Source organism: Pinus tabuliformis, chromosome Q (genome assembly GCF_031772625.1).
Source record: "Pinus tabuliformis cultivar Carrire ecotype Pingquan chromosome Q, CPIR1, whole genome shotgun sequence".
NCBI lineage: Eukaryota > Viridiplantae > Streptophyta > Pinopsida > Pinales > Pinaceae > Pinus > Pinus tabuliformis.
Window position 1 is genome coordinate 805,196,794 of NC_142296.1, and position 72,089 is coordinate 805,268,882.

At 45.3% G+C, this 72,089-nt stretch overlaps 2 pseudogenes; both read left to right on the forward strand.

The window, feature by feature from the left end:
* The first annotated feature begins 23,734 nt into the window (after positions 1-23,734).
* LOC149221951 (25S ribosomal RNA) lies at positions 23,735-24,958 on the forward strand (annotated as a pseudogene).
* Positions 24,959-26,477, forward strand: LOC149221952 (25S ribosomal RNA; annotated as a pseudogene).
* Positions 26,478-72,089: the final 45,612 nt, after the last annotated feature.

Consider the following 72,089-nt stretch of genomic DNA (forward strand, 5'->3'; position numbering starts at 1 on the left):
TGAAAGGATGCACCTGAGTCAATCAACCATGCCTCATGATCTACATGTGTACTTGAAGAAGCCAAGTACACATCCCGACCTTCATCTGAGGTGGTTTTCTCCTCTGCAGAAGGAGCATCATCAGATCCCTTTCCTTTATTAGGAGCTTTAGATTTACAATCCCTTCTGAAGTGCCCTTCCTTTCCGCATTTCCAGCACACTACCTTTGTAGGTTTTCCTGGAGATTTATATCTCCCACTTGATGACTTATTTTTGTTTTTGTTCTGGGACCGTCCTCGTACAGACAAGGCATCACCATTCTGGTTGTCCATATTTTTCCATCTCATCTCCTCCGTCAGCAAGGCTGAGACTATTTCATCAAACTGCAAAGCAGTTGCATTGCTACCTATTGCAATAACCAGACTATCCCATGAATCTGGTAGAGAACACAATAGACTGATGCACTTATCTTCATCTGAAATTTTAATATCAACAGATAATAACTGACTTACCACAGTATTAAATGCATTAAAATGCTCTGTCACCGAGTCTCCATCTTTCATCCTCAGGTTATACAGCTTTTTCCGCAGGAACAGTTTATTCACCAGAGACTTAGATTGGTACAAAGTCCCTAACTTGACCCACAAAGCCTTTGACGTAGCTTCCCCTGATACATTCAGAAATACTGAATCCGAGACACACAATCGTATTGTGCTCTTTGCCTTCCGATCCAACTTCTTCCATTCTTCATCAGTCACTCCCGATGGTTTAGTACCCGGATCTACCGCGATCCACTGATCTTTATCCACCAACAGATCCTCCATCTTGAGTTTCCACAACTCAAAATTCAGACCATTGAACTTCTCAATCTCTATCTTTCCACTGCTCGCCATCTTCTTTCACCACCAGAATCGATCTCGTAGATCTCCCACTGAACAGGGTCTACCACAGGCCCGAGCGAAACCCCTCAGCAACAAAGGCATCCCCTTGAAGCCAAAATAGCTCTGATACCAAATGTAGGTTTTAACCCTGTACAGAAATTACCTGCATACGAATTCTTAAACAAAGAAAATAAACAATGCGAGAGCATAACCCATAAAACACATATGCACAGAGATTTTTCCCTGGATTCCAAAACCGGGACTACCAACTTGATTTTTCCTTATGTTCCTTTCAATGTTACAATACATATTTATACATGCTGAAGCATCCAATACCATGGACCGAAAACCATCGCGTCCAAAAAACATGTGTGAAAATCATGCACAAAACCATAGGTGGGTCCGTCCAACCTAACATATGGTCCAAAACCAAAATTTTCCGGGGCGCTACCCCGGACCCCATAAAGTGGGGTTACGGGTGCCCTTCAAACCCCCCATTAACTACGTGGAAAGAATATAACACAACCCAACATCTATGTAAACTCGTTCGAGTGGGTTGTTTGAGGGTGTCCATGTAAACTCGTTTGGGAGGGTTGTTCGAGGGCGTCTGTGTATGCTCATTTGGGCGGGTCGTTCGGGTGGGTCATTCTGTGGCACTCATGTAAACTCGTTCGGGTGGGTCGTTTGAGGGCATTCGTGTGAACTCGTTCGGTCAGGTCATTTAGTGTGCGCCCGGGCACATGAGCCTATATAAAAAATGCTAAGTTGTGACCCGTGGTGGGTTTTGTGCACGTTCATGCAACTCGTTCGCCTGACCCTCCCTTGTGCCTTTGTTTCGGCCGCTTGGGCAGCCATGTAAAATCATTTGGGAGGGTTGTTTAAGGGTGTCTGTGTAAACTCGTTTAGGCGGGTCATTTGAGGGCGTCCATGTAAACTCGTTCGGGCGGGTCAGGCAAGGGAGTCTATGTAAACTTGTTTGGGCAAGTCGGGCAGGTTGGGCGAGGGTGTTCGTGTAAACTCATTTGGGCGGGTTGGGAGAGGGAGTCTGTGTAAACTCATTTGGGCGGGTCAGGCGAGGGCGTCTGTGTAAACTCGTTTGGGTGGGTCAGGCGAGGGTGTCCATGTAAACTCATTCGGGCGGGTCAGGCGAGCGCGTTCGTGTAAACTCATTCGGGCGGGTCGGGAGAGGGCATCTGTGTAAACTTGTTTGGGCAGGTTGGGTGAGGGCATCCATGTAAACTCGTTCGGGTGGGTTAGGCGAGGGCATCCATGTAAATGCGTTCGGGCAGGTCGGGCGAGGGCGTCCATGGAAACTCATTTGGGTGGGTCGGGCGAGGGCGTCCATGTAAACTTGTTCAGGTGAGTCATTCGGGCGGGTCGGGTGAGGGCGTCCACGTAAACTCATTCAGGTGGGTCAGGCAAGGGCATTTGCGTAAACTCGTTTGGGCAGCTCGGGTGAGGGCGTCCATGTAAAAGCATTCGGGCGGGTCAGGCAAGGGCATTCTTGTAAACGCGTTTTGGGGGGTCGACCAAGGGCATCCATGTAAACGCGTTCGAGTGGGTCGGGTAAGGGCTCGCCTGGGCACACGAGCCCCTATCAAAAATTCTAAGTTGTGACCCAGGGTGGCCTTTGTGCACATTTGTGTAGCTCGTTTTCCCAACTCTCCCTTGTCCCTTCGTTTCGGTCGTGTGGGCACCCATGTAAACTCGTTTGGGCAAGCCGTTTTAGGGTGTTCGTGTCAACTCGATCAAGCGGGTCATTCGGGCCTGTCGGGCAAGGGCGTCCATGTAATTCATTCGGGTGGGTCGAGCGAGGGTGAGGGCCCGCCCGGGCAAATGAGCCCGGATTAAAGATGTTAAATTGTGACTCGAGGTTGGCTTTTTTCACGTTCGTGCAACTCGTTTTCCCGACTCTCCCTTGTCCCTTCGTTACGGTCATGTGGGTGCCCATGTAAAATCGTTTGGGCGGGTCGTTTGAGGGTGTTCGTGTCAACTCGTTCAGGCGGTTTGGGCCAGGGCGTCCGTGTGAACTCGTTCAGGCATGTCATGCCCCTACACTAGTGGTACTCTTCCAACCGCACTATAGCGAGGTGCGGTACTTCCAACCTTTTTCTTTTCACCAATACTTACGATTGTAGACTACGCCTAACATTCCATACTTAGTTTATTTTTCATTACCAAGTATTATCTTTGTCCTTTATGCAGATGAAAGCCCATACGTATTCATCATCAATAGCAATTAACACATATACAATTGCACAATAGTATAAAGGGAGGGGAAACTCCCTGCAATATGAGTCAACCTGAATCAATATATATAATCTTCTTTTATAAGTATAAGTTAAATCTTGGGAAACCCCAAATTTACACTTAGCCAAATTTCCAACTTCGGTAATCTCAATTGCCCAGCTTGTTGGCGCCTTCGCACGGTTGTCGCACGACTCACCAACCCTTTGTTCACCTCATCGCACGATCATGTCATTTTCCCAACTTGGGTGCACCTTGTTGTAACGAAGTCGCCACACACAGGCACCTCCGCATGAGTCACACCTTTGCATAACTCTAACACTTCACTGTTTACACCATTTCATCATGCACGACACGCCCCACCTGGGTCACCTATCCACACGATTATTTTTTTCGGCGTGCACAGCGCGCCCTCGCCCAGCTACCCATCTGCATGTCCACCCATTCACCCAACTCATCCACCCGAACTCGTTCACTCGAGTCGCCACACGAATTCACTTGGGTCGCCCGACGACCTCACTCGGTTCGCCCGAATGACTTCACCCGGGTCGCCCAATGACCTCCCTCGGCTCACCCGAACGACTTTGCCTGGGTCACCCAACGACCTCACTCGGTTCACCAGAATGATCTCACTTGAGTTTTCTGCCTGACGACCTCGCCAGATTTTTCTGCCCGACGACCTCGCCCTAGTCTTCCCTAAACAACCTTGCCCGAGTTCGACCTCGCCCAAGTTTTCTACACAAGTTTCCTGCACGAGTTTTTCGCCTAAGTTTCTCACCCGAGTTTACTGCATGAGTTTTTCACTCAAGTTCTACCCATCGTGCGGGCTCATCCATGCACCGCAGATCTCCTTGATTGAACTTGTGTTTGTCGAATGATTGACGGCTTGTCTCTACAAACACTCCACCAATATATACGGGTGGGTGGCGGGTTATGTCACTCAGCCGACCCACACCCAACACCCAAGACAACTCGTTCAACATGATGCCTTTTCCTGAGTGGAGGGTTGGCCCGCCCAACTCGTGGGACCACCATCTCAACTCGCCCAACATCATATAAACTTGCCTCTTGGTTGATTTTGCATGCATTTCACACAAGTCCTTCGCATGGTGGAGTTTCCCTACCTGTCGCACAGGCTGCAGGTCCTTACATCCTACCCCACTTGAATTCATTGTCATTCTCAACAACATCTCATCCTAGCAACCATTTGTCACCAAGATATCCATACCAAGGCATACGCCTCATCGGTATGTCATACATTGGAAAATCTTCTCAATCCATGATCATCAACCATCTTGTCTTAATCTCCACATGCTACTCTCCATCATGGAAGGCTGGTCCCTTGATCTCAAGCTACATGGCCACTACAACATATCGTGTCGACCTCATCATGTATCATCATCGTGTGAACCGCTACCAAGATACTCCAACATAATGCTAACACATCTCTGTACATGTTGCAACCCCATGTTTGAACTAGTTGGTTAGATAATCCAACCTTCATGCCCAAACCATGAGAATGTACATCCTCATGCCATCACTAGTCATTTCTCAGAACATCCTAGCACATCATCAACTCGATCAAGAATCCATCTCCATATAAGTGTAATCCATGCTCAGGTCCATGAAGTAGTCCTCATCTCATCTGTAACATGATGTCCATGATGTTTGGTTTCAATGTGTTGCATGAAATCAGCTGCATCTATCCCAACATCATCATCCATCTGCAAAACATCCATCTCCTCAAAGTGAAGAGATCTCCTCATCAAACTCGACTCTCGATGTGCCACATCCAGGTCCATGAAGCAACCTCCATCATATCTGTATGTGCCATCCCTATAGTCTACTATAGAAACAAGTATACACCTGTCTCATCTATCCATGTGCTACCATGATCATAGATAAATATGCTCCCATGTGTCAAAAATGGCTAAGTCTTGGCTCAACCCACGCCCAAGTGCTGCCACCGAGGCATCATCATCATTGTAACTCCATCACTCCAAAGTGTCTCATATCGATCCTCCACATCAAGTCGCTCTTCCAAGCCACACCCATACATGTACTCAAAAGTATTCATCCCATTCTGCATCAAAGTCTCTAAACTCAGCTCCTCAATGCATCAGATCCTCCAAGCCCACCATATATGAAGTCCCCAAAAGTCACAACCTCATGTCATCATGAGCTCCATGAGTCATCTCCAACCAACACTCTAGCAAGCATACAAGTCTCAGCCCAAAGGTCTCTGCAAGATGCCTCAACTCTCCATGTAGTAGGAATGCTCCATAATCTGCTCACAACTTCGTCCAAGTCCATGGCCTTGTTGTACAAGAGTGCACAGCCTCTCCATCAGCTCATAAACAAAACATCTCCATGTCATATCAGCAAGTCCACCTACACAACATCCCTACCTTGGCACTCCTCATTGGATGCCCATAAGTGACATCTATACAAGTGCTCCTGTATATTGTCCCTGCATAAGACTGCCATGCTCCATGTCTCCAACCTGATGTCCATGACTAAGTTTTCCATGTAGTCCAACCAAGTAGACCCATCACAACAATTGGTCATCCCTGTCCAAGTCTACAATCTTCGGTCTAGAGAACTTGGTCACCCAACCATATTATCATCATCACGAATCCCTTCCATCACAGCTCCCCCACTAAAGGTTCCACCAAGGCTTCCTTCTTGGTCTCGGCCATGAGAAGTCCACCCAAGCAACTCAAGTGTTTTCCCTCCAACCTATCCATGAGTCATGCTGGGCACTTAGCCAATTATCCATGTGGCTAAAGCATGACCCAATCCTCCACAATGATCATCATGTTCCTCCCTTATCATGAGCCTTTGTACCTTCTATCATAAGGTCACAAACAACCCCAACAAGTCCTGCAACAATCAACAATCCTTGCTTCTCCATACAAGGTCTCATCATAGACATCCATGGTAAGATGCTCCCCTACATCGGAAAACTGGCTTTGCCTTTCCTTGCATATGGTTCATCTGCCAAAAGCTCAAATGAAACACAAGTATCAATAATACTTACATCATCATCATGAGGCTCCTCCATGTGAGTATCCTCATCCATCCATGTCTGCAAACTGCACGATCCTGGTCCAACTTGATCAACCTCAAGTTCATCCTCCATCGTTGTCACATCTGCAACATCCTCAAACATCACGAATTCCTCTTCCTTGTTAGCACAATCTACAACTTCATCTAGCTCATTGTCCAACCAAGTTGAAGAAGTTCATCTTCAACATTTTTTTCCAAGACTTCAAGTTCCTTTCGAATCCGGGGATTCTCTTCTTTCATTCGCTTCAACCTGTATAAGGTAAGCAAGAGCTTCCCTTTGTATTCTTCCAAACCTGCCATCTTTTTGTTTAGCTTGGCCCAAGCACTAAGCATCACCTCTGCTAAACCTGTTTCACCATTCACTCGAATCATCCTGATATTCCACCTGTCACCTGCAAAACTTGAACTTCCTTCCAAGTCTTCGGTCTTTGTAGAATCAGCTCTTTGATTCAGTTCACTAGCTCTGATACTACCTGTCATGAAATGTAGGTGTGTATCAGCTTCAACGGTTCAACACCAGCACCAACTCCCTAGCACTAGCTTTGATACCACCTGTCACGCCCCTACACTGGCGGTACTCTTCCAACCACACTATAGTGAGGTGCGGCACTACCAACCGTTTTCTTTTCACCAATACTTACGATTGTAGACTACACCTAACATTCCATACTTAGTTTATTTTTCATTACCAAGAATTATCTTTTTCCTTTATATAGATAAAAACCCATACATATTCATCATCAACAGCAATTAACACATATACAATTGCACAATAGTATAAAGGGAGGGGCAACTCCCTGGAATATGAGTCTGCTTGAATCAATATATATAATCTTCTTTTATAAGTACAAGTTAAATCTTGGGAAACCACAAATTTACACTTAGCCAAATTTCCAACTTCGACAAACACGATTGCCCAGCTCGTCGGCGCCTCTGCACATCGCCGCACAACTCACCAACCCTTCATTCACCTCGTCACACGATCGAGTTGTTTGCCCAACTTGGGTGAACCTCGTCGTAACCAAGTCGCCACATATGGGCACCTCTGCACAAGTCACACCTCCATTCACAACTCCAACACTTCACCATTTCCATTGTTTTTTCATGCACGATGCACCCTACTCGGGTTGCTTGTCTTCACAATTCTTCATTTCGATGTGCACAGCGTGCCCTCACTCGGCTGCCCGGCCGCATGTCCACCCGTTCACCCAACTTGTCCACCTAAACTCGTTCACCCGAGTTGCCACACTACTTCACCTGGGTTGCCCAATGACCTCACCCGGTTCACCTGAATGACTTCACCCAGGTCGCCCGACGACCTCACTTGGCTCGCCCGAACGACTTCACTCGAGTCGCCCAATGACCTCGCCCGATTCGCCTGAACGACCTCACCCAAGTTTTCTGCCCAATGACCTTGCCCGAGTTTTCTACCGATTACCTCACCCGAATTCTACCTGAACGAACTCGCCTGATTTCGCCCTTGCCTGAGTTCGACCTCCCCCGAGTTTTCTGCATGAGTTTCCTGCACGAGTTTTTCACCCGAGTTTCCTGCACGAGTTTTTCACCCGATTTCTGCCCATCGTGCAGGCTCATCCACGCTCTGCAAATCTCCTTGATTGAACTCGTGTTTGGCGAATGATTGATGGATTGTCTCCACAAATGCTCCACCAATATATATGGGTGGGTGGCGGGTTATGTCACCCGGCCGACCCACGCCCAATGCCCAAGTCGACTCGTTCAACATGTTTCCTTCGCCTGAGTGGAGGGTCGACCCGCCCAACTCATCGGGCCACCTTCTCAACTTTCCCAACACAATATAAACTCACCTCTTGCTTCATTTCAGACACATTTTGCACAAGTCCTTTGCATGGTGGAGTCGCCCTGCCCATCACACAGACCACAGGTCCTTACAGGGCGGGTCGGGCGAGGGCATGCCCGGGAAAACGAGCCCGTACCAAAAATGCTAAGTTATGACTCAAGGTTGGCTTTGTGTACATTCGTGCAGCTCGTTTTCCTAGCTCTCCCTTTTCCCTTGGTTACGATCGTGTGGGCGCCCATGTAAACGCGTTGGGGCGGGTCATTTGAGGGCGTCTGTGTAACCTTGTTCGGGCGGGTCGGGTGAGGGCATTTGTGTGAACTCGTTCGGGCGGGTTGGGTGAGCGCATTTGTGTGAACTCATTCGGGCAGGTCGTTTGAGGGTGTCCATGTCAACTCATTCGAGCGGGTCGGGTGACGGCATCCGTGTAAACTCGTTCGGGCGGGTCGGGCGAGGGCATCCATGTAAACTCGTTTGGGTGGGTCGGGCAAGGGCGTCCATGTAAACTCGTTTGGGTGGGTTGGGTGAGGGCATCCGTGTAAACCTGTTTGGGCAGGTCGGGTGAGGGCTTTTGTGCAAACTCGTTCAGGTGGGTCGGGCGAGGGCATGCCCGAGCACACGAGCCCATATCAAAATGCTAAGTTGTGACCCGGGGTGGCCTTTGTGCACGTTCATTCAGCTCATTTTCCCAGCTCTCCCTTTTCCCTTCTTTTCAGTCATGTGGGTGCCCATGTAAACTCATTTGGGTGGGTCATTTGAGGGCATCCATGTAAACTCGTTCGGGCGGGTCATTCGAGTGGGTCGTTCGGGCAGGTCGGGCGAGGGCGTCCATGTAAACTCGTTCGGGCTGGTCGAGCGAGGGTGTGCCTGGGTGAATGAGCCTGTACCAAAAATGCTAAGTAGTGACCTGAGGTTGGATTTGTGCACGTTTGTGCAGCTCGTTTTCCTAGCTCTCCCTTGTCCCTTTGTTTTGGTCGTGTGGGCACCCATGTAAATTCATTCGGGCGGGTCGGGCAAGGGCACACCCGGGTGAATGAGCCCGTATTAAATACGCTAAGTTGTGACCCGAGGTTGGCTTTGTGCACGTTCGTGTAGCTCATTTTCCTGCCTCTCCCTTGTCCCTTCGTTTTCATCATGTGGGTGCCCATGTAAACTCATTTGGGCGGTTTGTTTGAGGGCGTCTGTGTCAACTTGTTCAGGCGGGTCGTTCGGGTGGGTCGTTTAGGCAGGTCAGGCGAGGGTTTCCACGTGAACTGGTTCAGGCAGGTTGAGCGGGTCGAGCGAGGGTGCACTCGGGTGAACAAACCCATATTAAAAATGCTAAGTTGTGACCCAAGGTTGGCTTTGTGCACGTTCGTGCAGCTTGTTTTCTCGGCTCTCCCTTGTCCCTTTGTTTCAGTAGTGTGGATGCTAATGTAAATTCGTTCGTGCGGGTTGTTTGAGGGCATCTGTGTCAACTCGTTTGGGTGGGTCGGGCGAGGGCATCCATGTGAACTCATTTAGGTGGTTTGGGTGAGGGTGCACCCAAGTGAACGAGCCCGTATTAAAAATGCTAAGTTGTGACCTGAGGTTGGATTTGTGCACATTCATGTAGCTCATTTTCCCGCCTCTCCCTTGTCCCCTCGTTTCAGTCATGTGGGCACCCATGTAAACTCATTTGGATGGTTTGTTTGAGGGCATCCATGTCAACTCATTCGGGCTGGTCGGGTGAGGGCATCCATGTGAACTCATTCAGGTGTGTACGGACCTGTGGTCCAGGTCACCTTCACCATGTGAAGGACGGGTGAGGAGCTCATGCGAAATGTGAAGTAAAACAACCAAGAGACGAGTTTATATGATGTTGGGAAAGTTTAGAGGGCAGTCCCACGAGTTGGGCAGGTCGACCCTCCACTTGGGTGAAGGCAACATGTTGAACAAGTCGGCTTGGGCATTGGGCGTGGGTCGACTAGGTGAGATAACCCTCCACCTGCCCATATATATTGGTGTTGTGTTTGAGGAGATGAGCCATGATCATTAGGCCAACACGAGTTCGATCAAGGAGTTCTGCGGTGCGTGGATGAGCCCGCACGATGGGTGCAACTCGAGTGAAAAACTCTTGCAGGAATGTTGGGTGAAAAACGTGTGCAGGAAACTCGTGCAGAAAACTCAAGCGAGGGCGAACTCGGGTGAGGTCCTTCAGGCAGAACTTGGGTGAGGGCAAACTCGAGCGAGGTCATTCAGGTAGAACTTGGGTGAGGTCATCGGGCAAAAAACTTGGGCGAGGTTGTTAGGCAGAAAACTCAGGTGAGGTCGTTCGGGCGAACCGGGCAAGGTCGTCGGGTGACCCGAGAAAAGTCGTTTGAGTGAGCCGGGTGAGGTTGTTGAGCAACCTGGGTGAAGTCATTCGGGTGAACTGGGTGAGGTCATCAGGTGACCCGGGTGAAGTCGTGTGGTGACTTGGGTGAACGCGTTCAGGTGGACGAATTTAGGTGAACGAGTTTGGGTGAATGGGTGGACATGCGGATGGGCAAGGGCACATCGTGCACACTGAAACGAAGGATCGTGCGGATGGGAAACTAGGGTAGGGCACACCATGCATGATGAAACAATGGAAACGGTGAAGTGTTGGAGTTGTGAACGGAGGTGTGACTCATGCGGAGGTACCCATGTGTGGCGACTTGGTTATGACGAGGTGCGATCAAGTTGGGTAAACAACACGATCATGCAATGAGGTGAACGAAGGGTTGGTGAGTTGTGCGGCGACCGTGTGGAGGCATCGACGAGCTGGGCAACCGAGTTTGCCGAAGTTGGAAATTTGGCTAAGTGTAAATTTGGGGTTTCCCAAGATTTAGCTTTTACTTTGTAAAAGTGGAAAATTATGTATATTGATATCGGGCAGACTCATATTGCAGGGAGTTTCCCCTCCCTTTATACTATTGTGCAATTGTATATGTGTTAATTGTTGTTGATGATGAATATGTATGGGTTTTCATCTGTATAAAGGCTAATAATAATACTTGGTAATGAAAAATAAACTAAGTATGGAATGTTAGGCGTAGTCCATGAACATAAGTATTGGTGAAAAGGAAGTGTTCGGTGGTGCCGCACCTCGATATAGTGTGGTTGGAAGATTATCGCCAGTGTATGGGCGTGACAAGTGGTACCAAAGCTAGTGCCGAGGATCTAGTGCTGGTGTTGAAGCGTTGAAGCTGATACACACCTGCACTTCGTGACAGGTGGTATCAGAGCTAGTGAAGTGCAAAGGGGATTTGCGGAAGAAGCTGATCCCACTGTCACTTTGTGACAGCTGGTATCAGAGTTGGTCCAAGTTTTATAGGAAACTTGGTGAACTGAATTAAGGAGCTGATTCTATGAAGACAGAATACTTGGCAGGGAGTTCAAGTTTTGCAGGTGATAGGTCGAATATCAAGGTGATTTAGGTGAATGTTGAAACAGGTTTAGCAGAGGTGAAGCTTAGTGCTTGGGCCAAGCTGAACGACAAGGCATGGCAGGTTTGGAAGAATGTGAAGGGAAGCTCTTGCTTACCTTGTATAGGTTGAAGCGGATGAAAGATAGCAATCCCAAGATTTGAGATAAGCTTGAAGTCTTGGAAAGGAATGTTGAAGACGAACTTCTTCAACTTGGTTGGACAATGGAGCAGGATGAAGTTGCAGGTTGTGCTAACCAGGAAGAGGAAGTTGTTATCACTTAAGAATTTTGATTTCAAAATCGCTCACATCAGTTTGATGGTAAAAAAAAAAATTCAGTGCTAGTCTAAGTTTGAGTTTTTATTTGCCTTAAAGTCTGAGTCTTAGGAGTCCACTATGCATTCTCATTCACCACTGGTCTCATAATTCACACAATTTCCATGTGTCAGCTCTATTCAAAGGTTATTATGTGCTACAAAGCTCTTTAGGTGATTTTGTAGTGCATAAGTCAGTTCTAGGTGATTTCGTGCTGATCAATCTCACTCAGCTGTCATATTTATCAGAATCCTTATCATTAGGTCATTAGCTGTCTTGGTATGCACAGGTTGCAAGTTTCAAGAAGAGCCAGGTATTCACAGTCATAATGATGATTGTATTCATTGCATGAGAAACAAATCTGCAAGCTTCCAATTTGAATTCATTAAACACCAAGCGAGGCAGCTATCAAGTGAGGCAGAGATCAAAGATTGAAACAGTTACCACTCAAGAAGGAAATCAAAGATCTGAAGATACAGCTAAATCAGCCTGAAGGCCATCCTCAACCAAGAAAAACTACATAGCAACCTCATGTCATATGGAAGAGTCATTTCAAGGAAAAGAAAGCTCAAGAAAGCTAAATTTTGGCATTAAACTGTGTTTTTGGAATTACACAGCAGTTTCGTAGCGCGCTACGAAACTGCTGTAGGTGATGCCTAATACACAGCAGTTTCGTAGCGCGCTACGAAACTGCTGTAGCTGCATATTATGACTTGATGGACCAATTTTGAGAGACAAAAAGCAAATATTTGTGAAGAAGGATTTCTGAAAGGGAGTATTTACAAGGTTTAAACATCCAGCAAGGGAAAAACAAGTAGCAGAAGGTCGAAGACAAGAATAAAAAAGAAACTCTAGAAAAGAGGAACTTTGTCTCCTAGTTTCTACCAGTCAACTTCTAGAAGAGTTTCTGAGCAGTGGAAAACTACTATCTGAAAAGTGAAAGAGCTTTTCATTCCTAAGATACTAAAGTGAAAAAACCTCTTCCACTTTCTTCAAATTGATTATGAGCTGGGAGAAAAGGGTGACCAAAGTTGCACTACGAAACTGCTGTAGGTGCAATTTTTCATCTCCTATTTGACAACTGTTTTTCAAAGACTTATTTTGGGCGGTAGTAACGATGTTTCAAAAAACCAAGAGAGGTTTTTTTTCAGAATAGATTGATTCAAAAACGCCTCCTTCAGTTTCCTCAAATTCATTATGAGCTGGGAGAAACGGGTGACCAAAGTTGCGCTACAAAACTGTTGTAGGTGCAGTTTTTCAAAAAAATCAAAATTTCCTGTTTTACACGTCTTCTTCAAGGATCAATTCTGGGCATGTGGAGTAGTGTTTCAAAAAAAAAAAAGAGGTTTTTGTTCAGCATGGATTTTTTCACAAAAACCTCTTTCCGTTTTTCCAAATACATTTTTTACAAAAATTTATGAGCTCTGTCCCAAGACCTATTTTTCAGCCAGAATAGAGCAAGGGACAGTCTCCTAGTTTCTAGGAACAGCAAAAGGATGAGTCATCAAGGGCCAGCTGGAAGGTTATGGGCTTCATAAAATTCGACTTCATGGAGTCTTAGGTGTCAAAGAATGTTTTAAATGTTTAGATAAGGTTGTTTTAGTCATAATAAGGAGTTACACTGCTAGTTGTATTAGGTCTCTAGGACTACTAGTTAGTTGTCAAATGCATTTAAAGTCTTGTTTTATGGTTAGAATAGGTGTCACTGATGGCAAATTCGAATTCCCCTCATGATGGAGGAAGGAATCCAAGCATGTAAAGATCTCTATATATAGCAGAAGAGATGATGTACAAAGGGTTGGAAATTGATGAACAAATGATCGTTTTGGCTTATGTAAAGACAGAGTTCAGTAATATAATTTGGCTGCTTTACTTCTCAGGATTCATGAAGGGTTTCCATGTTCAGAATGTGTGATTTTATCCCTTCCTTAATGTCTTTTACAGTTGCATAGATGTATAATCACTCAGAATTCATTGATTATGCTCTGATTTCATGTATGCATTTATGAGCTGTGGTTCCATATGTGTTATATTCTGAATATTCAAATGTTGAATGCCCTGACTTCTATGTAAAGGCAGTATCATTGTTTACTGAGGTGTTTTTGACTCCATAGGCCCAATGGAAACTTGTTTAATGTTTTTCCAGCATCCATATTTATCACAGATATATCACAAAGAGTTAGCCATCTTATCTTAAGTAAAACTCATTAACCCATTTAGAGAGAGCCCTCTCAGGTTGAGGAGGCTAAGCCTCAACCTAAAGTAGGTCTGAAATAGTTACTTGAAGTCTTCCTGGCCAGCAGCCTTCCAGGGCCTGATTTTGAGATAACGGAAGTCATGATAGTTGAGGATGTGTTAGATGTGACAACGATGGAGAATGAACTTGAGGTTGATCAAGTTGGACCAAGATCATGCAGTTTGTAGACATGGATAGATGAGGATACTCACATAGAGGAGCCTCACAATGATTATGTAAGTACTATTGATACTTGTGTTTCACTTGAGCATTTGGTAGATGACCCATATGCAGGGAAGAGCAACACCAGTTTGCTGATGCAAGGGAACATCTTACCATGGATGCCTATGATGAGACTTTGTATGGAGAAGCAAGGATTATTGACTGTTGTAGGACTTTTTGGGGTTGTTTGTGACCTTACAATCTAAGGTACAAGGGCCCATGACAAGGGAGGAACATGATGATAATTGTGGAGGAATGGGTCATGCTTTAGCCATATGGAGAATTGGCTAAGTGCCCGGCATGACTCATGTACATATTGGAGAAGGGCACACACTTGAGTTGCTTGGGTGGACTTCTCATGGCCGAGACCAAGAGATAGTCTTGGTGGAACCTTTAGTGGGGGAGCTATGATGGAAGGGACTCATGATAATTATATGGTTGGGTGATTGAGTTCGCTAGACCGAAGATTGCAGACTTGGATGGGGATGACCGATTGTTGTGATGGGTCTACTTAGTTGGACTACATGGGAAACTTAGTCATGGACATCAGGTTGGAGACATGGAGCATGGTAGTCTTATGCAGGGACATTATGTAGGAACACTTGTAGTGGTGTCATATGGGCATCCAACGAGGAGTGCCAAGGCAGGGATGTTGTGCAGTTAGATTTGCTAGTGTGACATGGATATGTTTTACTTATGAGCCGATGGAGAGGTTGTGCACTCTTGTACGACAAGGACATGGACTTGGGTGGAGTTGTGAGTAGACTATGGAGTGTTCCTACTACATGGAGAGTTGAGGCATCTTACAGAGACCCTTGGGCCAAGACTTGTATGCTTGATGGATGTTGGTTGGAGATGACACATGGAGCTCATGATGACATGAGATTGTTGTGACTTTTGGGGACTTCATATATGGTGGACTTAGAGGATCTGATACATTGAGGAGCTGAGGTCAGAGACTTTGATGCAGAATGGTGTGCATACTTTCAAGTACATGTATGGTTGTGGCTTGGAAGAGCGACTTGATGTGGAGGATCAATATGAGACACTTTGGAGTGATGGAGTTACAGTGATTATGATGCCTTGGTGGCAACACTTGGGCAGGGTTTGATCCAAGACTTAACCACTTTTGACACATGGGAGCTGATTGATCTATGCTCATAGGCAGCTCATGGATAGATGACATAGGTTTATACTTGTTTCTATGGCAGACTTTAGGGATGGCACATACATATATGATGGAGGCTGCTTCATGGACCTAGATGTGGCACATCGAGAGTTGCGTTTGATGAGGAGATCTCTTCACTTTGAGGAGATGGATGTTTTGCAGATGGATGATGATGTTGGGATAAATGCAGCTGATTTCATGTAGCACATTGATACCAAACATCATGGACATCATGTTGCAGATGAGATGAGGACTACTTCATGGACCTGAGCATGGCTTACTTATATGGAGATGGATTCTTGATCAAGTTGATGATGTGACGTGATGTTCTGAGAAACGAATGATGATGGCATGAGGATGTGCATTCTCATGGTTTGAGCATGATAGTTGGATTAGCTACCCAACTAATTCGAGCCATGGGGTCTAGCAATGTGCAGAGATGCGTTAGCATTTGTTGGAGTATCATGGAAGCAGTTCACACGATGACGATACATGATGAGGTCAACAAGATATGTTGCAGGAAGTATGTAGCTTGAGATGAAGGGGCCAGCCTTCCATGATGGGAGCAGCATGTGGAGATTGTGATAGGGTGGTTGATGATCATGGATTGAGATGATTTCTGATATATGACATACCAATGGGGTGTATGCCTTGGTATGGATATCTTGGTGATGGATGGTTGCTAGGAAAAAATATTGTCGAGGACGAAAACGACTTCAAGTGGGGGAGGATGTAAGGACCTACGGTCTCGGTCACCTTCACTGTGCAAAGTACGGGCGAGGAGATCGTGTGAAATGCGAAGTAAAACAACCAAGAGAGGAGTTTATATGATGTTGGGCGAGTTGAGAGTGTAGTCCCACGAGTTGGGCGAGCTGACCCTCCACTCGGGCAAAGGCAACATGTTGAACGATTTGGCTTGGGCGTTGGGCATGGGTTAGCCAGGTGAAATAATCCGCCACCAGCCCATATATATTGGTGGAGCGTTTGAGGAGATGAGCCATGATCATTCGGTCAACACGAGTTCGATCAAAGAGTTCTGCAGTGCGTGGATGAGCCCGCACGATGGGCAGAACTCGGGTGAAAAAATTGTGCAAGAAATTCGGGCGAAAAACTCGTGTAGGAAAGTCGTGCAGAAAACTCAGGTGAGGGCAAACTTGGGTGAGGTCATTCAGGCAGAACTCGGGTGAGGTCGTCGAGCAGAAAAATTAGATGAGGTCGTCGCGCAGAAAACTTGGGTGAGGTCATTCAGGCAAACCGGGAGAGGTCATTGGGCAACATGGGTGAAGTCGTTCGAGTGAGTTGGGTGAGGTCGTCAAGCGACCCAGGTGAAGTCGTTCAGGCGAATCGGGTGAGGTGATCAGGTGACCTGGGTGAAGTCGTGTGGTGACTTGGGTGAATGAGTTTAGGTGGATGAATTCAGGTGAACAAGTTCGGGTGAACGAGTTTGGTTGAATGGATGAATGTTTAGATGAGAAAGGGTGCGCTGTGCACACCAAAACAAAGGATCGTGTGGATGGGAAACCCAGGTAGGGCGCGTTGTGCATGAAGAAACGGTGGAAATGGTGAAGTGTTGGAGTTGTGAACAGAGGTGTGACTCGTGTCAAGGTGCCTGTGTGTGGCGACTTGGTTATGACGAGGTGCGCTAAAGTTGGGCAAACAACACGATCATGCGACGAAGTGAACGAAGGGTTGGTGAATCATGCGGTGATCGTGTCGAAGCGGCGACGAGCTAGGCAACCGAGTTCGCTGAAGTTGGAAATTTGGCTAAGTGTAAATTTGGGGTTTCCCAAGATTTAGCTTATACTTTGTAAAAGTGGAAAATTATATATATTGATATTGGGCAGACACATATTGCAGGGAGTTGCCCCTCCCTTTATACTGTTGTGCAATTGTATATGTGTTAATTGCTGTTGATGATGAATATGTATGGGTTTTCATCTGTATAAAGGCTAATAATAATACTTGGTAACAAAAAATAAACTAAGTATGGAATGTTAGGCATAGTCCATGAACAAATGTATTGGTGAAAAGAAAGTGTTCGGTGGTGCCACATCTCGCTATAGTGTAGTTGGAAGATTACCGCCAGTGTAGGGGAGTGACAGGGTGGGTCGGGCGAGGGTATGCCTGAGCGAATGAGCCCTTATCTAAAATGCTAAGTTGTGACCTGAGGTTAGCTTTGTGCACATTCATGCATCTTGTTTACCTGGCCCTCCCTCGTCCCTTTGCTTCTGTCGTGTGGGCGCCCATGTAAATTCGTTCGGGCAGGTCATTTGAGGGCGTTTGTGTCAACTCCTTCGGGCGGGTCAAGCAAGGGCATCCATGTGAACTCGTTCGAGCGGGTTGAGTGAGGGCACACCTAGGTGAACGAGCCCATATTAAAAATGCTAAGTTGTGACCCTAGGTTGGCTTTGTGCACGTTCGTGTAGCTCGTTTTCCATACTCTCCCTTGTCCCTTTGTTTCGGTAGTGTGGGCGCCCATGTAAACTCATTTGGGTGGGTCATTTGAGGGCATCCATGTCAACTTGTTCAGGTGGGTTGTTCAGGCGGTTTGAGTGAGGGTGTATGTGTAAACTTGTTCGGGCAGGGCGGGCGAGGGCGCCCTCGGGCGAACAAGCCCATATCAAAAATGCTAAGTTGTGACCTGAGGTTGGCTTTGTGCATGTTCGTGCAGCGCGTTTGCCCAAATCTCCTTTGTCCCTTTCTTTCAATTGTGTGGGCTCCCATGTAAATTCATTCAGGTGGGTTGTTTGAAGGCATCCATGTCAAATCGTTCGGGCGGGTCATTTGGGCAAGTCAGGAGAGGGCATCCGTGTGAACTCATTCAGGCGAATTGTGCGAGGGCACACTCGGGTGAATGAGCCCATATTAACAATGCTAAGTTGTGACCCAAGGTTGGCTTTGTGTACGTTTGTGCAGCTTGTTTTCCCAGCTCTCCCTTGTCCCTTCATTTCGATCGTGTGGGCACCCATGTAAACGCGTTCAGGCGGTTCGTTTGAGGACGTCGGTTTTAACTCGTTCCGGCGGGTTGGGTGAGGGCATCTTTGTGAACTCGTTTGGTCGGATCGAGTGAGGTCGCACTCGAGCGAATGAGCCTGTATCAAAAATGCTAAGTTGTGACCTGAGGTTGGCTTTGTGCATGTTCGTGCAGCTCGTTTGCCTGACTCTCCCTTGTCCCTTCATTTCAGTCATGTGGGCGTCCACGTAAATTCATTTGGGTGGGTCGTTTGAGGGTGTCCGTGTCAACTCGTTGGAGTGGGTCGGGTGAGGGCGTCCATATGAACTCGTTCGGGCGGGTCAGGCGAGGGCATGCCCAGGAGAAAGAGCCCATATTAAAAATGCTAAGTTGTGACCTAAGTTTGGCTTTGTGCACATTCGTGTGGCTCGTTTACCCAGCTCTTCCTTGTCCCTTTGTTTCATTGTGTGGGTGCCCATGTAAACTTGTTCAGGTGGGTTGTTTGAGGGCATCCATATCAAATCGTTCGGACGAGTTGGGTGAGGGCATCTGTGTGAACTCGTTTGGGTGGGTTGAGCGACAATGTGCCTCGGTGAATGAGCCCATATTAAAAATTCTAAGGTATGACCCAAGGTTGGCTTCGTGCATGTTCATGCGGCTCATTTTCCCAACTCTCCCTTGTCCCTTTGTTATCATCGTGTGGGCACCCATGTAAATTTGTTCGGGTGGTTCATTTGAGTGCATTCGTGTCAACTGGTTCGAGCGGGTCAGGCGAGGGCATCCGTGTGAACTCATTTGGATGGGTCGAGAAAGGGCGCATCCGAGCGAACGAGCCCGTATCAAAAATGTTAAGTTGTGACAAGAGGTTGGCTTTGTGCACATTTGGGCAGCTCATTTTCCCGACTCTCCCTTGTCCCTTTGTTTCGGTCGTGTGGGCGCTCATGTAAATTCATTTGGGCGGGTCGTTTGAGGGTGTCCATGTCAACCCGTTCGGGCGGGTCGGGTGAGGGTATCCATGTGAATTCGTTCGGGTGGGTCAGGTGAGGGTGCACCCAGTCGAACAAGCCCTTATTAAAAATGTAAAGTTGTGACCTTAGCACATGTTTGTGTAGCTCATTTTCCTGGCTCTCCCTTATCCCTTCATTTCGGTCGTGTGGGCGCCCATGTAAACTCGTTCGAGTGGTTCATTTGAGGGTGTCGGTGTTAACTCGTTCGAGCGGTTCAGGCGAGGGCATCCATGTGAACTCGTTTGGGCGGTTTGGGTGAGGGCGCGCCCGGGAGAATGAGCCCGTATAAAAAATGCTAAGTTGTGACCCGAGGTTGGCTTTGTGCACGTTCGTGCAGCTCATTTGCTCGGCTCTCCCTTGTCCCTTCATTTCAGTCGAGTGGGTGCCCATGTAAATTCATTCGGGCAGGTTGTTTGAGGGCGTCCATGTCAACTTGTTCGTGTGGGTTAGGCTAGGGTGTCCGTGTGAACTTGTTAGGGCCGGTTGGGCGATGGCGTGCCCTGGCGAATGATCCCATATCAAAAAAGCTAAGTTGTGACCCGAGGATGGCTTTTTGCACATTCGTGCAACTCATTTCCCCAGATCTCCCTTGTCCCTTCATTACGATTGTGTGGGTGCCCATGTAAATTCATTCAGGCGGGTTGTTTGAGGGCATCTGTGTCAACTAGTTTGGGCAGGTCGTTCAGGCGGGTTAGGTGAGGGCATCCATGTAAACTCGTTTGGGCGAGTGGGATGAGGGTGCCCACAGGTGAATGAGCCCGTATCAAAAATGCTAAGTTGTGACCTGAGGTTGGCTTTGTGCATGTTCGTACAACTCATTTTTCCAACTCTCCCTTTCCCTTTGTTACGGTCATGTGGGAGCCCACATAAACTTGTTCGGGTGGGTTGTTTGGGGGTGCCCATGTAAACTCGTTCGGTTCTTGCCTTTTGTGTGAAAAGTGAGCTGGTAATTGAGATGTTTGTTTGGTTCTGCCTGAAGGATTGCCTTGGGTCATTTGTAGGGTGGTTGAATCTCATCTAGTCTCCATCCCCACGATAGCACACGAGCGGTAATGTTGGCCATGCTCATCTTGGTTCCTTGGTCGGATTTTCGTGTGAAAGGTGGGTTGGTAATTGGGTTGTTTTTTTGGGTTCACCTGAAGAATGGCCTTGGGTCATTTGTATTGTGGCCTATTTTCATCTTCTCTCCATCCCCACTCAGTAGCACATGAGTGTTAATGTTGGCCATGCTTGTCCCGAAAGGCGTATGTGAACAATTCCCCTTCTGCTCTCCAAGTCCTTGGAGTTGTATGGGTTGTTGTGGTGTGGCTCCCTGGCTTGTCTTGTTCCCCTCGTGCCCATCCAAATGATACAAGTGGCAGGTTTTCTTCTCGTGTGAAAGGTGGGTTGGTAATTGAGTTGTTTTTTTGGGTTTTCCTGAAGGATGTCTTTGGGTCATTTGTAGGGTGGCTGATTTTCATCTTCTCTCCATCCCCACTCGATAGCACATGAGCGGTAATGTTGGCCATGCTCGTCCCGGGAGGCATATGTGAACAATTCCCCTTCTGCTCTCTAAGTTCTTGGAGTTGTATGGGTTGTTGTGGTGTGGCTCCCTAGCTCGTCCTGGTCCCCTCATGCCCATCCAAATGATACAAGTGACAGGTTTTCTTTTCGTGTGAAAGGTGGGTTGGTAATTGAGTTTTTTTTTTCAGGTTTTCCTAAAGGATGGCCTTGGGTCGTTTGTAGGGTGGCTGATTTTCATCTTCTCTCCATCCCCACTCGGTAGCACATGAGTGGTAATGTTGGCCATGCTCGTCCCATAAGGCATATGTGAACAATTCCCCTCCTGCTCTCCAAGTTCTTGGAGTTGTACGGGCTATTGTGGTGTGGCTCCTGGGATTGTCCTAGTCCCTCATGCCCATCCAAATGATACCAGTGAAAGTTTTTCTTTTCGTGTGAAAGGTGGGTTGGTGATTGAGTTGTTTTTTCAGGTTTACCTAAAGGATGGCCTTGGGTCATTTGTAGGGTGCCTGATTTTCATCTTCTCTCCATCCCCACTTGGTAGCACATGAGCAGTAATGTTGGCCATGCTTGTCCCAGGAGGCATATGTGAACAATTCCCCTTCTACTCTCCAACTACTTAGAGTTGTACGGGCTATTATGGTACAGCTCCCGATCTCATCCTGGTCCCTTGTGCCCATCCAAATGATACAAGTGATAGGTTTTCAAGATTTCTTGAAGGATGGCCTTGGGTCATTTGTACGGTGGTTGATTTTCATCTTCTCTCCATCCCCACTCGGTAGCACATGAACGGTAATGTTTTCCATGCTCATCCCGGGAGGCATATGTGAACAATTCCCGTTCTACTCTTCAAGTTCTTGGAGTTGTATGGGCTATTGTGGTGTGGCTCTCAAGCTCGTCCTAGTCCCCTCGTGCCCCTCCAAATGATACTAGTGACAAGTTTTATTTCGGTGTGAAATGTGGGTTGGTAATCGAGCTGTGTTTTTAGGTTTTCCTAAATGATGGCCTAGGTCATTTGTAGGGTGGCCGATTTTCATCTTCTCTCCATCCCCACTCGGTAGCACATGAGCGATAATGTTGGCCATGCTCATCCTGGGAGGCATATGTGAACAATTCCACTTTTTCTCTCTAAGTTCTTAGAGTTGTATGGGTTTTTTTGGTGTGGCTCCCTAGCTCGTCCTGGTCCCCTCATGCCCACCCAACTGATACAAGTGACAGGTTTTATTTTCGTGTGAAAGGTGGGTTAGTAATTGAGTTGTTTTTTCAAGTTTTCCTGAAGGATGGCCTTGGGTCGTTTGTAGGGTCACCAATTTTCATCTTCTCTCCATCCCCACTCGGTAGCACATGAGCGTTAATGTTGGACATGCTCGTCTCGGGAGGCATATGTGAACAATTCCCCTTTTGATCTCCAAGTTTTTGGAGTTGTATAGGTTGTTGTGGTGTGGCTCCCGGGATCGTCCTGGTCCCTTGTGCCCATCCAAATGATATCAGTGACAGGTTTTCTTTTTTTGTGAAAGGTGGGTTGGTGATTGAGTTGTTTTTTTGGGTTTCCCTGAAGGATGGCTTTGGGTCATTTGTAGGGTGCCTGATTTTCATCTTCTCTCCATCCCCACTCGGTAGCACATGAGCGGTAATGTTGGCCATGCTCGTCTTAGGAGGCATATGTGAACAATTACCCTTCTGCTCTCCAAGTTCTTGGAGTTGTATGGGCTGTTGTGGTGTGGCTCCCAGGCTTGTCCTAGTCCCTCGTGCCCATCCAAATGATACAAGTGATAGTTTTTCTTTCCGTGTGAAAGGTGGGTTTGTAATTGTGTTGTTTTTTCAGGTTTGCCTGAAGGATGGATTTGGGTCATTTGTAGGGTTATCGATTTTCATCTTCTCTCCATCCCCACGCTGTAGCACATGAGATGTAAGGTTGGCCATGCTCATCCTAGGAGGCATATGTGAACAATTCCCCTTCTTCTCTCCAAGTTCTTGGAGTTGTATGGCTATTGTGGTGTGGCTCTTGGGCCCGTCCTGGTCCCCTCGTGCCCATCCAAATGATACGAGTGACAAGTTTTCTCTCCGTCTGAAAGGCGGGTTGGTAATTGAGTTGTTTTTTCGGGCTTGCCTAAACGATGGCCTTGGATCATTTTTAGGGTGGCCGATTTCGTCTTCTCTCCATCCCCACTCAGTAGCACATGAGTGGTAATGTTGGCCATGATTGTTCTGGGAGGCATATGTGAAAAATTCCCCTTCTTCTCTCCAAGTTCTTAGAGTTATATAGGCTATTGTGGTGTGGCTCTCGGGCTCATCTTGGTCTCCTCGTGCCCCTCCAAATGATACCAGTGACAAGTTTTCTTTCTGTGTGAAAGGTGGGTTGGTAATCTAGTTGTGTATTCGGGTTTTCCGGAATGATGGCCTTGGGTCGTTTGTAGGGTGGCTGATTTTCATCTTCTCTCCATCCCCACTCGGTAGAAAATGAGTAGTAATGTTGGCCATGCCCATCCCAACAGGCATATGTGAACAATTCCCCTTTTGCTCTCTAAGTTCTTGGAGTTGTATGGGTTGTTGTGGTGTGGCTCCTTGGCTCATCCTGGTTCCCTCGTGCCCATCCAAATGATACAAGTGACAGTTTTTCTTTTCGTGTGAAAGGTGGGTTGGTAATTGAATTGTGTTTTTGGGTTTGCCTGAATGATGGCCTTGGGTCATTTGTAGGGTGGCCGACTTTCATCTTCTCTCCATCCCCACTTGGTAGCACATGAGCGGTAATGTTGGTCGTGCTCGTCCCCATCCCTCTTTCCCATCCGAATGATAAAAATGTTAAAATTTTGCTCATCACTCCTTTGAGCCTTCATTGTTGTGGTCCCAGATGGAAACCCCAAAACTCTGTCATGCCTATCTCGCTATGGTGTTGGTTAGCGGGCTTTCCATTCAACCTGTCTTGAAACATGGACCAAGGAGTCTAACATGTGTGTGAGTCGGTGGGTTTGAAAACCTGCAAGGCACAGGAAGCTGATGGGCGAGATCCTCTCTCTGGGGGGGTGCATTGTCGACTGACCTTGAGCTTATCCGAAGGATTCAAGTTTGAGCACACCTATTGGGACCCAAAAGATGGTGAAATATAATTGAGCAGGACAAAGCCGTAGGAAGCTCTGGTGGAGGCTCGTAGCAATATTGACGTGCAAATCGTTCTTCTGACTTGGGTATAGGGGCGAAATAATAATTGAACCATCTAGTAGCTGGTTTCCTCTTAAGTTTATCTCAGGATAGCTGGAGCTCACGCATGAGTTTTATTGGGTAAAGCAAATTACTAGAGGCATCAGGGGCGTGACACCCTCGACCTATTCTCAAACTTTAAATAGGTAAGAGGGTGCGGTTGTTGCATTGAGCCGTGCAGTGGAATCGAGAGCTCCATGTGGGCCATTTTTGGTAAGCAGAAATGGCAATGTGGGATGAACTGAAAGTCGAGTTAAGGTGTCAAAGTTCGCACTAACCTAGATCCCATAAAGGGTGTTGGTTGATTAAGACAGTAGGATGGTAATCATGGAAGTCAAAATCCACTAAGGAGTGTGTAACAACTCACCTGCCGAATCAACTAGCCCCAAAAATGGATGGCGCTGAAACGCGCAATGTATACTCGACCGTCAGAGCAATTTCCTGGCTCCAATGAGTAGAAGGGCATGGGGGTCATTAATAAACCTTGGGCATGAGCTTAGGTGGATCGGCCCCCAGTGCAGATCTTGGTGGTAGTAGCAAATATTCAAATGAGAACTTTGAAGACTGAAGTGGGGAAAGGTTCCATGTGAGCAACACTTGGACATGGATTAGTCAATCCTAAGAGATGGGGAAGCCTTGTATCAAGGGTGCACTCTGCAAGAGCATCAAAAGGGAATTGGGTTAATATTCCCAAAATAGGACATGGCGGTGGGAGACAACGTTATGAAATCCGGAGACATCGTCGGGGGTCCCAGGAAGACTTATCCTTTCTTTTTAACAGCTTGCCCACCCTGGAATCGGTTCACCCAGAGATAGGGTCCAGTAGCTGGAAGAGAACCACATGCCTTGTGGTGTCTAGTGTGCCCTCGACAACCCTTGAAAATCTAGAGTACCAAGTACTGTTCATGCCCGATCGTACTCATAACCGCATCAGGTCTCCAAGGTGAACAGCCTCTGGTCAATAGAACAATGTAGGTAAGGGAAGTTGGAAAAACAGATCTGTAACTTTAGGAAAAGGATTAGCTCTAAGGGCTGGGCCTAGGGGTCTGTGCCCTCAACTTGTGGGCTGTCAACAGTTTGCCCAAGTTGCTCTTGCGGCGAGGGTGGGCAGTCGCGTGCCGATTGGGCTATGGGCATAGAATGCCCCCTGCCATGGGCTTTTCCCTAGGCATCTAACAGTTGACTCAGAACTTGTATGGACAAGGGGAATATGACTATTTAATTAAAACAAAGCATTGCGATGGTCCCTATGGATGTTGACGCAATGTGATTTCTACCCAGTGCTCTGAATGTCAAAGTGAAGAAATTCAACCAAGCGCGGGTAAACGGTGGGAGTAACTATGACTCTCTTAAGGTAGCCAAATGCCTTGTTATATAATTAGTGACGCACATAAATGGATTAACGAGATTCCCACTATCCCTATCTGCTATCTAGTGAAACCATAGCCAAGGGAATGGGCTTGGCAGAATCAGCGGGGAAAGAAGACCCTGTTGAGCTTGACTCTAGTCCGACTTTGTGAAATGACTTGAGAGGTGTAGAATAAGTGGGAGCTGTTTTTGGTGCAAGTGAAATACCACTACTTTTAACGTTATTTTACTTATTCCATGGGGCGGAGATGGGGCACTGCCCCTATTTTTTGCCTTAAGGCATGTTTCGGCAGGTCGATTTGAGCAAAAGACATTGTAAGGTGGGGAGTTTGGTTGGGGCGGCACATCTGTTAAAAGATAATGCAGGTGTCCTAAGATGAGGTCAACAAGAACAGAAATCTCATGTGGAACAAAAGGGTATAAGCTCATTTGATTTTGATTTTTAGTACGAATACAAACTGTGAAAGCATGGCCTATCAATCCTTTAGATTTTCAAAATTTGAAGCTAGAGGTGTCAGAAAAGTTACCTCAGGGATAATTGGCTTGTGGCAGCCAAGCGTTCATAATGATGTTTCTTTTTTATCCTTCAATGTCGACTCGTCCTATCATTGTGAAGTAGAATTCACCAAGTGTTGGATTTTTCACCCACCAGTAGCGAATGTGAGTTGGGTTTAGACCATCGTGAGACAAGCTAGTTTTACCCTACTAATGAACCACACTGCAATAGTAATTCAACTTAGTATGAGAGGAACCATTGATTCACACAATTGGTCATCATGCTTGGTTGAAAAGCCAGTGGCGCAAAGCTACCGTGTGTTGGATTATGAATGAATGCCTCTAAGTTAGAATCCACACTAGAAGCAGTGCATGTCACTCTTCCACTATATCTCAACCAGCAATAGGGGCGTCGTTTTGTCACCCCGGGGGCCCGTGTCAATTTCAAACCGCAACTGTGAAGCATCTCTATCAGGGTAGCTTTGAAGTTCAATTCCAAATGGTCATTGAGAAGAATCCTTTGCAGATGACTTAAATATGCGACGGGGTATTGTAAGTGGTAGAGTGGCCTTGCTGCCATGACCCACTGAGATTCAACCCTTGGTCACCTCGATTCAGAGCTTCGCTCTTATCACAAACAAATCTGGAAAACCCTCTCGCTCTCGCACCTTTGCCTCTTCCTCCATACAACAATTTTGAATTGCTTGGGGGCGGGAAATTTGGGGTTTCCATTTCGCGATGGAAAAGGCACCAAAGCCTAGGAAAATTGGGGTTTCCATGTCGTGCCCCGGTGCCCAAAATTTTGGGGTTTTCATGTCACACCCCAGTGCCCAAAATTTTGGGGTTTCCATGTTGCGCCCTGATGCCCAAAATTTGGGGTTTCCACTTTGTGACGAAAAAGGCACCCAAGAATGGGAAAAATTGGAATTTCCATGCCGCGCCCCGGCACCCAAAATTTGGGGTTTCGACCCAACACCTGAAATTTGGGGCTTCCATGTCATGCCAAAAATTTGGGGTATCCACCTAGCACCTAAAATTTGGGGGTTCTGCCCAGCGCAAAAAAATTTGGGGTTTCCATGTCACACCCAAAATTTGGGGTTTCCACCCAGCGCCTAAAATTTGGGGCTTTCGCCCAGTGCAAAAAAATTTGGGGTTTCCATGTCACACCCAAAATTTGGGGTTTCCAAGTCACGCCCCACCACCCAAGCTTGGATAAATTAGGGTTTCCATGTTCTGCCACGACCAAACCTGGTGGTGCCCAAGCCTAGGGAAACTTGGGGTTTCCATGTCGTGCCCTGGCACCCAAGCCTGGGAAACTTGGGGTTTCCATGTCGTGCCACGACTGAAACTGGTGGTGCCCAAGCCTGGGGAAACTCGGGGTTTCAATGTCATGCCCTGGTGCCCAAGCCTGGGAAACTTGGGGTTTCCATGTCGCACCATGACCAAAACCGGCGGCGCCCAAGCCTGGGAAACTTGGGGTTTCCATGTCGCGCCATGACCGAAATCGGCAGTGCCCAAGCCTGGGAAACTTGGGGTTTCCATGTCACACCATGACCAAAACCGGTGACGCCCAAGCCTAGGAAACTTGGGGTTTCCATGTCCCACCCTTGATGGAACCACAGGATTTCGCATTTTACGACATGGTGGAAACATGGGGTTTTCAACAATGCCCCAACGTGGGGAACTTGGGGTTTCCATGACGATGCAAACCAACTCGCAAGTGTTAGGAAGTTGTGGTGTTTCAAAACCGCTACCCAAGTTTGGGGGATTCGTGGTTTCCATGTCGCAGTGTGGCCGAAACCACTTATGGAAACCACCCAAGTCTGGGAAACATGGGGTTTCCATGTTGTGGAACACCCTGAATTTCCCGAGAGTCTGTGGAACTTCAGATTTCCATGTCATGGGGCAACGAAAAGCTGCCAAAGTCTGGGGAACTCGGGGTGTCCATTTCATGGCACGATAGAAATTGCTACCCAAGTTAGTGGACACGCAGGGTTTCCATTTCGCGTCACGACAAAAATTGCTACCCAAGTATGGGAAACACGGGGTTCCCATGTCGCTCGCGCCGCGGCTAAAACTGCCACCCAAGTCTGGGGAGCTTCGGGTTTCCATGTCATCGTGCGACAGGGAACGACCACCCAAGTTTGGGGAGCTTCAGGTTTCCATGTCATCGCATGATAGGGAATGACCGCCTAAGTCTACCGAACACGGGGCTTTCCATTCCGTGGCATGACAAAAACCGCCCAATTATGGGAAACTCAGGGTCTTCCATGTCCTGCCATGACAGAAACCATGACCTCGGTGTAGGGAACTCGAGTTTCCATGCCGCGGAACGACAGAGAACCGCCCAAGTCCGTGGAACACTGGGGCTTCTGTTTCATGGCATGAGGGAAACCGCCTAATTCCAGGAACCTCTGGGGTCTCCATCTCCCGCCCGGGTGAAAACCATAGCCCCAGTGCAGGGAACTTGGGTTTCCATGTCGCAACACGACTGAAATCGCCCAAGTTTATGGAACTCATGGTTTCCATGTTGCAGAACAATGAAGAACTGCCCAAGTCTTGCAAACTCGAGGTTTCCATTTTGCGGTGGGGTGGAAACCGCTTGCCTAGTATGTCTCTGGAACTTGGGGTTTCCATGCCCCATTGCGACAAGAGCCATCCAAGTGTCGGGAAAGAGGGGTTTCCCTGCCCCGTCGTGACGCAGCTACCCAAGTGCATGAAATCTAGGGTTTCCATGTCCCATCATGCCAGAAACCTATACCATATATGCGGGGGGGCTGGTGTGTCAGGTATTCGAGTCGGGAGTTCCCGAAAGAGTTGAAAGACTAAACCCATAGTACAGGTGCCTGGGTCCAGTTATATGTGACTTGGGTGAGTGTTCGGTTATATGCGAAGAATTTGCATGGAATTCGCTTATGGGCAATGGTGATGGGCACACTCATAGCGGGCATGCCGTGTTGGGCATGGCACATGCCCTTTGATACCTGCACAATGGGTGATTTAACGACAGAAGGCGCACGAGCGACCCTTGTTGGGTGCCTGGATGAAAGATGTGACCATGTGTGGATGAGTTAGAACGCGAGCAGGTATGTGACATGTGGCAACAGCTGTAATTGGCTAAGTGTTGGAGCCAACCCATGGGTGCAATGATGCACACGAAGGGACACGGTGGTTCGTTGGAATGGGGTGTGTCGAGGTTATGTGGCAGGTCAGCCGAGCATGCATGTTGATGGAGACGACCCTTTTTATCCTGAGTGACATGGACCTTGGGCAAAAGGATGTGTGTAAGTAAGGAGGATGGCATTCGATGAAGGGAAATTAAACTCAGACTTCCACATCGCAGAACAAGTGCGAAGGAAGGAGTTGGGTGAAAACGAAAGGAAGACAAGGATGTGGGTAAGAGGGCCGCACTTGCGGGTAGATTATAGCAGGCTGGTCGGACTTGGTAGTGCAGACAAGCAGAGCGGGGCGGGTTACCATCCAGGGAGGCAGACCGCACTACGTGCAGGACATGCGCCCTCACTATGGACCGCACTGATGGGTAGAGTTTGGGCACTGCGTAATGGAAAGTTGGGCGGACAGGTTCGCAGTTCATGTGTGGAGTTGTGTCGTACATGCCACGAGTAGTGCAGCACGACCACACAACATGGTAGGTTGAAAGAATAATTGAAGAAGGTAAATTTATGGTAAGTTATTTTCAATTCATTGTTAAGAACACTTATTGGAAAATTGACTGAGTGTTGAAGTAGGCACAGACCGTGTACTCAAGTATTGGTAAAAGGAAAAAGTACAGCAGTGCCATACCTGCTTATGTGTGGTTGAAATACTACCACTAGGACAGGAGCGTGACATGGGCTCTCCTAGTACCTCCTCGACAAAAGTTGCCAAATTGTGGGCAACCTAGGGATTCCATGTCTCGCCTTGTCGAAAGCCTCCCAAGTGTGGGAAATTTGGGGTTTCCATGTCTCATCACGATGGAAATCACCCCAGGTGTAGTAAACTTGGTGGGGAATGAAGTGTCAAAGAAACAAAGTGTGGAGAGGAGGAAGGACTCGACTTGTGCTTGGACGATATTATTGTCAAGGGTCTAGGGCTTCGCAATGACCAATAAGAAGCTTCAATAAGAGAAATTTACGAAAGGGTTTTCCTCTCAAAGAGAGAGAGGTTTTTCCCTGGCAGAGAGCCAACATCTTGTGTTCTTGTTCTTATGTTTTTGGAACCAGTTTGATGAAGTAAACACACATGCATTAATAAGAAGAGAAGAATATTAAGGTAATAAGATAAATTGCAAAAGAGCTTCACAAATTTTTATCAAGTCTAGAAGAATCCTGCTATACCCCATTGCCCCAGATTCTTCAAAACGGTATTGGAGCTAAGGTGACACATCAAGGAAAGGGAATCACAAGAACATCCGCAAGGTTGAAGCATCAAGCCAAGAAGTCTCAATCACATCAAGGACAAGAAGGTCTGCCATCTATCATTCATCATGGAAGACTACAAAGCAAAAAGAAACACCTTGTATAAAGGCACCTACAAGAATAAAAAATCAAAGAGGGACCTACATCAAGCTACACGATCTTGAAAAACGAAAGGCACTATGAGTCAAGTAATCAAGCAAGTCCATTTGAAGAAAGAAACTTGAATAACATCAAGATCTAAGGAAGGCAAGCCATCAAGTCTTCAAGAAGAAAGCAAGTTCACTACATCTCAAACTCTATCAAGTAAGTATATGCCCCCTTCTGAGTATACCTCAGTGTCTTTTTGCAAGGAAAGTAACAAATTGGTTGGGACCACTACATGTCGAAAGTCCAATGATTTGGATGCCAAGAATATGGACGCTACAAAAGGTATTGTCCTAAACTTAAGAAGGACGAAAACAATGAGAGAAAAAGGGAAGAAGCTCATGTAACTCAAGAAGTGAAAGAAGATGACAAGAAGTAAAAGAAGGACTATTCTCCTATGACTAAGTCAACCTCTTTGCATACCGCCTTCTTTCAAAGGGGGTAGATGTCTCATTGGGGGTCCCATTTATAGGATTCAAGAAAGGATGATATACAGACGAGAGCAGATGAAGCAAGAAAGGCTACACCAACCAAGGAGAACTATCAAATAAATCCGAGATGATAAAAGCATAATCACATAATCAAGATGAGGTATGTATACATCAAAGTTTAAGTCATGTCATCATATATATTGATTGGGTCATGGGAAAAGTTCTAGAATCATGATCAAGAATAAAGGGATCTCTTTCGCAAATGATACGCTGGGTGGCATGTACTAAAATGGAGTAAAGGTCAACATGAAGAAGTGCTCTCATAAGGAGTATAAGGTGGTTGACTAATCAATCCAAGAAGAATCAAATGAAGAAAGAGATCAAGCATGTGAAGGACATCGCAGTCACAAAGAATAACTATTTGACAATATTCCTCAACATCTCTCGAAAGAAGTCATGGAAACTCTGACAAAGGAAGAAAAAGATAAAGGAACCTTGACAACTATGAAGGCCTTGGAGATAGTAAGGTGTAGCTAACTGATTCAAATCTACAAATATGTCATTATAAAGAGGCCATCCAAAAAAAGCACCACTTGATGTTGAAGCAATATCACGATGAAGTCATGAAGCGCCACCAAATCAAAGTATGGGAACAAGAATGTACAACTAAGCATCCATGTGATAAGTATTATGAAGGATATACAAGATGACAAAGGAGTAGCTAGATGAAAAAAGGGACCTAATATATATCAACAAGGCCACTTTCCATGAAGGGAGCAACGACATGACAAACCAGGAGGGAAAGTGATCAATGGCCGATACCCTGCCAAGAAGAAGTTTAAACAAAGACTTCATGACATCGAAGGAAAGAAGTAGATCAAGCTGCTAAAGGACCAATGAAGAAGACGTTGTTGATGAATGGACAAGTCCCTAGCTAAGAGGGAGTTCTAACAAGTTCCCAACTACAAAGGACCTTGGGCAAGTTCCTTTCCAGAGGAAACTTGGGCATGTCTTCGTCAATCAAGGGGAAGAGATAGACACAACATTCTTTTCTTCACTTGGCAAGAAAGAATGGGAGGATTGGGTAATCATCTGGCATCTAATGCTCTTTGAGGATGTGTAGGGCATCCAAGACAAGAGTAGGCAAGAGGAGTGATATTCTTGGAGGGTTGGGAACCCAAGACAAGAATCGTCTTAGAAGGTCATACTCAGGGAACACCTGGGTGGGTATGTACCTTTAAAGACAATGACTAAGGTGTTTATAAGCCATTGGCCTCGCTAACATTGTGCTCTGATCTTATGAGAGATAAAGCTGTTAGTCAAGGTCTTGCTATGAACAATGCTGGCTAATATGATGCTATAACAGATGGGTTGCCAATCCAGTTTCTCTTATGTGAATTATTCAAGATTGAAAAAATCCAAAAACCTTGTAATGGCTTATGAATACCTCCCTAGTTAAGAGGAGGTGTTGAAGAAAGTGTAACTGGGTTCAGTCTTCATAAATGTACTTTTGATATTTGTATTTATTCAAGAAAAGATATATATATATATATATATATATATATATATATATATACATTATATTTATCATTGAGTTTCTTGCTCATTGAAATAGGCCTAGCACATGTTAAAGTGTTATAAAGAGTCAAAAGAAAATGTTGAATACCATAAGGGCATGTTACACCAGGTATATTTATGTATTAGAGTCAAAGATATTCCTACCCTCGTGCCTTAGTTTGGGTCCTGCACCCATTCAAACCCCAAATTTCCTCCAGGCAGGCCAGTTCATCCTATGCTGTGCCATGTGTGGGTGCCTGGGCACATGTGGGCATGCTGAAAATGCTAAGTCGTGACCGCCTGTGTGCCTTTTGCACATTCGTGTGGCTCATTTGCCCGACACTCTCTTGTTCCTTTTTTTGGGTTGTGCACCCATGGAAACCCGAAATTTTTTTCGGGCGGGTCGAGTCAGCTCGCCCAGGGTGGGTCAGGTCATGTCGTGCTATGTGTGGGTGCACAGGCACATGTGGCTATGCCAAAAATTGTAAGTCGTCACTGCCCATGTGTCTTCTGCGCTTTCATGTGGCCCGCTTGCTTGATGCTCCCTTGGACCTTCGTTCGGGTCATGCACCCATGGAAACCCCAAATTTCATTCGGGCTGTGCACACATGGAAACCCCAAATTTCATTTGGGCAGGTCGGGTCATGTCGTGTGTGGGTGCCCGTGCAAACGCGTTCAGGCGAGTCGGGTTGGGTTGTGCTATGCCATGTGTGGGTGCTCAGGAACATGTGGCCATGTAAAAAATGCTGAGATGTGACCGCTCGTGCGCCTTCTACATGTTTATGTGACTCGTTTTCCTGACACTCCCTCGTGCCTTCATTAGGGTCGTGCCCCCATGGACACCCCAAATTTCGTTCAAGTGGGTCAGGTAGTGTTGTGTGTGGGTGCTCGGGCACATGTGGCAGTGCCAAAAATGCTAAGTCATGACCCCCCGTGTGCCTTCTACACGTTAGTGTGGCCTGTTTGCCTAAAGCTCCCTTGTGCCTTCGTTCAGGTTGTGCACCCATGGAAATCCAAAATTTTGTTCGAGTTGCACATACAAGGAAACCCCAAAAATTTTTCGGGTCGGGTCATGTTGTGTCATGTGTGGGTGCTCATGCAAACGCATTCAGGGGGTTGGGTCAGCTCGCCCAAGGCCAATCGGGTCATGTCGTGCCGTGTGTGGGTGCCCAGGCACACATGGTCGTGCCAAAAATGCTAAGTCGTGACCGCTTGTGTTTCTTCTGCACATTCGTGTGGCCTGTTTGCCAGACTCTCGCTTGTGCCTTCGTTCGGGTCATGCACCCATGGAAACCCCAAATTTCATTCGGGTCATGCGCCCATGGAAACCCCAAATTTTGTTCGGGCGGGTCGAGACGTGTCGTGTGTGGGTGCCCATGCAAACGCATTGGGGCAGGTCAGGTCAGGCTCGGTCAGGTTGTGTCGTGTCGTGTGAGGGCACCCAGGGCACACATGTTCATATCAAAAATGCCAAGTTGTTACCTGGGGTGGGCTTTGTGCACAATCGTGCTACCCGTTTTCCCGACTCTCCCTTGTACCTTTGTTTTGGTCGTGTGTTGGAGCCCATGTAAACTCATTCCCGCGGGTCATTTGTCGTGTAAACACTCGTTTGGGTGGGTTGTTTGCCATGGAAACTCATTCGGGCGGGTCGTTTGAGGGTGCCCATGTAAACTCATTCGGGCGGGTTATTTGAGGGCGCTTGTGTAAACTCGTTCTGGCGGGTCGATTGAGGGCGCCCATGTAAAGTCGTTTGGGCGGGTCATTTTCCATGTAGACTCATTTAGGTGGGTCATTTGCCATGTAAAATCGTTCAGGAGGGTCATTTGAGGGTGCCTATGTAAACTCATTCGGTCGTGTCGTTCAGTGTGAGGGCACACACGAGCACACAAGACCATATCAAAAATGCTAAGTTGCGACCCGGGGTGGGCTTTATGAACATTCATGCAGCTCGTTTTCCCGGCTCTCCCTTGTGCCTTCATTTCGATAGTGTGGGTGCCCATTTAAACGCATTCGGAGGGGTCGTTTGAGGGCATCTGTGTAAACTCATTCGGGCGGGTCGTTTGAGGGCGTCCATGTAAACTCATTCAGGCGGGTCATTTGAGGTTGTCAGTGTAAACTCGTTTGGGTAGGTCGTTCTAGGGTGTCTGTGTAAACTCATTCGAGCGGGTCATTTGAGGGCATCTGTGTAAACACGTTTGGGGAAGTCGTTCATGCGGGTCATTCGAGGGCATCCATGTAAACTCGTTCGGGCGGGTCATTCTATGGTGCTCGTGTAAACTCATTTGGGCGGGTTGTTTGATGGCGTTTGTGTAAACTCATTTGGTTGGGTCGTTCAATGCGCACTTGGGCACACGAGCCCATATAAAAAATTCTAAGTTGTGACCCGTGGTGGGCTTTGTGCACATTTGTGCAGCTCGTTTTCCCGACCCTCCCTTGTGCCTTCATTTTGGTCATTTGGGCGCCCATGTAAACTCATTCAGAGGGTTGTTTGAGGGCATCCATGTAAACTCGTTCGGGCGGGTTGTTTGAGGGTGTCCGTGTAAACTCATTCATGCGGGTTGTTTGGGTGGGTTGGGCAAGGGTGTCTATGTAAACTCATTCGGGCATGTAAGGACTTGTGGTCTGAAGGCATAACCGAGAGGCAATGTGCAAAGGTTGGTTAAGGCAAAGAGTGCACGAGCTAACAAATGGCAGAGTGAAAATACTTGGGAGCATGTGTTTGAAAGTATGAGGGTGAGCCATGTACATATAGTGAATGAGCGAGGGCATTCATGAACCAAAGTCGATGGTGGAAAGATTGTAATTTGGGGCATTAGTAGATGTACCGACCAACCAACAAGGCAAACGAAGGCGTTGGTTGGCATAAAATGCAGGTCGGCCGAGGGGTGGCATGACCACACATGAAAGCATATATATTATATGCGAGTTGGAGCATTTTGGCACCAAAAAACTCGATCATTCAATGATGTGAAGGGAAGTGTGAAAGGGTGTAGCGAGTCACAAGAATCGTAGGTTGTGATGTGTCATTCTTGGGCGAAGGCACACGGTGAAACACGAAACTTGGTTATCGGGTGAGGGCGCGGGTGAAGGCGCTCGATGTTCGGGTGAAGGTGCAGTGGAGACTTGGGTGAGTCACCGCCCGTCACACAAGACCAAACGTGGTGGTGGTGAATGGGGACTCAGGTGAAGTCCCCTTCCTGCCGTGCGAAGGTGTGAAGGGTGACTCAGGTAGGTCGCTCACTCATCGAAGCAAAGTTCGGTTGAGGAGTCGGTTGGCAGCTCGTGTGAGGGCACGCCCACCTAGCTCAGGCAAGGAACTTTTGTTGTCACATGAAGGTGTTGAAAGTTGTAAATTTGGCTAAGTATGAAACTTGGTGTTTTCCAAGTATACTTGTAAAGATTTGTAAACATTGTAAAGTTGATTAATATATTGTATTCAGGTAGACTCATTGTTCAGGGAGTTGCCCCTCCCTTTATACGGTGCCATTGTGTTCTTCATGTATAATTGCTGGTGATAATGAATTTGTATGGGTGTTCATTGGTATAAAGGAAATATAATAATACTTGGTTGTGAAAAAAAAACTAAGTAGACTAATGGTTAGGCGTAGTCCATGAACATAAGTATTGGTGAAAACAGTGTGTTTGGTGGTGCTCCACCTCGCCAAGTGCGGTTGAAAGCCTACCACAAGCCTGGGGCCATGACAGTTGGTATGAGAGCAACTAATTTGGGCATTGAAGGTTGAAGCTGCTACACAACTACACTAAAGTGCAGTTGGTATCAGAGCTCAGTTAGAGTTGGTGTTGAAGATTGAAGTTGATTCAAGGTTGAAGAAGCTTGACAGTTGGTGACAGCGAAACAAGTACTTGTAGGTGAAGGAAGCTGGTTTCACATACAAGTGGAATAAGAGAAGGTTCATGTTTTGCAGGGAACTTGGAGAAGGCTGAAAGCCAAATATGGTGGATGAACGTATGACAGGTGAATCTAGCCATAATGCAAGTGAAGTCTTCCAGTACAAAGTGTTGGAACAAATGGGTCGATGTAGTTCTAACTGGGTTTCGATGAAGGCTGAGAATATGAAGATTCAGGAAGGTTGTTCGGAACTAAGGAAGGAACTTGAAGAACTCAAAAGCCAATGCATAAGTACAATAGATGGTGAACTCAAGGAACTTGATGAGGAGATTCGACAAAGTGGTCTTGGTCTTCAAGAGCTCTTGGATGAAAGAGCTCGGTTAAGGAAGAAAAGTGACATGGTGGAAGTCAAAGTCAAGGAAATGGAGGAGGAGATAAAGAAGAAGCTTCTTGGTAAGAAGATTGTTCTAATTGAGTAGGAAGAGATCGACTACATTGACAAGCTGGGAACTCACTACTGAGACAATCCAGAGGATGTTCGAAGCTTAGTTCTATGGAGGTAGTAAATGGACACCTGGTTGGTGCACTTGAGTAGAATGTGATGGATGACAAGCTTGAAGGGAGTCAAGCTAGACCAGGATCAAGTTGCTTAGAAGAGCCAAGCAAGGAAGTGAAGAACCTTAGGAGGAATGTCAAGTTGGAGCACAAGCCAATTGACACTTCTGAGGTTGAGTTCTTGAAGAAGGTTTTTGATGTAAGACACAAGATAAAGCCGACAGAAGGAGGTGATGCCTTGAAGCTGAGTTTTGTGCAGGTGACCATGAAGGGCAAGAGATTTGCAGCTTTGGTGGATATGGGAGCTACTCATAGCTTCTTAAGCATGAAAACAACAAATTATTTTGGGAATAATGCAAAGATGGAGAGGGAATGGAGTGTTTTCAAAGTAGTCGACTCTACCATGAAAGCTGTTACTGGTGTGATGGAGAAAACGCATGTGAGAGTAGGATCGTGGTTTGGAAATTTGGACTTGAGGATTGTGGATATGGACGATCATTCTATGGTGCTGGGGCAAGATTTCATGGGACTTGCACAATCCATACCAATGATGGACCAGGACATTCTCTTGATCACAGTTGAAGGAAGAACCATGATGGTTCCGATGAATAGAAGGAGTTTCTTGGGGTACAGACCAAGCGTGAATTCTATGACTTTGTATCCCAAAGATCCGAATGTGAAGCATGAGGATGTGGAGAAAAGAGGACTTGTGAGTATGACTCAAACAACGAAGGAAGGGAAGTTGATTGACTTCGTTTCAAGAATGAAGTAAGTGGGAGATCAATCTCATGAACTTTGGAGCACTTGACAGAGACATCTTCTACTGATGATCTTCACAATGGAGTTGTGAAATAAGGGAGTCTGAGTACTAATTTAGAAGCAGTGGTTGGAGAAGATTATGAAGGTAGAGATCTGGCTGGTATAGTGGATTTTTGCAGGTATGCTATGGGCATATATGACTTTCAGTTGACAAAGGACAAGCTTAGGGAGCTTGGGTGTACATGTGAGGAGATTTAGGCTATGCATAGATACTTGAGGACACAACATCAATCTGATACATGGGTGGATGAGAGTCAGGGAGGAAAATTCCTAGCCCTCCTTTCTCTATAGACAACCTTGGAGATGGGTTGGTGTAGGGACCTTGTTTGGGAGGGGCTACACCAACTTAAGCAAGGGGCCTTGGGAGGAGGCTTCTTTATGATAGATTGCAGACTTGGATGTAGATGACCAGATGTTGGGATGGAGTCTACATGGGTTAGACATCATGGACAACTAGAGTCATGGACATCAGGTTGGGGACATGGAGCATGACAATTATGTAGGGACATGATGCAGGAGCATTTATAGAGGTGTCATTCATGGACATTCTATGGGGAATGTCGAAGCAAAGAATGTTGTGCAGATGCTGTTGTGACATGGAGATGTATGAGCCAGTGGAGAGGTTGTACATTGTTGTACAACAAGGCCATTGGCTAAACATGTTGAAGATGGGATGGAGATTCCATGGACCTGAGCATGGGAATTGGACAGATTCTTGATGATTCCGAGACGTAGAAGAAGTCAGGGAGATACTGATGGGGACATAAGGATGTGCATTCTTGTGGTTTGGGCATATGGTTGGATTAGCTACCCAACTAGTTTGAGTCATGAGGGGTACCAATCTGTAGAGGTGTGTTCGTATCAGGCCGATCCGAGACAATGTTTGACAGAGATATTGGCATTGGTTGGAGCATCTGATGAAAGACTACAGGAAGAGGACGAGACATGATGGAGATGGTGGTTCTAAATATGTTGCAGGGATGTTTGTAGTATGTGGAGGAGTTGATATCATGGATAAGACAGTTTGGATATAAAAATCTTGATTTTGGTGGATGGTTACCAGGATGGGATGTTGTTGAGGACGACAACGATTTTAGGTGGAGGATGTAAGGACCTACGGTCTGAAGGCATAATCGAGAGGTGATGTGTGAAGGTTGGTTAAGGCAAAGAGCGCACGAGCTAACAAATGGTAGAGTGAAAATACTTGGGAGCATGTGTGTGAAAGTATGAGGGCGAGCCATGTACATATAGTGAACGAGCGAGGGCGTTCATGAACCGAAGCCGATGGTGGAAGGATTGTAAGTTGGAGCATTGGTAGATGGGCCAACCAACCAACAAGGCAAATGAAGGCGTCAATTGGCATAAAATGCAGGTCGGTCGATGGGTGGCATGACTGCACATGAAAGCGTATATATTATATGAGAGTTGGAGCATTTTGGCACCAACGAACTCGATCATTCGACGATGTGAAGGGAAGTGCGAAAGGGTGTAGTGAGTCACAAGAAGCATAGGTTGTGATGCGCCCATTCTTGGGCGAAGGCACATGGTGAAGCACGAAACTTGGTTATCGGGTGAGGGCACGGGTGAAGGCGCCTTGCATTCAGGTGAAGGCGCGGGTGGAGACTCAGGTGAGTCACCGCCCATTGTGCAAGACCAAACGCAGTGGTGGTGAATAGGGACTCAGGTGAAGTCGCCCACCCACCGTGCAAAGGTGTGAAGGGTGACGTGGGTAGGTCGCTCACCTGTCGAAGCAAAGTTTAGTTGAGGAGTCGGTTGGCAGCTCATGTGAGGGCATGCCCACCCAACTCGGGCAAGGAACTTTTGTTGTCACACGAAGGTGTGAAAAGTTCTAAATTTGGCTATGTATGAAACTTGGTGTTTCCCAAGTATACTTGTAAAGCTTTGTAAGCATTGAAAAGTTGGTTATTATATTGTATTCAGGAAGACTCATTGTTCAGGGAGTTGCCCCTCCCTTTATACTGTGCAATTGTGTTATTCATGTATAATTGCTGATGATAATGAATGTGTATAGGTGTTCATTGGTATAAAGGAAACATAATAATACTTGGTTTCGAAAAACAAACTTAGTAGAATAATGGCTAGGCATAGCCCATGAACATAAGTATTGGTGAAAAGAAAGTGTTTGGTGGTGCCGCACTTCGCCAAGTGTGGTTGAAAGACTACCGCAGGCCTGGGGGCATGATAGGGTAGGTCGGGAGGGTCGAGCGAGGGCATCCGTGTAAACTCATTCGGGCGGGTTGGGCAAGGGCATTCATGTAAACGTGTTTAAGCGGGTCAGGCGAGGGCGTCTGTGTAAACTCATTCGGCGGGTCAGGTGAGGGTGTTCGTGTAAACGCATTTGGGTGGGTCGGGCAAGGGCGTCCGTGTAAACTTGTTCGGGCGGGTCAGGCGAGGGCGTCCATGTAAACTCGTCCGGGCGGGTCGAGCAAGGGCGTTCATGTAAACTCGTTTGGGTGGGTCGGGCGAGGGCATCTGTGTAAACTCATTTGGGCAGGTCAGGTGAGGGCATCCATGTAAACTCGTTTGGGGGGGGTTGGGGGAGGGCGTCTATGTAAACTCGTTTGGGAGGGTCGGGCGAGGGAATGCTTGGGCACACGAGCCCATATAAAAAATGCTAAGTTGTGACCCGAGGTGCCCTTTGTGCATGTTTATGCAGCTAGTTTGCCTAGCTCTCCCTTGTCCCTTCATTTCAGTCGTGTGGGTGCCCATGTAAACTCATTTGGTTGGTTCATTTGAGGGAATCCATGTAAACTCGTTCGGTTAGGTCGTTCGAGCATGTCGAGCAAGGGCGTCCATGTAACTCGTTCGGGTCGGTCAGGCGAGGGCATCCGTGTAAACTCATTCGGGTGGGTCGGGCGAGGGCACACCCGGGCGAATGAGCCCAGATCAAAAATGTTAAGTTGTGACCCAAGGTTGGCTTTGTGCACGTTCATGCAGCTCATTTTCCTAGATCTCCCTTGTCCCTTCGTTATGGTTGTGTGGGCGCCCATGTAAACTCATTCGGGCGGGTCGTTTGAGGGTGTCCACGTCAGCTTGTTCGGGTGGGTCGTTCGAGCAGGTCGGTGTTGTTGGGAAAAGTATCCAATACGGAATGACCCTATCCCACTCTAAGGGTGATAGTACCTCAGCAACAACCGAAGCAAAGTTATCTAAGATTTCTTCTTTATGAAAGTAAAGTAGGAGAGAAAGGGATCCACTAACCGATGTCTTTCGCTAATGATTGATCCAATCTTCTCTCCTTGCTGCTTGCTCCCAACTCCTTGCTCTTTCACTGGCCCAGCTACACCAAGATCCTGCAAAATGGCAAGAGGAGGAAACTACAAGAAGCATACATTCATAATTGATTCAAGGATTAGAATAAATCAAATACACAAGTATAACAATACACCATTGAGACACATGCATATAGAAGAACCTCAAATGCTTTATTAATGGAAGAAGTAAAGTTCAGGAAGTGATACAACCATAAGAAGCCCAATCCAGCATCACCTTCCCAGCAGAAAGAAATCTCCTCTTCACCTCCTTCAAAGCAAATCACCCAATAGCTCTAAACTCAAACCAACAGCACTTCCTTACATTCACAAGATTCCAGCCTTCCTAGACCTCATGAGAGAGATCTATATATAGGATTTTTGGAGAAAGGATGAGTCAGCTTGAGAGCTGACTAGTGTCCTCTCTCACTTCAGTTATTCTTCAGTTCTTGAGTCCACTTGGAGGTTCTTGCTTCCACTTGGAGATCTAGACCCTCTTACTCATCACCAGTCGAATTCCCTGATCCAAGTGTCATTTTGGAAGCTTCCTGGGCATTGACACCTTGAGGAATGACTGTGCCACTTGTCCAAGTACGCTCAGCGCAGGTGGCCTTCTTTGCAGTTGACATTCAGCGCAGGTACGGAGTGGAGCACTTGACATTCAGCGCAGATGCTCAGTGGAGCAGTTGACATGATCCAGAATTTGCTTGTTTTTGAGTGTTTTCAGGTGGAGAACTGTTATTCAGTGCTGTGGTTTGCTGACCTTGTTCCTCTAGGGGTAGGAACAACATGTTTGGGGACTTTGGATCCCTTAGATTATGGACATTTCATGCTTCATGCTGTAAGACACAAAAATGTCTATAACAGTTGCCCCCTAAAGTATGAGGTCGTTTATCGGGTGAAATGCTTTATCAGGAGGATCCGAAGTTCATTCAAAAGCTGAGAGATGACCTGTAATAAAATACAATACAATACATTATTTTTCATTCTGCTTTCACGATCTAGCTGAGGCGGGCATTCCCATGCTCAGCTTTATAAATTCATTTTGGTACATAGAACAGACGATCGTCTGATGGTAGACTGATAATTCTCTGCTGAAATTATCATCCTTTGAGTAGGATGATCATCTACTGCAATGATGTACATGTCAAATGTCTTTATATTTCCTGAATATATATCGCAGCCCGGATGGATGAAACTAGATCCGGGGTCTTCAAACTCGTTCGATCTTCACTCTAAGTACAAGTCGATCCATGTGAGAATTGCGCTAAAGTCGAACATGGAAAGACATCGCTTGATTACCGGTCAATGATGTAAACCGTTAACAAGCACGAGAGGAATCACCGATAATGATAATGACCCTCAAGCTACTGCAGTACAATTCACGTGGTGTGAATAAAGGACTTGGCGTCGAACACCACGTAAAATCTTTCGGTCGAAGGTCATTGATGTATACCTATCGCCGGAAGTGAGAAACTTGCCATTGAGGCATGCAAGCTTCAAAGTACTGAGGGGGTTGTTCCTAGATCAACTTTTTGGATAATGAGCTGAAGTCGACAAGAAGCGATCCGTCAAAGGAGGGCCTTAATGAATCCCACATCAGTGACACGGAACGGAGCTAATGATTTTAGTGGAGGTGAAAACAATCTGTGACATATGATTCAGGGTGGCGGTCATGAATGGATGAAGGATAATGTATGGCAGTGGATGGGACACGGTTGACTCCTTCTGAACGACATCTCTTGAACATATAATGACACTGATGCGATGGATCGGTAGCATTACCCCAAATGTGGATGGTTTGGCGAGACCATGGTGATGAGATCGGTGAATGAAACAACCCAACCCGATGTGGTACGGAGGAAAAGTGTCATGTTCAAGAGCGACTTGCTACCATTAAAGCTTTGAGGTTCTCCCAATTTTTCTCCAGTCATTTCTGACCAGTACCTCTTTATTTTTGTCAAGCTTGAGGAGGATAACATATGCTTGTTCTATAACCTGCCCTTCGGGCAAGCCCATCGCTATGTTTTAACGAGCCTAGCGATAGGGAAACTCGTTCTCGTCTAAAGACAAGTTTGTCGCTATTTAATCATTTTAACGAGTCTAACGACAAGGAAAACTCGGTCCTTTTCATTTTTAGAGAGTCTGAAAAGGTACAGAAAGTTAACTCCAAAATTCCTTTTTCGTCATCTAATCCCTTAAGTCCGAAAAAGTGTAAAACAATACAAAAGGGATGAGCTTTCGATAACTTTAACGAGCCGAATAAAACAAGCGCTCGACCTTTTTGTGCAATAATCCCTCAGGTCCAAAAAGATTAAAATCTAGAGGAGGGATAGCTCTTCCGGTCACTTTAACGAGCTGGAAGGCCAAAACTCGGCAAACTTTTCATATTTTACGAGTCAGATGAAAAGAGCTTAAAGAAGACTCGTCTTTTGAGGAACGAGTGATAAACAGGGATAGCAACTGATTCCAGGTACAGGTTGGAATTTTCCAATCACGGTAGTGTCACAAGGATGGCTAGGTGAGATCACTCTTCGCAGTTGTTCCTCAAAATGGGTAAACAATCATATGGAGGTGAACGATCGGCCAAATGACGGTGGAGGTGGCAGGTGCAAACACGACCAAGGCTTTTATGGTTGATCAGGTTACATACTCAATAGTTATTTACCGGTATGGGTTCATTTTTTAACGAGCTTGAATGCGCCAAAAAACTGCTCAACCTTATGTTTATTTTTTAACGAGCATGAACTATGTGCTAAAACTACTCGGATCTTGCGTTTATTTTTTAACAAGCATGAACTTTATGCTAAAACTGCTCGATTATATGGTCAAATTTTGATTTTTTACCATTACTAGCTTTTCTCTTTTCAAAGATAGTACTGCATTTTCAATCGCTGCATCAAACTTAGTTAGAAATACATAATCATGAGATGAAAACCCTAATATTTTGCTTTGAACTACGTAAAAAGTCATTAAAAAGAGTTTTTACCTCTCATTTTACCATTTCATTTGCATTTTGTTTGTCGGAGCTTTGGAGGTGCCTCTTCCCCCTTGATTTTCACCAGCTGATTTCGGGAGATTCTGTGGACGATTCTCGGCGCCGTCTGGACCAAGTAGGAGCTAACACTAGCTCTTTCTTTTCATGGTTTCCTTTTCCTGTTCTGTGCCTGTTTTTCAACTTTTCTGAGCCTCAGGGGTTTTGCCAGGGCGCCCTAACTTCAGCGCAGGTTCCCCATTCGAAACCTGCGCTGAATGTCAAGCTGCCTTAAGGCAGCCTGACCTTCAGCACAGGTGGGACACTCCTTGCCTGTGTTGGGCTCAGAAAACTGAGTTTTTGGCTCATTTTTTGATGAATTTTCGCCAGTTTTTCACCAAATTCAGGAACTTACTCCTTCTTTTGTTTGCTTTGCAGGGAAATTTGAACAAAATGTCCCTTACATGGCGAGAACGAGAACATGAAGAGGAGGACATGATTGCCCTCCATGACCCTGTCACGGTGAACGCGCTGCGGAACTGTGGCTTGCTGAAGTTTTTCCGTATCTCTAGCATGAGAGCACAGATCACTTTGCTGCAGTACATGCTTGATGCTTGGGATCCTATTAACCAAGTATTCCAGATTAGGGGAAAGTCCATCCCCTTGACCATAGAGGACATGTACTTCTTGACTGGATTGTCAAGGCGAGGTGCCCCCATTTCCTTGTCAGGTACGGCCCGGGGGACCGATTCCGTGAGAGATTATGTCCGCCAGTATTGCAGGGAAGGTTCCCAGCCGAGCAGAGACGGCAAGGTTGTTATCCGTGAGATTACTGACAGGTCTCTCAGGTCCATTCTGTATACCATTGGTAGGATGGCCGGTAGCGCAGCTCTGCATGTTGCCAACAGATCTTATGTGCAGCACGCCTTGGAGTGTCTCCAACCGAAAGTATTCAACTGGTGTGATGCAGTACTTGTTCAGATGAAAAGTCAGTTGACCAAGGTGAAGGATGGGAAGCTGAAGAACTTTGGATTTGGTTCTATTCTGACTGCCTTCACCTTGGAGAAAATCCCACTGATGCAGCCTCAGTACATCATACTCGACTTGCCTTCTCCGACCGAGCCACGCATGCAGAGGTGGGTCGATCACATGTCTAGGCATGCTGGTCAACCTCAGATTACTTTTACTGATGCCTTCTTCAGGTGGTTCGAGCGCCAGGATATGGTCTTTTCCGAGTATCCATATGTGGGTATGGATTTCCGAGGTGATCCAGATTTGGCGTTGCCGGATGGCGAATAGTGGGGCGCTATTGGTAAAATCTTTGACCATATCACTGTTTACTGTTTTTATTCATAACGTTGCTGTGCTTTATTCTATCAAGACTTTTAATCAAACTCTTGGGTGCATGCAGATGTTGGTCCTATTCATCCAGCAGTTCGTCCGCGATCGCCCGTTGTTGCCCCGGCAGTGGAGCCTGCTAGGAGAGTTATCCTTCACGACCTTGACGACACTGAGACCCTTACAGCTGTGCAGGAGCAGGTTGAGAGCCTTACTCTAGGTATTCCGGATGTACGGATCGATGAGTTACCTTTACAGTTGCAGCGGCATACTACTGGCGTACCTAGACGATGGACTCGTCTCTTGCGCATGATTGCACAGGTCGTGACGTGTTATCATGAGCACCATTAGGCTAGGGTGCCCCCTAGCACTTTTGAGTTTTTGGGTCATATGACCAATTTTTGTCTTGGTTACAGAACCTTATGTACAAACGATAAACAGGTTTATATATTTTGATTTTCGAGGTTTATTCTGGTTGATTTATGTGATCCACTTGCATAACACTGATGCATTTCCTTTTATAAATGTCGTAAATGTCTATCCAATACATAGTTTGCTAATGAATCGGTTAATGTGTTTAAGTTCCTGGAAATATGCTGGTATTGAATTGAATCAAACTGTCCTTCCAAAATCTTAACCCTTAGAAACATTCGATAAATAGCTGGATTGCGGACCGAATATATACCATTGAGTTGTAGTATCACAAGTTGTGAGTCTAGCCTGACGATTAGTCGGTGTATACCATGGGCGATGGTATCAGAGAGGTGTTCTATCAACGCGCTATACTCAGTGATGTTATTCGTTGATTGCCCAATACACACACCTCTAAAACTCACTAACTCGCCGCTTGGATCAAAAATGGCCCAGGCCGCAGAGGATAGATTCCGCGAACTACGACTCGCTCCGTCGGCATATCCCACATATGTCTCAGAAAAGTTCGACATCTGCAACAAATGAAAAAGGTGGATTACTCAACCGAAACAAACACTTTAGTGAAAACAAAATACAACAAAATCACTCAGGTTACTACTTAGGCATAGTAACGCTTGAGGTACAACCCGTTGCAGGGTTGCGCCAGTGGTATTCCGTCATAATCCATTAACTCGTAGGCTCCTTTTGCTAACACTTGTTTAACAATATAGGGACCCATCCATAAAGAATTAAATTTTCCTGCTCCCAATTTGTCGGATTCTTGGTCGTAAAGCAAGACCAAGTCACCTTCAGAGAAGACACGGGGTTTGACATTCTTGTTGAACTGTGCCTTGACTCGCTTCTTATGGGCTTCGTTAGCCAAAGCGGCGTCACGACGGGTTTCATCCAACTGGATTAATTCCAAGAAACGGGCCTCTTCTTCTGAAGTTCCGGGGAGGAGGTCAATTGCGAGTTTAAGAGACAAAATTTCACACTGGATTGGTAAGACTGCCTCCAGGCCATACACCAGTTGGAATGGTGTGAACCCAGTGGCATTTTTTACCGACGTTCGGTAAGCCCACAAGGCTGAGTACATGATTAGGTGCCACCTTCTTTTGTGAACCCCAATCATCCTTTGCAACATACGCTTTAGGACCTTGTTGATTGCCTCAACTTGTCCGTTGGCTTGCGGATAATACGGGGTAGAGCTGTCATGAGATAGCCCTAGTTTGGCAGCTAATTCAACCATCATGTGATTGCGAAAATGCGATCCATGATCCGTAACTATAGCCTGCGGTACGCCGAACCTGGCGACTACATGATTGAAAAAGAAAAGGGCAGCTGTTTCACCAGTGTTATCCAATGTAGGCATCGCCTCGGCCCATTTGGTAAAATAGTCAACGACGACTATAATATACCCACCCCCGGTCGAGGTGGGGTTACATTGCATGAAATCGATGCCCCATTTGGCGAAAGGCCCAACAGCAACTATTGGCTGTAAAGGTGCGGGTGGTCTTCTGGTTTTGCTATCAAAAATCTGACATGCATGGCAACTTCTGACTGCAATTATGCAATCTTTGAACATGGTTGGCCAGAAGTATCCTGCTCGTAAGATTTTTTGTGCTGTTGCATATCCAGATTGATGCCCCCCACACGCGCCTGAATGACAATCATTCAGGGCTTTTTCGGCCTCCTCATGGGTAAGGCACCTCCTCAGAACTGTATCGATACCACGACGGTAAAGCGTATCACCGACGATCATGTAGTCTTTAGATTGGTATCGTATACGTTTCTGTTCAGAGTGTGAGGTGTTAGGCCTGAATTTTTGGGTTTGGAGATAGACTATGATATCTCCATACCACTCATCGCTTGTAGATATCATAAACAAATTTTCATCCACGATTGACTCTTCCGATGTTTCATCGTTGGACGACGATGGGAGATCGCACAATAATTCCGCGAAAACTAGAGCTTTCTTTGATTTGGATTTTACAAATTCCAGATCAAACTCTTGAAGGATCACTATCCATTTTGAATATTTGCCCCCCAGCAACTGTCGCGACAGTATATACGTCATGGGGTTGCAATCTGATAAAATGGTAGTTTTCCGAAAGAGGACATAATGTCGAAATCTTTGAATCGCTTGAACAGCTGCAAGCGCTAGTTTTTCAACATAGGAATATTTGCTTTCTGTATCATTTAAGTTTTTACTTAAATAATAATTAGGATGTTCAATTCCATTGACTTCTTGCACTAAAACCACCGCAATGGTCGTATCCGCTGCAGCTAGATACAGGTTAAAATCTCTTTGATAGTCTGGGGCGTACATTAATGACGCTCTTACTAGAGAATCTTTCAGAGCATCAAAGGAAGCTTGCGCGACCTGGTCCCAGACAAAAGGTACATCCTTTTTCAAAATACGAGTGTAACCTTTAGCAAGTTCTGCGTAATTTGGAATGAACCTCCTCAGAAAGTTTGCTTTCCCTTGGAGTTTCTGAATCTGAAGCACATTTGAAGGTGGAGGCAAATTAATGATTGCCTGAACCTTATAGGGGTCGAGACGAATCCCATCTTTAGAGACTACAAAGCCAAGTAAACGACCAGAACCGACGCAAAACACACATTTGTGCGGATTGAGTCTTATCTTGTAATGTCGGCAACGTAGAAATATCGCTCTCAAATGCTGCGGATGATCAGTCCGCTTTCGCGAATGAGCCGGAAGGCCATCGAGATATGGTTGAACGATGTTCTTGATGTCATGGAAGGCATAATTCATTGCCCTCTGAAACGTCGCCCCTGCGTTCTTTAAACCAAAGGGTAATTTTCGATAAGCGAATGTGCCCCACGAACAAATAAATGCAGTCTTAGATTGGTCCTGTGGGCAGATATTTATTTGATTATACCCGGAAAATCCATCCATAAATGAAAAGATTTCACATCCGGCGCATTCATCAATTATCTGGTCGATGAAGGGTGTAGGGTAGTTGTCCTTTGGACAAGCTTGGTTTACATCCCTATAGTCGACACACACTCTTATTGTCCCTTGTTTTTTCATAACAGGGACAATATTCGATACCCAATCGGTTAGAGGAACCGGCTAGATGAAACCAGCATGGAGAAGTTTCTCAACTTCTGCTTTAATGGCAGCGGCTTTCTTCGGGTGCACCTGTCGAAGCCGTTGTCTTACTGGTTTGACATCAGGATACATTTTAATTTCATGTTCAACAATACTCGAGTCAATGCCTGGCATTTCATCATATGACCATGCAAAGACATCTCTAAACTCGCGAAAAAGAGCGTCATATATTTCCAGTTCTGAAGGGGAACAACTTTTGCCCACATAAATATTCTCTAAAACATTAGGTTTAGTCGAGATATTTATGGCTATAGTCTCTTCAATATTGGATAAGTTTCGCTCGGAATCCACCGTATTTACAGTATTTGTTAGGAATTCAAAAACTGAAGGGTGGTAAAGGTCGTGTTGAGTATCTTCTTCACATTCCGGAAGAAGGGAACGATGGTGGTGATCATTCCATGGTGCCCCCTCAATCAACATTGATTGTAAGATTCCTTCGTCAGTCCCATGCACTTTCGACCAAGGATCCAATGGGGTACCATATTCTCCAGACCTATCTACCCAAACGCTTGACGAGCATTGACTTGGGCTCACCTCCCATGCTCGAAACATTGATTGCTACAATATTTCTATAGGGCTTGGTGGCAAAACCATCGAATGATCCATGACGACTCTGTCTTGTACGACCTTCAAGGAAGATATCATGTTGCATGTTGCTACAAACGAGATATTTCCTATATGGATAGGAGGTGGCAACGCGAAAGCTCCCATCATGGTGGGGTATTTCAACAGGCCTACTCCGATATCTTGAATTGAATGGTCGCTTCCATGGATCATGGGAATGCTTCCTGTAACTTGTGAACAATTAGGGAGGAAGTTCTGTTGGTCGAAGATCGTAATCCCTCCTTCAAACGAGAATGAAATCTTCCTAAAATAAGTCGACACTACAGCCGCCATGGCATATATCCATGGTCTTCCCAGTAGGATTTTATAGTCAAGATTGCCATCGATGACTTCAACGTCTATTTCCACTGTTTTTCCTCCTAGTTCAACTTTCAAGTTATTTAGGATGCCGTACGGGGTGTACGTCCTTCCGTCGAATGCTTTTAATGTCATCGAAGATCGCGACAAGGTTGGAGATCCGAGAGTTTTCCAGCAACTCATCGACATGATACATGTCGATGCCCCCTCATCAATAATTGTTCTGTGAACAGTTTTGTTGAGTGCTTTCACTTGAATAAGGAAAGCTAGTTGAGCTGGTAACTGAGGATCATATCCTTTGTGATCAAAGGATACAAGATTGGAATCCTTAGGATCCACTCCACCAATAGCTGATAACAACGCCTGCCTTTGGGATGGGCAATTTTGCAGTACCTCAAGAGTCGACATAGCGGATGGCGATTGGGCCAAATCTTCCACTATGTTATAATGTTGCGCCGCCTTGGCGCGAGGATTAAACGTCAACTTGTGTACTACTCCCTTTGGCGGTTTTATTGTTAACTCATGAGTGATGGGGGGTACAACTTCTGTCGAAGTTGTTGTCGAACTACTAGGTTGATCTTTACCTTTGTCGTTCGACACCTGTGGATTCCCATAATCTTTGCTCCTTGTCGAAATCAAAGCATCATTTTGTTGCTTAGAGATCGATAACATCAGCACTTGCGACGGGGAAGCATTTCCACTCTCAACCATATTTTGACCTGGATTAGGAAATGGATCAGTCAACACCGCTGAGGTGTGTGAAATTTTGAAGAACTTTTTGAGTTCAGCTTTATACGGACAATTTTTTGTCCCATGATCCTCCTCATCGCATATCAGACAAGGAAATTTCTTATTTCCAGGAGGGTTTGAAGAAGTTTTTGAGGGGATGACTCACCCTGTTTCTTCTTCTTCCCTTTGTTTTGCTTCTTCTTGCTTCCTGGTTGATTGGAATTTTTGCCTTTATCTGTTGATACGGCATTTATTTCCGAAGCAAGAATTTCTTGATTTGCATTTTGATTCGAAGTCTTACGGGCTTTCTTATTCGAATCCCTTGTCGACTTTGCGTTTGCAGTGCCAATCACACCGTCGCCGGCATGAGAGTCACTATTTGATCCAGGAGGCAGAGGAATTGAAAATTCCGGTCTGGGGGCGTTAGGTATCTTGTCGTAGAGCGTGCCAGACTGAGTATATACTAATTCTAAATACTAGGCACGAGCAATAACCTGCTCCTCTGTTACGACCCCTCCCTTAGCCACATCTTCTGTTATAGCAGGAAGAAGCGACTTTATAAACCACTCAGCTAATAGCTGATCTGGAACATAAGTCTTTACCATTCTGCGACGACGACGCCACTCATGTATATGATCGGATATATGTGTGGCTGTTGTCTGCTTGAAATTGGTTAAGATCTCTGTTCCAGTTTCGTACCTTATAGGTAACTGAAAGTGGGTTAAGAAATTCGTGGCTAGGGAACTGAAATTGTCGAAAGAGGCTCTAGGTAATTCAATATACCATTTAGCCGCCGGACCTGTCAATGTCCTCTGAAAAAGGCGAAGCCTTATCGAATCATCATTCAAGGTGTTCGACGAACACCATAGATGAAAAGTCATCACATGATTCGACGGGTCTTCGCCAGGATTTCCATTGAATTTAGGAATGTCCGATGGAAGCTTGTGAGGAATCGCTGGCCACAAATGGGCATAGGAAATTGGATCATTCGTCAATCGATGTAAATCTGGTAATTCTAAAGTTGCCACGAATGGTAACTGTTGATTCAGGTTTGGCGCGACGTACCCAGGATACGATGGAATCGCCTGAGCAGTAGGCCTTTGCATACCAGCATAATGCAATTGATGCTGGTATGACTGATACGGATGGTGGACTTGACCACTGTAAATTGGTTGATTTAACCCGTTTTGAATATAAGGTTGTCCACTATTCGCAAAGATCTGTTGCTCAGATCCTTGGTACACCTGGCTGAACTGTGGTTGTTGGTACTGCACCATCCATGGCTGTGAAGCCATGTTTTGCTGTGCTATACTAACCGACGAACCAAGATGCGAGGTAATCGTACCCGTTTGGACCTGTGTTGCAGGGTCAAGGGGTTGTTGCATTACAACCTGGGGTTGACATACAACAGGCATCGTTTGAACTTGCGACACGGTTACAATGGCTGGCGTCGTCGGGATGCTAGACATAGGTACACATTGTTGCATAGAATACACAACTCTTGGCTGTTGGGGTAACATAGGTACCCAACCACTTGTCGTAACTCCAGCCAATCCTGAACACTGTTGAGAACTGCCGTATGGGTATCCTCCCGGAGGGGGTAATGAAAGGGCATATTGCCCCCCATACGGTAGCAATCCGGAGCTCAAGGATATGGATTGCCTTTGAGGACTGGATGGCCCAAATTGACCTCCATAGGGATCAATTTGTCTAGTTTCAACATAAGAATTACCGGGTATTATACCAGAAGAACAAACTGGAACAGACCACACTGTCGAAATAGTCCCTGGGTGGACTCCTTCTAGCTGTTGAGAGCTAGTTGGGACAGCTGGTACGCCGGCGAACATAGTAGGAGTGGCGGCAGGGAGTTCTGCCGTCGCTGTGTCATTTGACACAGTCCTAGATGTCGACGGTTGCTCTGACATTTTAAGTCTATCCAATAGACTGCCTAGTGATTCTACAGGAACTTCCACTGGTGATGGACAAACTTCTGATGTAGAAGGAAAAAGAGTGACACCTACTCCAAAATGAGTTGGAGTACTTGCTTGCGGGTCCTCTACAATTTCCTCTATTTCAATCAAACCAGGTGGAAGAGGAAGACCGTCAGGTCCGTAAAAGATTTCTGGTGCCGAAGAAGGGGTTGTTTCGACAGCGACAATTGTTTGAGCAACAAGACTCTCTGGACCGGTTACAGATGGAACTGGTTCAGTTATGCAAGTACTTGTTCTCAGACCAGGATCAGTGCTACTGTCCCTCTGTGGCGGTTGAACTTCTTCAATAGAGGCAGGGGTTCCAGAAATGCTTGGAGTGACCGAGATCTCAGATGTTGTTGAAACTGTCGTTCTAACTTTGATGGGAGATTTTGACCCGGTCAAGCGAGTTCGCTTTGTCCGTAATATTTTTGATTCCGGAGACAAAGACGGTTGACTCGCAAGCCTCCGCGAACGACGGGGTTTCAATTGACTTTCTTCCACGGTTGCGGATTACTCGATCAACTAAAATACAAAAGGGGAATTATGTTTCTGAATTGAATGAATTTTATTAGACGCTTTTAGACACAACTTGCTTTTTCAGTTTTAAAGAGTCGAGAAAAAGCTAAAGATGACTCTAGTCTCCTTCGATGTTTTAACGAGCCCGAAGTGACAAATGCTCAGTTGGACTTTTTCAATTATAGAGTTTGAAAAAGGCCAAAAGAAACTGCTCTGGAGATCTAGGCAGAGGGTGTGCCAAACCTTTCGCGAAACCACAGAATACGTTTTACGGTACGGGTGGTCGATCTTCATGAATGTTGTGTTCACTGCATCGCGATCAGTAGGGCGGCCGACACAGCTTCCTAAGGATAAAGGATAAATGCCTATAGGGGTCTCCCAATATATACGCGACGGTACGTGGGAGCACAAGTCCGTATTAGTGCTATCGTCCCTCAGGAGGAATCACCCACCTTCGTAGAGATCGACAGTCACTACGTTTAACGACGCCGGAACACGTCTCTACCTAGACCTCTACTGTGAGCGTTATGTTGCAAAGCGTTGTTAGGTTCATTCAATATATTTTAAGTTGATCTTTTTAAAGTTTATCTTTTAGGATCACCACGAGATGTATTGGTACAAATTCCTAAATGCAGTCTAAGATGATAAGCAAGCTTTATTCAATCTTTTCGACTTATGAAAATCTTAACTACTGAGGGAAAAGAAAGACATCATCTCTTCACACAGATCATAGAGCACACGCTAATGCACTTTCTCCTAAATCAACATGCAAACTTACAAATGCAAAATGCACAATGCAGGTATTTCTTTTCTCTTTCTTAATGTTGATGTATTACAAAAAGAAAGTTGTTGTATAATTTTGAATTCAATTTCAAGTGAAAGCAAACAAGCTTTGTCCAAAATCAAAAGACACCTTAAGATTTACTTGTTTCAACACTAGAAATACATAAATTCAAACCATATGATGAAAGCAAAAGCTCAATCAGCTATGAACAGCAAACAAACTAACTCTTAAGATCAATACGACACTTATCATAGGTCTAGATCTAAGAGGCCACAACAAGACTAGTTCACTTTTCGTTATGGGAAACTGCAAATGATGTAAGAAATACACAAAGAACAATCACAGTTTCTTTATACAACCGAGGCGGAATAGTGGCAAGGAAAGGTGGTTTCAGATAGGTACATTGACTGATAACAGGCTGCAAAAACAAGGATGAAAATAGGGCAATAAACAACAGGGAACCCCAGTTGCACAAGGCAAAACTGGTTCAACGCAGGTAGTACACTGTCAGTTTGACATTCAGCGCAGGTAGCCCCTTCGGGACCTGCGATGAAATGCAGACTGCCTTCACAGTGCCTGCAATGAAGAGAGAAACTCTCGTTTCTCTTGGTTTCCGGGTCACAGATTGCTCAAAAATTCACAGTTTTTGGCCAAATCAAAAGCTATCAATCAAGTACACACTAAAGGGTAATTAGGAGGATGAAAAGCTATCACTAAGAGCTATTCAGAGTCCTTATGGATCAGCTCTTCAAATCATAAACATGCCCAGAAACTGAGCTAGAGTAGCTACCCTCTACTTTGCATTTGAAAGATCCAAATGTAGTTCGATTCGGTACTCCCTGTGTTTAGGAAATGAATAGCAAAACACAAAAAACCAACAAGATACGATCCCTAGTGGCGTCGCCAATTTGTTGTTGGGAAAAGTATCCAATACGGAATGACCCTATCCCACTCTAAGGGTGATAGTACCTCAGCAACAACCGAAGCAAAGCTATCTAAGATTTCTTCTTTATGAAAGTAAAGTAGGAGAGAAAGGGATCCACTAACCGATGTCTTTCGCTAATGATTGATCCAATCTTCTCTCCTTGCTGCTTGCTCCCAACTCCTTGCTCTTTCACTGGCCCAGCTACACCAAGATCCTGCAAAATGGCAAGAGGAGGAAACTACAAGAAGCATACATTCATAATTGATTCAAGGATTAGAATAAATCAAATACACAAGTATAACAATACACCATTGAGACACATGCATATAGAAGAACCTCAAATGCTTTATTAATGGAAGAAGTAAAGTTCAGGAAGTGATACAACCATAAGAGGCCCAATCCAGCATCACCTTCCCAGCAGAAAGAAATATCCTCTTCACCTCCTTCAAAGCAAATCACCCAATAGCTCTAAACTCAAACCAACAACACTTCCTTACATTCACAAGATTCCAGCCTTCCTAGACCTCATGAGAAAGATCTATATATAGGATTTTTGGAGAAAGGATGAGTCAGCTTGAGAGCTGACTAGTGTCCTCTCTCACTTCAGTTATTCTTCAGTTCTTGAGTCCACTTGGAGGTTCTTGCTTCCACTTGGAGATCTAGACCCTCTTACTCATCACCAGTCAAATTCCCTGATCCAAGTGTCATTTTGGAAGCTTCCTGGGCATTGACACCTTGAGGAATGACTGTGCCACTTGTCCAAGTACACTCAGCGCAGGTGGCCTTCTTTGCAGTTGATATTCAGCGCAGGTACAGAGTGGAGCACTTGGCATTCAGCGCAGATGCTCAGTGGAGCAGTTGACATGATCCAGAATTTGCTTGTTTTTGAGTGTTTTCAAGTGGAGAACTGTTATTCAGTGCTGTGGTTTGCTGACCTTGTTCCTCTAGGGGTAGGAACAACATGTTTGGGGACTTTGGATCCCTTAGATTATGGACATTTCATGCTTCATGCTGTAAGGCACAAAAATTTCTATAACAGTCGGGCAAGGGCATCCATGTGAAGTCATTCGAGTGGGTCGGGCTAGGGCGCGCTTGGGTGAATGAGCCCATATAAAAAATGCTCAATTGTGACCCGAGGTTGTCTTTGTGCACATTCATGTAGCTCATTTTCCCAGCTCTCCCTTGTCCCTTCATTACGGTCGTGTGGGTGCCCATGTAAACTCATTCGAGAGGGTTGTTTGAGGGCGTCCGTGTTAACTTGTTCAGGTGGGTCGGGCGAGGGCGTCCATGTGAACTTGTTCAGGCGGGTCATTTGAGGGTGTCCATGAGAACTCGTTTGGGCATGTAAGGACCTGCGATGCTTGGCACGCCCACCAGCACGCAGTGCGACTCATTTGGCAAAGGAGTGAGTTGGAAAACATAAGCGAAGGCAACTCTACGACCAACATGTGAGGTGACATATGTTATAATGTGCGTAGAAGGACAGAGAGAAAGTTTATATGGTGTGGGGAAGCATTGGCACACACCCACGGTCGACCTACATATGGGAGTAATTAAACGAAGGCCAACTTATCATCGGAGGGAAAGTTGAAAATTGTAGGGGTGTTCAAACATGTGGAGGACGAGTCGGCTTGGGAATCTCGACTCGCCCTTCCACTCATATAAATACAGCAATCCATGGAGTCATTTGGACATCGCTCAAGCTTTCGAACAAGCAACTCAAGGAGGAATTGTGAAGTTAAAGTGTAGCCACAACAAGGAAGGGAAGGCGCAGCTCTATGTGCCCAAACTTGGGCAAGGCCGCACAAAGGTAAACGCACAGGTCTCAGGTGAAGGCACAGGTAGGAGCTCCCATCGTTCGGAAGAGTGCTGGTAAGCCTCGGGTGAGGGCACCCACCAGGTAAAGGCAAATGACATGGGTGACTCATGGGTGAAGGCACCAGTTGTTGGGTGAATGAGTAACTTTGGTGAGTCGCCCGTCGTGCACGAAGATACAAGATTTGGTTGTGAAGTGCGGTAGGCAGCTTGTGTGACGGCTCGCCCGCCCAACTTGGGCAAAGAATCTTGGTTATCACACGGAGGTGTGAGAAGTTGTAATTTTGGCTAATTATGAAACTTGGTGTTTCCAAGTATACTTGTAAAGCTTTGTAATATTGAAATATTGTATAATGTATTATTCAGGTAGACTCATTGTTCAAGGAGTTGACCCTCCCTTTATACTATGCAATTGTGTTCTCTTGTATAATTAATGATGATAATGAATGTGTATGGGTGTTCATTGGTATAAAGGAAACATAATAATTACTTGGTTGAGAAACATAAACTAAGTAGGACATATGGTTAAGCGTAGTCCATGAACATAAGTATTGGTGAAAAGAAAGTGTTCGGTGGTGCCGCGCCTCACCAAGAGCGGTTGAAAGACTACCGTCGGCCTGGGGGCATAACAGTTGGTATCAGAGCTAGTCTGAAGACTTGGAGGAGTCTTGTAGGACACTGGGTGAAGCAAGTGTGCAAACACTTGGAAGTTGGTGACAGTGAAGCAGGTACTTGCAGGTGAACGAAGCTGTGTCACATACAAGTGGAATAAGGGTTGGTTCATGGTTGCAGGCAACTTGGTGAAGCTGTTGGATGGTTGAAACTAGATTGAAAAGAAGGAAACTATTAGCAATGGTAGCTGAATCTCAGGTTGGTGAGATGGATGATACAATGGCATTCATTGAAAAAGTGTTGGAAAGGATGGAGGACTTAGAGTCTTACTGGACTAAGAAGATGGACTTGGTCATGAAAGATCAAGAGGATGCTTCAAATATGAAGGAAGATCTCGATGAACTCCGGACTCAACACGAGTACACTGATCTTATGTGTATGCAACTTGAAGTGAAGGTCAAGGAGATTGAAGAGGCAAGAGATCGAGGCTTGGCAGAGATCGTGAACTTGCAGAAATCTCTTGATGAAGCCAGAGATGAGATCACGGTGTTGAAGAAGGCCGTGAGACATAACTCAGGTGGAGGAGTGCCTAATGTGAAAGTCAAGGAACTAGAATCTTATGATGGTACAAGGAGTGCGAAGACTCTTGGAAAATTTCTATGGGACATGGAGAAATACATGGAACGCTTGGGTTTATCTGATGATGAGACAAAGGTGAAGGTAGTTTCTCAGTTCTTGACGAAGTATGCTAAGATGTGGTGGCGAAGGAGGATTGATCATATTGCCAATGGTAGTGCTAATGACATAACTTCGTGGGATGATATGAAGAAGGCTTTGCAGACCCATTTCAGTCCTCAAGATGAAACATGGAAGCAAGGATGAAGATTAAATTCATAAAGAAGACAGGGAACCTACAGACATATAAGCGGGAGTTTGCAAGTGTGGTTCTGGAACTTCCTGACATGGCAGCGAGGGACAAGGTGTTCAAATTCATCATTGGATTGAAGCCTTGGGCACGTAATGAAGTGAAGTGGTAGAAGATTAAGACACTTGAAGAAGCTTTTGCTGCTATGGACAGGTTGGTGGAGCATTATGATGAGACTTCTGATGAGAAAAAGAAGAAGTCCAATAATTCGAAAGAAAAGAAGAAGGATGATGCTTCGAAATCAGATGATAAGTCAAAGATGAAGAAAGCCTTGAAGTGTTGGATATGTTCTGAACCACATACGATGAGGAATTGTCCTTCAAGACCGAAAGTGGCCACTATTGCATAGTCTAATATGAAGAATGAAGAAGCTTCTATGGGGATGATGCAGATACTTGGAGCTGTTGTTGCTACAGAGGTGGTCTCTCGGAGAGATTCTGAGAGGAACAATTTGGAGTATGTTTGGATGAAGATTGGGAGTGCTGATATACTCACTATGGTGGATAGTGGGGCTACTCACAACTTCATGAGTGAAGATACTGCGAGAAGGATTGGGCTAAAATTTGTACCGATGAACGCACAAATGAAGACAGTGAATTCTCCTCCTGATTATGTTCTTGGTGTAGTTGAAAGAGTGGACACAACACTAGGTGAATGGACTGGGAAAGTCAACTTCACTATAGTGCGGATTGATGACTATGAAGCTATACTGGGATGGAATTCTTAAAACAATTTGATGTTATGATTGTTCCACATTTGAAGAAGCTATACATTTACGATGGAAGGGAATATGTACCCATTGGTGTGACAAGACCTGATTGTAAACTGGCAGTGATGAAAATGGAGGATGAGAAGTGAATGGAAGATATGAGTAAGCAGTTGTCTATGGTTGAGACAAAGCTTACCGAGCAGCCATTGGCCATTAGGACACTATCTGATAATATCTTGGATTTGTCAAGAAGGCTAGAAGTGGTTGAGGATGATGATGATGATGATGAGGCTTATGTGAGGCTGAATTTCCGAGAGGAGGATCGGGTCACTTATCTACAAAGGATGGAGATAGAGAATCCTGACAGATGGATTGAGATTATTAGTGAGGGTGAGCCTTCAGGCTCTTCTCCCTCCACATATTCTTAGGTGGCATAGAACATGGGGCTCAATTTAGCTACTCATGGAAGTGAGTCCTTAAAATAGGTTGAGCAGGTATGACAGATGGTGCAGGGATGGCTTGGCATCAAGCATCATGACATGTTGCAGATGGGATGGAGTTTCCATGGACCTGAGCATGGATGAGATTATTGGTGAGTCCAGGATGTGGCAGAATCTGAGATAGACTGGTGAAGACATAAGGATGTTCACTCTCATGGCTTGAGCATTACAGTTGGATTAGGTACCCAACTAGTTCAAACATGGGGTCCGAAAGTGCACGAAGAGATGTTGGCATAAAGTAGGAAGGATGAAAGTTCACAGGATGGGATGACACATGATGGAGATGGTAGTTCTACATATGTTGCAGGGATGGTTGCAGTATGTCGAGGAATCGATATCATGGACTGAGGATGAGACAGTTGTTGATGTTGGTCTTGGTGGATGGCTACCAGGATGGGATGTTGTCGAGAACGACAATGATTTTAGGTGGAGGAGGATGTAAGGACCTGTGGTCCTTGGCACGCCCACTGGCACGTAGTGCAACTCGTTTGGAAAAGGAGCAAGTTGGAAAACATAAGCGAAGGCAGTTCTATGACCAACATGAAAGGTGACATATGTTATAATGCGTGTAGAAGGATAGAGTGAAAGTTTATATGGCATGGGGAAGCATTGGCACACACCCACAGTTGACCTACATATGGGAGTAATTAAACAAAGTCCGACATATCATCGGAGGGTGAGTTGTAAAGTGTAGGGGCGTTCAAACATGTGGAGGATGAGTTGGCTTAGGAAGTTTGACTCGCCCTTCCACTCATATAAATACAACAATGCATGGAGTCATTTGGACATCGCTCAAGCTTTCGAACAAGCAACTCAAGGAGGAAGTGTGAAGTTAAAGTGTAGCCACAACAAGGAAGGGAAGGCGTAGCTCTATGCACCCAAACTTGGGCAAGGCCTCACAAAGGTAAACGCACAGGTCTCGGGTGAAGGCACGGGTAGGAGGGCCCATCGTTCAGAAGAGCACTGGTAAGCCTCGGGTGAGGGCACCCACTGGGTAAAGGCAAACGACACAGGTGACTCGTGGGTGAAGGCACCGGTTGTTGGGTGAATGAATGACTTGGGTGAGTCGCCCGTCGTGCACGAAGATACAAGATTCGGCTGTGAAGTGCGGTAGGCAGCTTGTGTGATGGCTCGCCCGCCCGACTTGGGTAAAGAATCTTGGTTATCACACGAAGGTGTGAGAAGTTGTAATTTTGGCTAATTATGAAACTTGGTGTTTCCAAGCATACTTGTAAAGCTTTGTAATATTGAAATATTGTATAATATATTATTCGGGCAGACTCATTGTTCAAGGAGTTGCCCCTCCCTTTATACAATGCAATTGTGTTCTCTTGTATAATTGCTGATGATAATGAATGTGTATGGGTGTTCATTGGTATAAAGGAAACATAATAATTACTTGTTTGAGAAATGAAAACTAAGTAGGACATATGGTTAGGCGTAGTCCATGAACATAAGTATTGGTGAAAACCAAGTGTTCGGTGGTGCCACACTTCGACAAGAGTGGTTGAAAGACTACAACCGACCTGGGGGCGTGACAAGGCGGGTCAGGCGAGGGCATCCATTTAAACTCATTCGGGAAGGTCGAGCGAAGGTGACTGTGTAAATTCGTTTGGGCAGGTCGGGTGAGGTCGTTTGTGTAAACCCGTTTGGGCGGGTCAGGTGAGGGCATCTGTGTAAACTCGTTCAGGCGGGTCAGGCGAGGGCGTGCCCGATCACATGAGCCCGTATCAAAATTACTAAGTTGTGACCTAGGGTGGCCTTTGTGCACATTCGTTCAGCTCATTTTCCTAGCTCTCCCTTGCCTCTTCATTTCAGTCGTGTGGGTGCCCACATAAACTCTTTCGGGCAGGTCGTTTGAGGGAATCCGTGTCAACTCATTCAAGCAGGTCGTTCGGGCGGGTCTAGTGAGGGCGTCCATGTAAACTCGTTCGGGCAGGTTAGGTGAGGGCATGCTCAGGTGAACGATCCCATATCAAAAATTACAAGTTGTGACCCGAAGTTAGCTTTGTAGACGTTCTTGCAGCTCATTTTCCTAGCTCTCCCTTGTCCCTTTGTTTCAGTCATGTGGGTGCCCATGTAAATTTGTTTGGGTGGGTTGTTTAAGGGCACCCATGTCAACTTTTTCAGGCGTGTAAGGACTTTTGGTCCAAAGGCATCAATGCCGAGACAAAGTACGACTTGGTTGAGCACATGAGTTAACAAAACAACAGAGCAAACACTTGGGTATGTGTGAAAGTGTTGGGCAAGCCATGTATAAATAGTGAACGAGCGAGGGCATTCATCAAAATGGGCCGACAATGGAAAGATTGCAAGTTGGGGCATTGGTTGATGGGCCGACCAACCAAAGGAGCAAACGAAGGCATCGGTTGGGATAAAACGCAGGTTGGCTAAGGGGTGGCGTGACCACTCAACGAAGCATATATATTATATGCGAGGTTGGAGAATTTAACAACCAATGAACTCGATCATTCGATGATGCGAAGGGAAGTGCGAGGTGCAAGTCGCAAGAAGAGCAGGTTGTGATGCACCCATTCTTGGGTGAAGGCACATGGTGAAGCATGAAACTTCGCTATCGGGTGAGGGCGAGGGTGAAGGTACCCGGTGTTCGGGTGAAGGCATGGGTAGAGACTCGGGTGGGTTACCCGCCCACCGTGCAGAAGTAAACAGAGGTGTCTTTGGGTGACTTGGGTAAGATGCCTGCCCGCTATGTAAAGTGTGAAGGGTGACTTGGGTGAGGTCGCCTGCCTGTTGAAATGAAGTTCGATTGAGGATTCAATTGGCAGCTTGTGTGAGGGTGCACCCACCTAGCTCGAGCAAGGAACTATGGTTGGCACACGGAGGTGTTTCCTTTGTAAAATTGGCTAAGTATGAAACTTGGTGTTCCCAAGTATACTTGTAAAGATTTGTAAACATTGTAAAGTTGAATAATATATTATATTTGGGCAAACTCATTGTTCAGGGAGTTGCCCCTCCCTTTATACTGTGCAATTGTGTTCTTTATGTATAATTGTTGATGATAATGCATGTGTATGGGTGTTCATTGGTATAAATGAAACATAATAATACTTGGTTGCGAAAAAAAACTAAGTAGACTAATGGTTAAGTGCAGTCCATGAACATAAGTATTGGTGAAAAGAAAGTGTTTGATGGTGCTACACCTCGCCAAGTATGGTTGAAAGACTACCGCCGACCTGGGGGCGTGACAGTTGGTATCAGAGCTCAGTTGGAGCTGGTATTGAAGAATTGAAGCTGATTCAGGGTTGAAGAAGCTTGACAGTTCGTTTTTAAGTAGGGTTGCTCGTCACAAGTACTTGCAGGTGAAGGAAGTTGGTTTCACATACAAGTGGAATCAAGAGCTAGTTCATGTTTTGTAGGGAACTTAGAGAAGGTTGAAAGGCAAAGATGGTGGATGAACCTATGACAGGTGAGTCTAGCCATAATACAGGTGAAGTCTTCTGGTACAAAGTGTTGGAACAAATGGGTCGATGGAGTTCTAACTGGGTTTCGATGAAGGCTGAGAATATGAAGATTCAGGAAGGCTGTTCGGAACTAAGGAATGAACTTGAAGAACTCAAAAGCCAATGCGGAAGTACGATAGATGGTGAACTCAAGGAACTTGATGAGGAGATCTGACAAAGTGGTCTTGGTCTTCAAGAGATCTTGGATGAAAGAGCCCGGTTAAGGAAGAAAATTGCCATGGTGGAAGCCAAAGTCAATCAAATTGAGGAGGAGATAAAGAAGAAGCTTCTTGGTAAGAAAGTTGTTGTAATTGAGCAGGAAGAGCTCGACTACATTGACAAGCTAGGAACTCCCTACCGAGACAATCCAAAGGATGTTTAGAAGCTTAGTTCTATGGAGGTAGTCAATGGACACTTGGTTGGTGCACTTGAGCAGAATGTGATGGAGAACAAGCTTGAAGGGAGTCAAGCTAGACCAGGATTGAGTTACTTAGAAGAGCCAAGCAAGGAAGTGAAGTACCTTAGAAGAAATGTCAAGTTGGAGCACAAGCCAATTGACACTTCTGAGGCTGAATTCTTGATGAAGGTTGTTGATGTGAGACACAAGATAAAGCCGATAGAAGGAGGAGATGTTGTCATGCAGAAAGAGTCAATTTTGCGGAAAAACCGACCTCCCTAGAAGCTAAGGCTTTCTAGTGATAAAAAAGACAATTAAACACTATCTTTCCCTAAACATGAATTTAGAATACAAGCAACCAGGTGTTTAAAGCATACCTTTAGTCCAACTCTTGTTTGTTTTGGTCCAGCCTCTCTGATCCAGATGAGCTCCTTCTCCTTGAAGCTTGCATTCACTAACAAGCAAACGATTACATAGCACCTGAATAACTCATATAATAAAACATAGTCATCATAAAGACCAAGGAGTATATGAAACAAATTATATAAAACAACTTGTTGAGAAAAATGAGCTTAATTGTATTAATTGGAAACAAAAGAAACCATTACAACCAGTGCCTTGGTGTTGTGCAGGTCCCTCCCAGGGTCCAGCAAGAGTTCTCCTTTACTTTGATCAGCTCACCCACTTCCAAATGAAGCTAAGAAAGGATTGGAATCTCTCCTCTCAAGCTATAAAAGGGAGTCCTAATTTCAACAACATCTACCCTTAGGAATGTTTAGCTTTCAACCTCCCCTCCCTCTAGCCCAATGCCTATATTTATAGTGCTTTGGAGGAAGTTAATCAGGTCCACCATGAATGGGATAAGCCCCTCTTTCAATGGGATAGCTCCCCTCTTCATGGGATAAGTTCCTCTTTCATTGGGATGCATGAACCATCTGGAGGCGCTCAATCCACGTCAAACCATCTTCTAGAATGCTCTAGAATTGACCACAAGTAACTTTTTTGAAGTGAAACTTGCGCCTTTTGACCTTTACAGGAGTACGCACCCACCCCTTTATATACAGAGTGTACAAGTACGTAGGTTTTATGAACTAAAGGTGCGTACATGCAGGTAAGGCTAAGAGAAACTGCGTAACCATAGTTAATTGACTTTTTAAGGACTTTCTCTCTTTCTTGGATTTTGACATGAGGAGAAAAGGTGTAAGACTTGCCAAGGAGGATAGTATGACAGTTGATGGAGCCATACTAACTGTAGATAGTCATGGTGACAAATTTTAGTGTAACAGATTGCCCCTAAAGTGCGAAGCCTGTAGTAGATTAGGGTTTCATATCATTTAGGAAGGGTGAAGTACTTTATCATTTCAAGGATTATCTTGTGGAGAGCCCGGTTGGAACCTACAAGTATTCAACACAAAATACATGTATGATATCATATCATCACTGAGGTAGGCATTCCCATACTCAGATCAAAACTTTAACTAACAAACTAACTACTCCTCTGATACAGGAATTATTTCGCAGTACATCATAATCATAGACTCATGTAGACACAGTATGGACGCAGCCATCTGTTTATAATTAGTCTACTATACAATGAATACAAAACTCCTCGCAGCCTGGATGGTGGAAACTCGGTCCAGGGTCTTCATTTCTACTTCCCGAAATAGTACGATTCTATCCATGCGAATAAATGAGTTGATGTCGAGCATGGTAGAAACCACTTGATTACCAGTCAATGATGTAAACTGTTAACAAGTGTGAGAGAGACCACCAGTGATGTCAATGGTTCTCAAAGTACCCAGTACAATCCATGAGATGTGAATGAATGTGCTGATGTCGAACATGTCATGGAATCCTTCGATCGGAATTCAATGATGTAAACTGTCGTCGAAGGCGAGAAATCTGCCATTGATGCATGTGGATTTCAAGGTACTGACGATTTCTAGATCATCTTTCTAGATAATGTGTTGATGTCGATAGAAAGCGTTCCGTCGTAGGCAAACCCACAACATGAAATCATAAATCAAGTTGAAGATATGTAGCTGTAAGGACTGACTCAGGGATGGTCAATATGGATGACAGGTATTTTGCAGATGAACGACTTATTTGCAGCGACCTCTTGAACACATAACGACACAACAGATGGCTTGGTGACATTTGACCCAAAGTTAATACCCGGCTGAAGACTTTCAATGTGGTTCAATCAACTGTGAGGCAAAGGATTTCCCAACCCAGGTGAATGAAAAGTGTCGTGTTCAAGAGTGGTGATAAGTTTTCTTCTGAGACAAAGGATAACAAATAGGCTCATTTTTCTCTCTTTTCCCCCACCATTTCTGGAAAGTACCTCTTTATTTTTTACAAGCTTGAGGAGGATAACACATGCTTGATTATAAGCTCATCCTTCGAATGAGTCCAACTTAGTTTAGATTCGAACCCTAAGAAGGAGTGGTTCGTTCCTGCTTGTAATCGAACAGGTCCTTTACTGTGAAATTTTAACGAGTCCAGTATAGGAGAAACTCGACGTTTTTCAATTTTAGAGAGTCTAAAAAACTTAAGAAGACTCCAAGGTTGAACTTTTTCGTAAATTTGTGTCTCCCAAGCCCGAAAAAGTATAAAATAATACTCGAGAGAACCGCTTGATCTTTTACGACCAAGGAGTACTTTCATAGTTAGTGTCTTTGACCTGAAAAGTAAAAAGCGATCAAGGAAACATCGTTTTATTTCCAATATCGAATTTGAAACGACAAAAATTTGGCAATCTTTTCCTATTTTTACGGTCAGAAAAGGGCTATAAGGGGACCGTCTTTTAATTCCATTTTAACGAGTGTAAAAGAAACGCTCGACAATCTTTTCATGTTTTAGGAGTCAGAAAAGGGCTTAAAAGATGACTCTGATGTTTTTGTTTGTAAAAAATGACAATTTTCCCTGAAAATCCTTTATCCTGCACAAAAAACCAACACATTACTCATACCTGTTTACGATGGATAAAAATACTTTGAAAAATACCTTTTCATGGTGAAAAATACCTTTTCATGGTGAAAAATAAACAAATTTAACATTTATTTACCCAAAAAACCTATAAAAAGGGCTTTTACCAATTCATTTTTACCATTTTAGTGTTGAGGAGAGAAAAAGGGCTTTTACCAAGAAATTTCCCGTGGACATTGCGGAGAATCTGACTGTTGAAATCGAACGCTGTCTCATCAGGTATTCTACAACATCCTCCCTTGCATTTTCATCCGTTTAGAATTTGTTTTTAGGCCCTAGTTTCATTTTTTGGATACTTTGGGGTTTCAAGGTCCGCCTTTCGGGGTACGCAGGTGCTTCACTGGTGACCTGCGTACCCCGACATTTTCTCAGTTGGGAAAATGGCAGGCGTACGCAACCTGCCTTAAAGGAACCCACGTACTGTCACACGGAATCTGTCAAGGGTGCGGACACGACTGACCTTCCTAGAAGTCTAAGAAATTCTAATGACAAACAAGACAAAATGGAGTGATCTTTCTCTAAATACACCTTTTACAACATGAAAACTACAAGTGTTTAGGCTTACCTTATTCCAAAACGCTGTTGTTGAAGTCCGTTCTTGACGATCCGGATGAGCTCCTCCTTCAAGTCAATTCCTGCAACCACAAACAATCAAACAATTACCAAGCACTTGCATTTCATATAATAAAAAATATATTCAACATGCAGACCAAGGAACACATGAAATAACTCATTAACACAAGCTATTGAGAAAAATAAACCAGTTTGTATTAATAACGAAACAAAGAAACTCTTACAACCTGGCCTTGGTGTTGTGCAAGTTCCTCCCAGGGTCCATCAAGGGTTTTCCTCTACTTTGACAAAGCTCACCCTCTCCCAAGTAGAATCAAGTGAAGACAATCTCTCCTCACAAAGGCTCTAATGGAAGACCTAAATCCTGCAGCATTTACCCAAAGAAAATGTATAGCTCCAACCTCCTCTCCTTCTGGCTCAATGCCTTTATTTATAGTGCTGTAAAGAGGTTATTCAGGTCCACTATCAATGGGATCATCCCCCTCTATGGGTGGGATAGCTCCCTTATTGATGGGATAAGTTCCCCCTTAATAGAGATACATGAACCAACTGGAGGCGCATCCATTTCATCAAACCGACCTCTAGAATGTTCTAGAAGTAACCACAAGTAACTTTTTCAAGATAAAACTCGCGCATTTTGCCTTTTACAGAGGGACGCACCTGTCCCTTAACATACAGAGCGTCCATGGACGCAGATTTTGTGAACATGGTCAGCGTCCCCGCAGGTAAGGCTAGAGAGAACCTGCGACCCCAGAGATAAACATGATTTTTACAAGACTTTCTCTCTTCTTTGAGTTTGAGATGGATAACAGAGGCATGAGACTTGCCTAAGAGGGTAGCATGACTGTTGATTTGAGCCATACTAACTGTAAGTAGTCAAGGTGACATTTTTTAGTGTAACAGATTGCCCCCTAAAGTGCGAAGCCTGGAATAGAAAAGGGTTTTGTAATTCTAGGAAGGGTGAAGCGCTTTATCATTTCAAGGATTGCCTTGTGGATGGCCTGGTTGGAACCTGCAATTTTCAACACAAAATACATGGATAAGATTATATCATCACTGAGGTAGGCATTCCCATACTCAGATTCAAAACTTTAACTAATGGACTAACTATTCTGATACAGGAATGATCTTGCAGTACATTATTTTTATAGACTTTTGTAGACACAGTATGGACGCAGCCATCTGTTTATGATTAGTCTACATAGACAATGAATACAAAACTCCTCGCAGCCTGGATGGTAGAAACTAGATCCAGGGTCTTCACTTCTACTTCCCGAATTGGTACGATTCTAGCCATGTGATTAAATGATTCGATGTCGAACATGGTAGAAACCACTTGATTACCAGTCAATGATGTAAACTGTTAACAAGCGTGAGAGAAACCACCAGTAATGTCAATGGTCCTCAAAGTACCAAGCACAACCCGTGAAATGTGAATAGATGTTTTGATGTCGAACACTTCACGGAATCCTCTGATCGAAAGTCAATGATGTAAACTGACGTCAAAGGCGAGAAACCTGCCATTGATGCATGCAGACTTCAAGGTACTGTCGATTCCTAAGTCATCTTTCTAGATAATGTGTCGATGTCGATAGAAAGCGACCCGTTGCAGGCAAGCCCGCAACACGAAATCATTGTTCAAGTTGAAGAAATGTTGCTGTAAGGACTGACTCAGGGATGGTCAAATGGATGACAAGTATTTTGCAGATGAAAGTTTTGCTTGCAGACCTCTTGAACACATAACGACACAACAGATGGTTTGGTGACGAATAACTCAAAGTTGATCCCTGAACCCGGTTAAAGATTTTCAAAGTGATTTGGTCAACTGTGAGGTAAAAGATTTCCCAACCCAGGTGAATGAAAAGTGTCGTGTTCAAGAGCGGTAATAAAGTTTCTTCTGAGACAAAAGGTGACAAATAGGTTCATTCTTCTCTTTTTTCCCCCACCATTTCTGGCAAGTACCTCTTTATTTTTAACAAGCTTGAGGAGGATAACATATGCTTGATTATAAGCTCATCCTTCGGACGAGTCCAACCTAGTTTAAATTCGAACCCTAGGAAGGAGTGGTTCGTTCCTGTTTGTAATTGAACAGGTCCTTTACTGTAAAAGTTTAACGAGCCCAGTATAGGAGAAACTCGGCGTTTTTCATTTTTAGAGAGTCTGAAAAACTTAAGGAAACTCCACGTTGAACTTTTTCGTATATTTGTGTCCCTCAAGCCCGAAAAAGTATAAAATAATACCTGGGGGAACCGCTTGATCTTGCGACCAAGGAGTACTTTCATAATAGTGTCGTTAACCTGAAAAGTAAAAAGCGATCAAGGACACGTCGTTTTATTTCCTTATCGAGTTCGAAACGACAAAAACCCGGCAATCTTTTCCTGATTTTGCGGTCAGAAAAGAGCTAAAAGGGGACCGTCTTTTAATTCCGTTTTAACGAGTGAAAAAGAAACACTCGGCGATCTTTTCATGTTTTAGGAGTCAGAAAAGGGCTTAAAAGATGACTCTGAAATTTTGTTTGTGAAAAATTACAATTTCCCTCGAAATCCCTTTGTCCTGCACAAAAGCGACACATTACTCATACCTGTTTAAAATAGGCAAAAATACATTTGAAAACATCTTTTCATGGTAAAAAATGAACTAATTCATCCAAAAAACCTATAAAAAGACCTTTTACCATGTCATTTTTACCGTTTCACTGTTGAGGTTGAAAAAGGAGCTTTTGACAAGAAACTTCCCGTGGTTGCTGCGGAAAATCTGACCGTCGGAATCGAACGCCGCTTCACCGAGGTATTTTACACATCCCACTCTTCATTTTTATCCGTTTAGTTTTTTGTTTTTGGTCTCTGTTTCATTTTTTGGGGGGTTTTGGGTTCAAAATGCGCCCCTCGGCGGACGCAGGTGCCCTTCGGGTGACCCGCGTCCCCCGACTTTTTCTCACACGGGAAAAAGGTCGGGGGACGCAGTCCACCTTCAGGCGAGCTGCGTCCGGACGCCCTGTGCTACAAAGCCGGGGTGCGTCTTCCGCAAAGGGCGCATTTCAAAACCCCAACTCTCTCAAAAAACCACCAAATTTGCTCAAATTAATTTCTAATTGACTCTTTTGATGTGCAGGACCTAAAACATGTTAGACTGGAGAGAGAGAGAGCACGTAGAGGACGATGAAGCTGCGATTAACCACCAACCCTCTCTGGATGCCTTAAGAACATGTGGATTGTACAAATATTGGACCATACCGGGCATGAGGGGCCAGGTAAGATTTTTGGAATGGCTGGTTGAGCGATGGAACGTTCAAGATCAATGTTTTTACATTGGAGGGCACCAGCTCGAGATAGAGCCCTCGGATGTATACTTTCTCACTGGCTTGCCAAACAGAGGTGAGCAACTCAACCTTGCGGGGACCAGGCCGGGTGGCCAATCCCTTGATGATCTCCGCGAGGAGTGGTGCAGACCAGGGACTCGCCATAAAAAAGGCGTGGAGATAAAGCACATCGCTCTGGCGGAACTTAGAGTTATTGCATTTACGGTCACTAGGATTTGTGGCGCGGCCGCCTTGCACATTGCCTCCGGATCCCAAATGCGGATGGCAGTTGACTGTTACCAAGGCACCATCTTCAACTGGTGCGAAGCTGTGTCGGCTCATATGAAGAGCCAACTAACCAAGGCAAAGAACGGACGACTAAAGACTTTTGGATATGGGCCTATAGTCGTGAGCTTTGCCTTGGAGAGAGTTCCTATGCTGATCCCTCAGCAACTCACTGTTGATGACTTGGGTCCTCGGGAGCCAAAGCTTGTTCGATGGGTTGCGGTGATGGCCCGGCATCCTGACGAGGGTGCTGCAGTGGTTCGATTCTCAGACAGTTACTTCGACTGGCTAGAGGGCCAGCTTTTTGTGATACAAGACTTTCCATATGCCGGAATGGATTTCAGAGGTGATCCGGACATGGTTCTTCCACAGGGAGAACAATGGGATGACAGAGGTACTTTCATTTTCACAAGTTTTCTAATTATGTATTTTTTATTTTTCATATATATCGTCTCAAAGTAACAGTAAAATTTTAAAAATGCAGATGTTGGACCACAGCGTCCAGCCAATCTCCGGCCTTACGACAGACGACATCCAGCTGCACCGGCACCGGCCCTACAGGATGCGACAGCAGAAGTACTAGCTGATTTGGAGCATGATCTAGAGCGTCTCACGGCAGATATACCTGAGACTACTATGGATGATATTCCTATGAGGCTTCAGCGCTTCGTAGTCGCGGTCCCTGGACCGTTTAGGAGATTTTTGCGTAAGGTAGCCCGCGCAGTGGTGTCGTACAGAGAGCACCACCAGTGATTGACTAGTCACTTTTGTAGTCACATGTGACATTTTTGACTTTTTGTACTATCATTTTGCCGATCATAAGGTGTGTTAAACCTATGATCGAAGACGATGTATATATTTTTGGACACACTTCTATCTATATCTATATATCACTATTACCGGCTTATCTTGTTTAACATGTATGATGAAATGTCTTTAAATTTACTTGCATGATTATTATAAATGTCTGTCCAACACTCGAGAAGCAATTGCATCTGCTAATGTATTCAAAGACCTTGGAATATGTTGATATTCAATGTAATCAAATTCACGTTCCAAGAGACGCACTCTCAAAAACAACCTTAATAACACAGGATTTCTAATGGCATAAACTCTATTAAGCTGTAATACAACAAGTTCAGAATCTAACCTCACTATCAAACGTCGAATTCCAAATGAAATAGATTCGGATAATAATTCAACCACTGCACTGTATTCTGCAATGTTATTCGTTGTTTGACCGAGGCTTACCCCATGCATAGAAACTAACTCGTCAGAGGGCGAATAGATAACCCAAGCTGCGGAAGAGATATTCCGTGTACTACGACAAGCACCATCAGCAAATCCAATGTATGTTTGGAGAGGCGTCGACATCTACAATATCAAGAGTAAAACCAAGATGAGCCAAAATAATGACGAAAAACCACACTTGCTAAGCTAAGCACACTGACTAAACTAACACACTTGCTAGCTAGAAAGGAAATCTAACCTATCTAAAAATTTCTCCATCCATCATTTTAAGCATAATACCTCTTTAGGTAAAGTCCATTTCTGGGTTTGCCCAAAGAGTCCCCATCAAAATCAACTAACTCATAAGCCCCTTTTGCTAGCTTTCGCTTTACAATGTAGGGCCCATGCCACATGGGAACGAATTTTCCGGCACCTAGCTTATCGTTAGCTTGATCATATAATAGTACTAGGTCTCCTTCCGAAAAACTTCGAGGGGTTACATTTTTATCGTACTGAGCTTTCATTCGTTTCGCGTGAGTCTCGATAGCTAAAGTAGCGTCACGTCGAGTCTCATCTAATTTAGCCAAGTATAACAACCGTTTCTCCTCTTCGGAAGTAGCTGGAAGTAATTCGACAGCCATTTGAAGTGATGGGATTTCGCACTCAATAGGTAACACAGCTT